This window comes from Choloepus didactylus, chromosome 7 (assembly GCF_015220235.1).
Source record: "Choloepus didactylus isolate mChoDid1 chromosome 7, mChoDid1.pri, whole genome shotgun sequence".
Classification (NCBI taxonomy): Eukaryota; Metazoa; Chordata; class Mammalia; order Pilosa; family Megalonychidae; genus Choloepus; species Choloepus didactylus.
The window spans coordinates 65,061,977-65,134,065 of NC_051313.1; the positions used below are offsets into that span (position 1 = coordinate 65,061,977).

General features: G+C 36.2%; 1 protein-coding gene, 1 non-coding gene and 1 pseudogene across 6 annotated transcripts; all 3 read right to left on the minus strand.

Moving 5' to 3' along the window:
- Positions 1-671: 671 nt before the first annotated feature.
- CFAP206 (cilia and flagella associated protein 206) lies at positions 672-43,593 on the minus strand. 5 transcript variants are annotated; one of them, XM_037844584.1, is made up of 13 exons: positions 43,325-43,593; positions 41,595-41,703; positions 40,910-40,993; positions 38,486-38,576; positions 37,195-37,383; positions 35,246-35,404; positions 34,060-34,268; positions 22,342-22,461; positions 21,048-21,246; positions 19,116-19,256; positions 16,413-16,606; positions 4,312-4,452; positions 672-1,095 (listed from the first exon to the last, which is right to left on the minus strand). In XM_037844584.1, exons 2-13 carry the CDS (start codon positions 41,700-41,702, stop codon positions 865-867), a joined length of 1,866 nt encoding a protein of 621 aa, XP_037700512.1. In that variant the 5' UTR covers position 41,703; positions 43,325-43,593; the 3' UTR covers positions 672-864. The 5 variants fall into 5 exon arrangements, with proteins under 5 accessions (XP_037700512.1, XP_037700511.1, XP_037700516.1 ...); XM_037844583.1 differs by having other exon boundaries at positions 41,595-41,707; XM_037844586.1 differs by having other exon boundaries at positions 892-1,095; positions 4,316-4,452; positions 41,595-41,707.
- On the minus strand, positions 32,799-32,939 carry LOC119541040. The gene has a single exon (XR_005218172.1). It is a non-coding gene; the product is annotated as a U4 spliceosomal RNA (small nuclear RNA).
- A 15,176-nt stretch (positions 43,594-58,769) lies between the features above and the next one.
- Positions 58,770-59,532, minus strand: LOC119539029 (annotated as a pseudogene).
- Positions 59,533-72,089: the final 12,557 nt, after the last annotated feature.

Consider the following 72,089-nt stretch of genomic DNA (forward strand, 5'->3'; position numbering starts at 1 on the left):
AAAGAATTACAATCTAATCAACACCAACAATGTCTGCCCACACAAGACTACATCAAAGATAATGGCATTTGGGGGACATAATACATTCAAACTGGCACAACTGTACAACACAAACAGTGACCCCCTAATGTAAACCATGGACTATAGTTAATGGTACAATTATAATAATATTCTTTCATCAATTGTAACAAATGCACCACACTAATGCAAAGTATTAATAATAACAGGGGTACATGGGAACTGTGCATTTTCTGAATGTTTTTTACTATAAACCTACAACTTCTCTAATAAAATAAAAAGCACTGCTACTACTTGCAAGAATACTAGCCAGGTGTTAACAGATATTTTGATTTTTTCTCCAAAAGCCAGATATCCAAATTTTTATGTAAAAATCTCTAAATTTCAAGAACATCATGTGGCGCTAAGCTCTAATTATTCCAATTATAAGATTTTAATATATATCAATTTAATATACGTTAACATTTATTAGCTAACAAAGCTGAAAATATCAACCATGTATAAAAAATTTAATGTTTAACATTAAATATGATTTTTAAAATAACCTTCTATTCCAGTAATAATCTCACAATATATTAATATCAAATGACATAATAATTTCAGTATTAATTATGCCAAACTTTTCCTAACAAATAAAGATGAATTGACACAGATTTACCTCTCAATTTTAATAGAATAAAAATGTGTTCCAAAAAAACAATTTTTAGTTTTTTTGTAACAGTTTGACAGTGAATATAAATGAGGTTGCAATAAACACTCACTCAACAAATGAAAACCCTAGCCCCATAAAATACTTCTAAATATTTGCCATTCTTCATAATATCTACTTTAAAATGCAGTCTCCAACTAGGTCTCATCAACAGCTCTAGTTAAGTTCACCTTGACCCCTTCGGTGACTTTAGTGTGTCCCCCACGAAGACCAGCTATGTAAATCTGGGGCCTGGGCACTCGGGTGCTGCCTTCCCTCATGGACTGGGTGCTGGCGTTCTTCAAAGGATACACCTGTGAAAAGTTTTCTCGTCTCATGTGACTAAGATCAGTTTGTACCGAGTGAGTAACTTTCTGTCGCAAATTGGCCTAAGTAAAAAGAGAATGCACAGGAATTACCATTTCTCCAAAGCACAAATAATATAAAATATCAAGTACCAGTTAATACCAGACTAATTTTTTTCTCAATCCACAAAGAAATTAGGCATACAACACAGGATTGTTCTACAAAAAAAAGGGACATTAGAGACATCTAGATAAAGTGGAAAATTAAATATCCTTTACCAAGGAGTAGGAAAATACATATGAAATGTTGAAAATGGATCCAAAAAAGAACATACAGATTCAAAGTTACAGTGAATCAATTATTTATTACCATAATCTTCCAATTCTTTCATTATTATTCATGCAACATGGCTTTTCCATCTTAGTTTATTTTTTAAAAGACAAATATTTAAGATTTGTACTGTCTTTTTAAGAAGGGGCTTCACCCTAGATTTTTAAAATAAAAGTGTTTTTTAGATTATATTTTACCTTCTACATTTTGCTTACTTCCTTTATGCATTACTAGTAAACGAGATTGAAACAGATCACTGAGGCTGGTTAGCAAAGAGGGGCTTATAAACAGAACAGAGAGCTGACGAGGTCACGGTGAAGGCTAAGAAAAAACTCAGGAGTGAAAGAGAGACCCAGAATTAGAGGAAGCATTTCAGAATTTAAATATTGCAGCTGATTGAGAACCAATACTACTTCCCCTGTACACTTTATTTTCTACATTGTTATGACTTTACTATTTCATTGTCTTTGTTAGCATAACCTTATTCTTCCAGGTGAACACTGCCCAGGCAAATAACTTGATTATTCATTACAGAACCTTCTGAAAGACCCATCATCTCTTCAATAGTAAGCCTGCTATTGAGTCCATGCTTCAAAATTTTTCACATTGCTATTTCTATCAGTCCTGGACTGCTTTTCCATGATCTTTACCTAATTCTGTTCAAGCTCCCATCCCCAGCATTGAAATGCCTGCCTTAAAGCAAACTTTAAATTCTCAATAAATTCTGACCTTGCCTTTCCTTCTCTGAGGCACTGTCAAAGGTCTGTTGAGGTAGTGTTTTCCCTTACCACTATAAATAGTAAACTCACCTTTGTCTTATCAATAGGCTGTGTTGGTGATATTTGGGGAGGTGGTGTTCAACATGACGAAATTCTGGGGGATAATTAGGTCTAATGTGGGAATCAAATGAAAGGGAAGTTAAGGAATAGGAAGAGAGGGTCAATCAGTATGAATTTCAGCCCCCCTGAAGACCCTATTCTTTTAACATTTCCAGTCCATACCTATGCTGTTACATTTACCTGTCATATACTATACAGCCATCACACCCTTTTATCCTTTGCCAATTTGTATCTTAGGACCAACTTAAAATGTCACCAAAGTCAATTTTAATTTCACGTCATTACACCACTTACCAAGAGGTATTGAAATATTTTTAGTGTATCAGTATCATTTGCTAGACAATATATTAGCTTCTGAAGAACAAGGTAGTGGTATATGCATATGCTCACACCAATAAATATCTAATGAATTTAACTGAATTTAGTAGACATAGAAAAGAATATGGGGGAAAGGAGATTCAGGAACTGGGGAAGAGTGGCTGATAGGAATGCTATTGGTACAATAACCTGGAAGATGTATTAGTGTAACCAAGAATTAAAAATTCACAAATGATTATGATTAATGAATCATTACATAGATCCTTTTTTTTTTTACTTTCTAGCATATTGTAGAATAGCCAGAAATTAATACCTGAAATAACTGAAACTCACTGAACTTGTCCCAGCCCTTGTTTATACTTGCTATGGTGATAGTAACCACTCCACCTTCCTCTGTTTGAATCCATAAAATCCCTGAACTCCTTAGACTTGGGGAGACAGATTTTTACGCCATCTGATATCCTGCTTCACACTTAGCAATAAACTCTTTCTCTCATTGAAATCCTGGTGTCTCAAGAATTGGTCATTTGAGGGAATCAGGCTGAGAACCCCCCGCTTTCGTTCGGTAACATTGGCAAGCTGATACTTCCTTCCACATCTCAAGAAATCAGAGGACTTGAAAGCTCCCCCAGAATGGGTGGCAAGGAAAATGAAGTGGTTAGGGGGAAAGCTGTGAGAGGCTGAATATGCTAACAATGACTAGGCCATATATGACAATAAAACTTTGACCCACAACCTCTGCAGCAACCAGTCCAGGAAGCCAAATCACAACCTCTGCAACAATCAGCTCAGAATGGTCAGGACTAAGTCAATGACTGCCAGCTAACTTTCCTAATTTTTTGTACCCACACCCCTACCTCCTGCCCCTTCCAATTCAAGACCAACCAGAGAAGACCAAGTATGTTCCACAAACCAAACACATAATAAGAGGTTATCTTCTAGTTACATGCCTCCAGCCTACCCATGCCAACAACCTCCAATCAAAGCACACCTGAAACCTTCCCCTATTATCATTATAAAGCTTTTCTACTCCCCTGCCTGCCATTAAATCTCTGCCAAAGGCAAATGACAGTGGCTGATTCTCCTGCTATAGAAAGCTCTGAATAAATGCCTCTTTTTTGCTTGCATGTGGGTCATGTTTGTTTATTTCCACACCTGATTACAGTTAAAGAGATAGATAAAAGATTCTAAGGAAAGGCCGCAAACATAAAATAGTTTATTTCATTCATACTATAAATACTTACTGTTTAAAGTGATATTATAAAAGAGACAAGTGGGAGGGGAAGTCTACTGAGTTATAGGGATGAGAGTTTCAAAGATAGCCTTTAAAGGTAAGCTCCTATTGCTGTGATTAAGGTGACTAAGAATCAGAAGGATGAGGAGTCTAGTGCCTGAGAGAATATGTTGACAATAAAAGGGGACAGTATCCATGATATGATATAGGTAACAGTCTGCTCTTTTAAAAAGGTCCAAAGTAGAGAAGGTTATACTTAAATGAGAAGAGGAAGTTGGGAGTCTTTTAAGTACTATTATAACATCTATATAATAAGGTCGGCAACTATCATTGTTCTAGCTACTGGCTAGTATAATTTTAGAGTAGTTTCCTGCTTCTGTATTTCTATGTATGCATAAAATTAGAAGACAGTCCTACAATGTAAAGCTGGCAAATTATAAATTATGCTAAATGATTTTTATGTTAGCAAAGAACTCTGTATAGAACCCATTATTTTATATAAATAATTTAATTTACCAAGTCTATGGGTAATAACATACCCCAAATTAAAACTAATTTTAGAAAATAGTGTTACAAACCAACTTTATAGCTTTTCTTCTTAATTCCCATTCATTCCACTCATATGATCTCTCAATTGTTGGTGGCAATATGTGTGTATCCGTCTGTGTGCTACTTTCACACTTTGTAATTGGTTTAATATGTTTGTCAACATCTTTCATCTAAAGAAATGAAGTTGTATTATTAGTATTTGTAAAAAAAAAACAAAACAAAAAGCATAATTTACAAACAACTAAAAATATTTAGTTAAAACTGGCAAAAGATTAGAAAAACAAGAATTTCTTAACATAGAATAAATTTATAAATACCAGCAGAGAAAATAAGACCATAATTAGTGAGCCAGACTTAATTATTTTTCAGGGCACTATGGCTTTGTACATAATTTTGTGAACTTAGTGTAGGAAGTATATTTTGGAAGGGGATAATCTAGCAACATTTATTCCCAAGTCAAATACCCAAGTCAATTTCCACAATTGGAAGCATAAGTGAATATCTTGCCGGAAATGGATAGAAATGTAAACTAGCTATTAAATATTAGATACAAATCATACTTGTTTAAAGTATCAAGACTTCTTTAGGATATATCTCGAACTCAAACTAAGCATACATAGCAGATTATTGTCCAGAGTTTTTAAGTAGAATATATTGATTTTCTGCTGGGATACCCAGAAGCCCCACATTCAAATACTAAATTTTCAGTGAATCCAGGCTAAACCAAAATATGATTATACCTAAGGAAGTTGCTGGAGGGGGTAAGAGAGCTATAAGGAACTCAGGGGTCATAGGAAGAGGAGTGAGAAGAGATTAACTTCTTTCTTCATATCAAGCAATAGATAATCACTGAATTTCTACCATTCAACATAAGATATAACTTCTGCCCTCAAAATGATCTTAAGGTATAGTTAGAAATAAAAACATACTGAAAGATCATTAACAATACTATAAAATACAAGTAAGTGACAAATAAGTAACAAGACAATAAGGACTATATGAAATATACAATGAGAAAACCACTTTCATAGGTACTGAAGATCATTGAAAAACAGCTGGAGATTAAACAGGCAGAAAGAAATGGGAAAACAAAACCAGGTATGTAGGGGAAAACTGTGCTTTAATGGAAATCTATGCACTTTTCTACATATGACACACCTTTTCAGGTTATCTGATTCTAGCCTTTCAATGTTTTTGAGCTATTTTACAACTCAGTAAGATGTAAATAAGTGATAGCAAGAAAAAATAGTTCTTGTCCATAGATATGCAAATTCTATCCTTTCTGTAGAGATTGACAGACTTCCCTTTCCCCTTGTGGGAAAATCAGTGTTGCTTCCATTTGCATGTTTATTTAAATATTCCTGATCTATAAATGTGTCTGTTCTTAGGATTTTCTTTTGAACTAGTTATGACATCTGCCTGGTTCCTTCACTGATTAATGAATAGATTATAATCTTTAACATATGCTCATTTTTGTATCTGTATGAGAATCAGGAGGTTTAGCTCTTCTTAAAAATTGTCTTTTAGCAAGTAGAAGACTAGGGTAAGCAAAAATGGTAGAGCAGTTTTGAGGCCAGTATATAACTCATTGTATTTCAGACCCTGAGAAGTCATGTGGGGAACTGGTAGGGGAAAAAAAAAGGGTAAAAAAAAGACAAGAGGGCCTTGGATGCCAGGCCAAGGATTTTGTGTTATAGATGAAGCATTGATGATTTCTGAATTCAAAATAATGGTAAATGGTATTTTTCCAATTTGCAGGAAAGTTAATTATTATAATTTTCTCTGTTGTAAATTTTTCTCCCATAATTTTTCTGAAATTGTTGGCTCCTGCTGACACTTGGTCTAAGTTAGAACTTGGTATTAACACAGTACCTAATTGAACACAAAATTCTGTATATTATTTAAGTTTAAAATAATAACATTCATAGTGCTTCAGAAAGAACAATGATCTCCAAAGACTCTTCAACTTGAATAAATTTGAGAACCACTGACTTGAGAATTTGGTGGTAATTTAAAAAGTGAAACATACCAGTTTTTTGGCCAGAAATAGTATTGAGGCCTTTTGTGTTGAGGGGCCACATTATAACTTGAAAAATTTGTATAGATATACAAATAGATATGTACACATAACTATTTATGCATATACATGCTTTACATATATGTATTCATGGAATGTTTTATATATATATTTACATACATTTTTATTTAAAGGAAATACATGCACATGCTTATCACAAAAGAAAGTACATTTAAAAAGTCACATGAAAGTTCAAGTAAAAATGAGATTCTATCATAATGTAATAAAATTAAATACCAATAACAAAGGAAGTATTTTGCACTATAAAACGGAAAATGTCCTTTGTGAGAAAATAACAAACATACTTCTAAATAACCCATAAATTAAAGAAGAAATCCTAAAAGGAATTAGAAATTACTTAAAACTGAAAAATGATGAAAATAACTGTTTAAAAGTATGTGACATGCAGCTCAAGTGGTATAGTAAAAAGGAAACATATTGCCTTTCAGTAAGAAATAAAAGAAAGGCTAAAGATTAATGAGCTAAGCATCCAACTTAAGAAGTTAGAGAACAAATAGCAGAATAAAATAAAGCCATTGGAAGAAGGGAAACAATAAAAGTAAGAGCAGAAGTCTGAAATGAAAGCAAATATGGAATGAGATCAATAAAACCAAAAACTGATTATTTGAAAAGACTAATAAAATAGTTTTCCGGCAAGATTATTCAAAATCAAATAGATAATAACAGGAATTAAAAAGATGGCATAAGATAATGTAGAGATTAAACAAATTATGAAAGGATATTGTAACTATCTTTATGAATAAAATTGGTAACAGATTATTTGAATTAATTCCTAGAAAAATATAACTTACCAAATGTGATACAAAATAAACAGAATACATGAAAATTCCTTTAATCCCACAGTGATTAAAATTAGAAGTTGAATCAGTAGTTAAAATTTTTCTAAAAAAATACTAAATAAATAAGAAGAACAGATAAGAAGCCCAGATAATTTTACAGGCATTTTTACCAAATAATTTCAATGTTACAAATATTCTTTCAGAGAAGAGAAAAAGAAGAAATACTTCCATACTCATTTATAAGACGTATATAACCTTGACATCAAAACTATATAAGGGACTTCCAGGAAGATGGCAGAATAGGAGATGCACAGCAAACTTCTCTGTGAAAAAAACTAGAGAAAAGGCAGAAAACACCTGGGACAGTGGTTCCAGGGATAAACAGCCAGAGAAGGACCTATGCAATATATAGTGAGGACTAGAATAAAAAGGGGAGAAATTACATCTGAAAGGACAGGGTGAGTTTATTCCATAGGACTGCCTGCTGCTGGGGGATGGCAGCTGTGAGCCAGAGGAGAGGGAGCAGCTCTCTATTGCCACACACCCATCTCAGCAATTAGAAGGAGAGATAATCCTCCTCAGCCCTGTGGCCAGGAGCTCCCATGAGGGAATTCAGGAAACAGCAGACCTGGGTTGACCACACACAGAAAAACTGGCACATTTACTCTCTACCACAGAAGCCCATGGCGTGCATGGGTGAGAGGTGGGGACAAGCAAGGTCGTCACATGGAAGCACTAGGAGCCTCTCCCCCATGGCAGGCAGGGACTGAGCATATTTGAGCTGGAGGGTGAGACATGCAGTCCCACAGCCTGAGAGTGATCCCCTTTAATGCCTGGAAATCACCAGACCTACTATGCCTTAAACAGACTCCCTGCCAAACTGCACAGGGTCCACCCCATGCCACCAGGGCTAGGAGTCCCCAGAGCACATGGAGAACTGGTGCATTGATTGGATTTCCAACTGGTTTGGACCCCAAATAGTGCACTGGTACAGACAGAGGAGAAATAGCTTGAGGGGAAGAGGTGGCTCAAGAGCACCATCTGCTGAGAAGACAGGGAAAGGCCCTCCAGCAAGGTGTGGCTCTGCAAAAAAATACATAAATGTTCAAATAATCCTGAATTTCCCAAAATAACCTTACCAAGATAAGCAAATGCCCAAAGTCAACAAAAAATCACAAAGCACATGAAGACCCAAGAAGATATGCACAAGCCAAACAACCAAATTAAAAAGCCAGAGGAGACACAGAACTTGGAGCAATTAATCAAAGAGGTACATACAAATCTTGAAAACAACTTTAATGGGTTGGCTAAAAGCATAAAAGACATCAAGAAGACTCTAGAAGAGCACAAAGAAGAATCTGAAAGAGTAAATTAAAAATAGCAGATCTTATGAATAAAAGATATTGTTGATCAAACTAAAAACATTCTAGAGACACATAACAGCAGAACTGAAAGCCAGAATAAGGAATAAGTGAACCAGAGGACAAAACAATTGAATGTGAAAGCACAAAAGAACAAATGGTGGAAAAAATTAAAAAAATTTGAAATGGATCTCAGGGAACTAAGGGACAACATGAAACACAAAAATATAAGAAACACTGGTGTCCCAGAAAAAGAAGAGAAGAGTAGAGGGGTAGGATTTGAGGATATAATTGGGGAAAACATCCCAACACTTTTAAAAGACATAAATATGCAAATCAAAGAAGCCAAACTCTAAATAGAATAAATCCAAATAGACCCACTCTGAGACATATACTAATCAGATTATTAAATGCTGAAGAGAAGGAGAAAACCCTGAGAGCAGCAAGAGGGAAGTGATTCACCATGCAGGTGAGAAGGCAGTTGGTATGATAGCTAAGATTCTGAAAGAGAAAAATTGCCAGCCAAGAATTCTGTATCCAGCAAAGCTCTCCTTCAAAAGTGAGGGCGAGTTTAAAATTTTGCAGACAAACAAATGCTGAGAGAATTGGTTAACAAGAGACCTGCCCTGCAGGAAACACTAACAGGAATTCTATCAGCTGAGAAAAAAAAGAAAGGAGAGAGAGGTCTGGAGAAGGGAAGAATATTAGTATTAGTAAGGGTAACATAAAGGAAAAGGGGGAGGGGGAATAGATCTGACAAATAAAAACCAAAGGATAAGATGGTTGATTCAAGAACTGCCTACACAATAATAACTTTGAATGTGAATGGCTTAAACTCCCCAATTAAAACATACAGACTAGCAGAAAAGTAATGATCTATACATATATAAGACACTCATCTTAGATCCAGTGACACTAAGAGATAACAAGTGAAAGGATGGAAAAAAATATTACATGCAATCTCCAGCCAAAAGATAGCAGGGGGAAGCCATATTAATATCTGAAAAAATAGACTTTAAATGCAAATATGTCATAAGAGACAAAGAAGTACACTATCTATTAATAAAAGGGACAATTCACCAAGAAGAAATAACAATCAGAAATGTTTACACCCAATCAAGGAGCTCCAAAGTACATGAGACAAACACTGGCAAAACTGAAGGGAGCAATGGATGTTTCTACAACAATAATGGGAGAATTCAATACACCACTCTCTTCTATAGATAGAATACCTAGACAGAAGACCAATAAGTAAATTGAGAACCTAAATAATGTGATAAAGAATTAGAATTAACAGACATATATAGATTGTTACATCCCAAGTTACCAGGATATATAATTCTTCTCTAGTGCTCATGGAGTGTTCTCCAGGATAAACCATATGCTGGGCACAAAACAAGTCTCAACAAATTTTAAAAGACTGAAAATATTCAAAGCACATTCTCTGACCTTAATGGAACACAACTAGAAATCAGTAACCACCAAAGAACCAGAACATTCACAATTATGTGGACATTAAACAACATATTCCTAAACAATCAGTGGGTCAAAGAAGAAATTGTAAGACAAATCGGTAAATATCTAGAGATGAATGAAAACAAGAACGCAACATATCGAAACCTGTGGGATGAAGTGAAGACAGTACTGAAAGGGAAATTTATAGCTCTAAATGCATATATTAAAAAAGAAGAAAGAGCTAAAACCAAAGATCTACGTGAACAACTGGAGAAGCTAGAGAATGATCAGAAAACTAACCACACAGCAAGCAGAAGAAAATAAATAACAAAGATTAACGCAGAAATAAATGAGATGGAGAACAACAACAACAAAAAATAGAGATAATTAGTAAAACCAAAATTTTGTTCTTTGAGAAGATCAGCAAGATTGACAAACCCTTAGCTAGACTGACAAAGTCAAAAAGAGAGAAGACCCAAATAAACAAAATCAGAAATGGGGGGTGGGGTGGGGGCTTATTATGGATCCCAAAGAAATTAAAAGAAAAAAAAAATCATCAGAGGATGCTATGAACAACTGTACACCAACAAACTAAACAGCTTAGAGGAAATGGACAATTTCCAGGAAACACATGAACAACTTAGAAGAAACTGACCTAAGAAGAAATAGAAGACCCCAACAAACCAATCACAAGTAAAGAGATCCAGTCATCAAATATCTTCCTACAAATAAAAGCCTAAGGCCAGACGGCTTCACAGGGGAATTCTACCAAACTTTCCAAAAAGAACTGGCACCATTCCTGCTCAAACTCTTTCAAAAAAATGAAGAAAAAGGAACATTACCTAACCCTTTTTATGAAGCTAACATCACTCTAATACCAAAACCAGATAAAAATACTACAAGAAAGGAAAACTAAAGGCCAATCTCCCTAATGAATATAGAGGCAAAAATTCTCAATAAAATATGTGCAAATAAAATACAAAGGCACATTTAAAGAATTATACACCAAGACAAAGTGGGGTTTGTTTCAGGCATGCAAGAGTGGTTCAACACAAGAAAATCAATCAAAGTAGTACAATGCATTAACAAATCAAAAGGGAAGAATCAAATGATCATCTCAATAGACACTAAAAAAGCATTTGACAAAATTCAGCAACCTTTTTTGATAAAAACATTTAAAAAGGTAGGAATTGAAGGAAACGTCCTCAATATGATAAACGGCATGTATGAAAATTCCACAGCCAGCATAGTACTCAATGAGAGACCGAAAGCCTTCCCCCTAAGATCAGGAAAAAGACAAGGATGCCTACTGTCACCATGATTATTCCATATTGTGCTAGAAGTTTGAGCCAGAGCAATTTGGCAAGACATAGAAATAAAAGACATCCAAATTGAGAAGGAAGAAGTAAAACTGTCATTATTTGCAGATGATATGATCTTATATTTGGAAAATTCTGAGAAATTGACAACAAAGCTACTTGAGCTAATAAACAAATTCAGCAAAGTGGCAGAATACAAGATAATTGCATGAAAGACATTAATGTTCCTTTACAATAGTAATGACCTACCTGAAGAGGCACTCAAGAAAAAAATTCCATTCACAATAGCAATGAGAAAAATCAAGTACCTTGGAATAAACTTAACCAAGGATGTAAAAGACCTCTACACAGAAAATTACAAAACTTTACTAAAAGAAATAAAAGAGGACTTAAATAGGTAGAAATATATTCCCTGTTCATGGGTAGGAAGGCTAAACATTGCTAAGATGTCCACTCTACCCCAAATGATCCACAGATGCAACATAATTCCAATCAAAATTCCAACAGTCTACTTTGCAGAATTGGAGAAGCTATTTATCAAGTTTATTTGGAAGGGAAATAGGCCTCGAATTACCAAAACATTCTAAAAAAGAAGAATGAAATAGGAGGACTTCCACTTCCTGACTTTAAAGTCTACTATAAAGACAAAGTGGTCAAAACAGTATGGTACTGGCACAAAGACAGACATATAGATACATGGAATTGAATCAAGAGCTTGAAAATAGACCCCCAGATCTACAGTCAACTGATTTTTGATAAGGCCCCAAAATCCACTGAACTGGGACAGAACAGTCTCTTCAACAAATGGAGCTGGGGAAACTGGATATCCAAAAGAATGAAAGAAGACCCCTACCTCACACCCTATAAGAAAATTAACTCAAAGTGGATCAAAGACCTCAATATAAGAGACAGTACCATAAACTCCTAGAAGATAATGTAGGGAAACATCTTCAAGTTCTAGTAATAGGAGGTAGCTTCTTAGCTACCAAAGCACAAGCAACAACAACAACAAAAATAGATAAAGGGGAAGTCCTCAAAATCAAAATCTTCTGTGCCTCAAAGAACTTCGTCAAAAGGTGAACAGACAGCCAACTCAATGGGAGAAAATATTTGGAAACCATTTTATCAGATAAGACAGATATTCTACATATATAAAGAAATCGTGCAACTCAGTGACAATAGCACAAAGAGCCCAATTATAATATGGGCAAAAGATATGAAAATATATTTTTCCAAAGAGGAAATACAAATGGCTAAAAAATGCATGAAAAAATGTTCATCTTCAATAGCTATTAGGGAAATGCAAATGAAAATCACAATGAGATATCATCTCACACCAATAAGACTGGCTGCCATTAAACAAACAGGAAACTACAAATGCTGGAGAGGATGTAGAGAAATTGGAACTCTTATCCACTGCTGGTGGAAATGTATAATGGCACAGCCGCTGTGGAAGACAGTTTGCCAGTTCCTCAGTAAACTAAATTTCAAGTTACTCTATGACTCATCAATTCCACTACTTGGGTATATACCCAGAAGATCTCAAAGCAGTGATGCAAACAGGCATTTGCACACCAATGTTCATAGTGGCATTATTCACAATAGCAAAAAGATGGAAACAATCCAAGTGTCCTTTGACAGATAAGTGGATGAACAAAATGTGGTATATACATACAATGGAATACTATGCAGCAGTAAGAAGGAATGAGGTCTTGAAACATGTGATAACATGGATGAATCTTGAAGACATAATGCTGAGTGAAATAAGTCAGACACAAAAGGAGAGATATTTTATGTTATCACTAATATCATCTCGCTGAATAATGTAAAATCGGTCTTATAATGTAGAACATGGGGGACCTAGAGATAGACAGAAGCTAGAGAAGGGGGAGTGATTACCTAATCTATACAGACCTGTTAATGAGGTTGAACTTACAGGTATGGGAATGGTCAGGGGTAATGATAGGTCATTAATGGGATTATAAGTATCACTGCCACACTGAAGGTGAACATGATTGAAAGGTGTTGTTTGAAGGCATGTATCCCACAGATTAGCACTACAAAAATAAGTGCTGGCATGATCGATTTCTAAGGTATCATGCTGGTACAAAAAGCTAACAACAGGTTGGTATGTGAAAAAAACTATCTATTGCATACTATGGACTACATTTAATGAGAATACCTTACTAGTACCACACCAATACTAGGGTTAAATAATTCATGGTTGATAAGAGCTTTGGGGTATTTTGGGTTATGATAATTGTTTTAAAATGAGGATGATGATGATTGTACAACTAAGTGAAGATAACATGAGGCACTGGTTGTTTACCTTGGTCAGAATGCTATGTGACATTAGGAACCTCCTACTTAATAAGTCAAGCTGTCGCTCTTGAGGCTTGCTCTTGTGAAATTTATAGCTGTAAAGGGGAGGCTAAGCCTACATATAATTATGCCTAAGAGTCACCTCCAGAGAACCTCTTCTGTTACTCAGATGTAGCCTTTCTCTCTCTAAGCCCAACTTTGCAAAGAAACTCATTATCCACCCACCTACGTGGGACATGACCCCCAGGGGTATGAATCTCCCTGGCAACATGGGACCCAACTCCCAGGAATAAGCCTGGCCCTGGCATCGAGGGATTGAGTATGCGTTTTTGACCAATAGCAGGGAAAGAAAGGCAAATTACAGTGGCTAAGAGACTTCAAATAGATTCAAGAGGCTATCCTGGCGTTACTCTTATGCAAGCTTCAGCTAGATATTCTAAATGGCCACAGTATGCCAAGCACAAATCAACAGTAGTCCCCAAAATACTAAAGAATACTCTGATACCTATCTGAGCTTCATTAAAACTTTCACTCACTAAGTTTATTTTTCAGAAACTTAAATCCTCCTGAGTGTTCCTATGCCAGGTAAGTCCCAAGATCCAGAGGCAACAGCCTCTTCAAGAACATCAAACAGATGCATCCCCCTTCACCATAATGTTGACACCCCTTTCCAATAGGAACAAGTTAGGGTGTTCACTGCTCAGATATCCCTGAAGATTGAGACCGTAATCAAACAAGAGGGAGGGGTAGCAACAGACAAGATCGAATTTAACGAAGAATTATGAATGCTGAATCTTTATATAATTTTATTTTTTAGTTTCTAGGGTATTAGAATAGCTGGAAGGAAATAACTGAAATGGTGGAATTGAAACCCATAACATTCTTTGAAATTTTCCCTATAACTATTTGTTAAATCGTTCTTTGAAAGTTATTACCTTTATGTATAGACATTATATTTCACAATAAAAAAATGTAAAAAGAAACAAACAAAAAAATTATATAAGAACAGTTTCATTCAGGAATACAGACGCAAAAATTTTAAAGAAAAGTCAAACAAATCCATTGAACAATGTATTTTTGTTAAGAGATAATACATCAGCACCAAGTAGGATTGGTCCAGGGAATGCAAAATTAGTATAATCTTAGAAATAAAATAATGTAACATAAACAGATTAAAGGTAAAAGCCAAACAATCATCTCCAAAGACTTAGAAATAGGATTTGATGTAACTCAGTAACCGTTCATATAAGAACACTAAGCAAATAAGAATAGAAACTCTTAACCCAATATAATAAAATCCAGGAAAAATTATGACAGACATCATAATTATGATATATCAAAAGTTTTCTTAGACAAAGAGGCTCAGGCTTACTTTCACTACTTCTATTCAAAATTATACTAGGGGTACTTTTCAATGTAGCAAGATAAGAAAAAGAAAAAAATTTAATTATAGACTCTAAATATCAATAGTCTCTCAAATATAAATTATTGGAATTAAATTAGGGAGAATAAAAGTAAAAGCAGAGCCTTAGAACTGAGAAGGGTTCCAAAACAAGACTTCAAAAAGCACAGTCTGTAAACAGAAATATCAATAGATAAGACTACATTAAAATTAAAGATTTCTCTTGAATGAAGGATTGCATTAATAAAGTTAACAGAGAGGTGACAGACTTGGAAAAGGCATTTGTAACATTTATAACTGATAAAAGAGTAATAATCGAATAGACGAGGAATTCCTGCCAATCAACAAGTTAAAGATAGAATAGTATAGTCTATATGAATAGTAAAAATATGTATATATTTAAAACTGGCAAAAGTTATGACTAAGGAAAAACCTGAATGGGTAATAGACGTAACAAGAGAATCTGAACACTTCCTATAAAAATGTACAATAAAAAAATGAGATACCACTTTAGATTCAAAAGAGTGGCAAAAATTATAAAACCAGGTAACAGCAAGTGCTAGCAGGAATATGAGTAACTGAAAAGCCTCATGAACTGTAGTTAAATTGGTACAATCATTTTGATATTAACTTCTCAGTCAACCAAAAATTTTAGATCTACCATTTGGCCCACATGCAAAAGGATACTAAACAGACAAGGGCAATCTCTCTCTTCAAGACTGGAAGGCTCGGCAGAATCACCTAGATTCTCCATGGTATCTCATGAACAGAATAGTAGCACAATTACAGAACAGTATCAACTGAGTTGTCCACAGTTCTGAACACCACAGCTGCCCCTTCAGACTACTTTGTCCTTCCTGCCCAAGTGTGCAGATGGGGATTCCTACCCCCTTTGCCAAGAATAGTGCCTGGCACATAGTAAGTGGCTCAGTAATATTTGTTGAATGAATTAATGAATAGGCACAGACATTCAAAGATACACACTTTCAGACTGCATTTTGTGGCATCTCAGAGTACTGCTTTTCAAAACCTGTTAAAATTGTTTGCAACTCTGAGTATAAGTAAAATATCACATACGGTATCTGTGCTGAGCTCTTTCAATTTTAAATAAGGAAATAATGTAGTTTCTATTTATTTTACTAAATGAAGGCTTTCTCTTTCTGGTTTCTCTAATGTTAACTCATGAATTTGATTCTGCATCTGCTTTTCATTATTCCCCGCAGATTCCATTAGTTTCATCTTCAGATGTGAATCACTTTCAGATAACCTGCAAAGGCCTTCATCTGACCCTGTCTCTGCCTAGACTTAGGAATCATTCTAACAACAAGCTATGACTTTTTAATTAACCATACATCAAATGTCATAAATTCTTAGAATCCCAAGTCTGGAATTACCTGAGAATATGGAATAAGGGTTTCAAACTGTTGATGAAGTTCCAGTAGCTGAATTAACTCTGCATTTTTTCTGGCTTTTTCTTTTATTAAATAAAGGTATTTTTCAGGATTTTCTGAAAATGAATATGCAGCATCTCTGTTTTTGAAAGTGTAATATTTTTCTTTATATTTCAAAATTCCAATTGCTGGATTTCCTGAAAATTGAGAAAAGAAATTGAATTGGATATTAATTAAGTGATGCTCTGTTTGCAATATACCCAGAGAGCCATACCCTATACCATTTTTAGCATATTCCTCATGGTTTTATTTTGCTAAAATGTTATAATTAATTTAAAATTACAAATTTTATTAAATTATATTTTATGTTAAATTCATATTAAATTAATTATATATATTTAGTTTTACTTTAAAGTATGATACAAAAATACTTTTCACTATCAGAAAAAAGATGCTTAAAAATCTTTTATAAAAAGCTACTTAGTCATCTGATGGCTTTTACAAATCTTCCTAAATGAAACTAACTATACGGACTGTTTTTAAAATAAGTGTGTAAGAACTACAAAAATAGGAAATTTTTTCTGAAGTGCTAATTTGCATGTTAGAAATATTTCCCACTGTAAAACATACTATATAAAACATGAATTATTAAATCTAGGCCATATAGTGGATGAAAATTATGTAGAAAACAGCAATGCTGTCTTATACATTTATTCTTTCATGTATTCAACAAAAATTTATTGACCACTATGTGTCAGATAATGTTCTAGGCACTGAGATTATAAAAGAAAAAAAAAAAAAAAGTCCCCGGTCCTATGAAGCTTATATTCCAATGGATGTGGAGATAGCAACAAATCAACATATTTATCATAGGAAAAAGAATTATCAGCGCTATGGGGAAAAAATAAAGCAGGTTAGACCCATAGTAAAAGGAAGAAGAGTAAGATCGCTATATTGAATAGGGGATTGGGGAAGGATGAATAAAGTTAGGAAACAAGGCATGTACCTATCTTGGGAGAGAGCTTTTCACAAAGAGGGAAGAGCAAGGGCAAGCCTTTGAGGTGAGAGTGGGCTTGGAATGTTCAAGAACAGCAAGAAGGGCAGCGTGACTGGTGGAAAAAACAAAAGAATGGTAGGCAATGAGGTCACTTTAGTCATCTTTACAGGACGCTGACTGGTAAGCCACAGTGTCACCTTAGGATTCAAGCCAAATGGGGTGCAGTCCTTAGTGGGAAGAGGGAAATGCTGCAGATTGCCTTTGAGGTAATGCCGGTTGCTGCTGTACAGAAAACAATGTTCGCGTTGGCAAGAGATTATTCAGAAAGCAGCTTACTCAGAGAGTATCAGAAACCCATTGTCTCACAAGCCCTTCCACTTTTTTTTTTTTTTTAATTTCTCTGTCTTTCTTAGAGTTATGGTTTTTGGAAGTTGAATGGGACCTTACCAATCTGCTAGTTGAGCCTTCTCATTTTACCGGTGAGGAAACTGAGGTCTGGAGAAGGCACGAGATTTAACTAAAGGTTACCAGTTCACTAATGACACAACTGGGACTAAAAACTAGGCTCTCCTGAATCCTACCTCATTGCTTTTTCAACCACTTCATGCTACCTCTGTCGTTTACCCCACATCCATATTTCTGCATGTATCCCTCTCATGAGTCCCTTCCCTTCTTATTTATGTCTAAAAAATAGAAGGGAAAAGAAAGACAGAAAGGAGGGAGTGAAGGAAGGAGGGAGGGAGGGAGAAAGCTGGGAAAGAAAGAAAGAAAGGAGCCATCTGCATTAAAATGCTTTTTACTTCTTCATGGCTCTTGATCATTTTCTCCCCAGTGTATCAGTGACCATCAGCCTCTGAATACTATTATCTTAGTTCCCCACTGAAAACCTATTGTTATTCCTATATGGAAAATGTAATATAAAAAACTGAGTCAATGTATGTGTTCTCTAGCTTGTATGCACACAATCCCAATAATTCTTTGTAATGAAAACTACTAACACCCAGTTGTAAAACATACCTAAAGAAACAAAGAAAAGAAATAATGAGGAAAGAGGAAAAGGAAGGAGTAGGTTAATGGTGTAAGGTAAATAAGAAATAATCTTTTCAAACTGTTTTCATTCAAGCCCTAGCAGGCTTCTTGTTATTCCTAATTCACACAGCATTTTTTGGGTAACAATACTTCTTCTCACTTTCTGATTTAACCTTTGCTTGGGGGAAGCTCTAGTAACACATACATCATAGAGAAATTAAACTTCATAAAATATTGGCTATTTCCTTAGAGAAATTTGACTTAAAAGAGAAATCCTGATCCATGTTAATGGAATATAACTATAAAGTGTCAAAGAATATTCTTCAATAAACACAGTCAAAATTAGTGTTGCTCTTTCAAGTAATTACTTCGGAAAATTATATATGTTTAGTAGTGCTGCCTAACATTTCTGCAGTCTTTCACTGGGCATATGAATCATCCCTCCCACAGTATTTCAGCATCCATATTTCAGAATATACACATTCCATCACCTATCACTTACTTATAATTTCTCTCAGATTAAGACAAAGACTTTGTCTGGGTCATCTTTGTAGTTCCTCCCAGACCTCACCATCTGGTTCCAGAAAGTTTTAAAAAGTGAATAAATGAGTGACAATGACAGTACTTCATATAAAGAAAAACTTGGGGAAGGGGGAGCAAGAGTATTTTCAATGATATACCTGGAAGGAGAAGACCATCTGTTTTGGCAAACGTGTAAGCACAAAAACCCCGATACTGAATTAACAATTTATCAAAATTTGCTGTTGTTTCTGGGAAAAGCCATTCTAGTTTTCTGAAATCCTCCCAATGTACTTTCTCTTCTAAAATGAAAGAGGACAAGAAAAGCTTTCATTCCATCAGAAGGTTAAATATTCTAAATAAAGTAGAAATACCTCATTATAAACATTAACTTTTTATTGCTTTGTAGTCTTCCTACTTGAAAAAAAAAAATTGACATTCATAAAACTAGATTTATGGGGAGGGATATTCAAGGAAAGAAGTGCCAATGACCTCAGTGACTGTCCAAGGTCACATAACGTTCTGGAGCAAATTTGAAGGCAGAACTTGGTTCCAGAATGAAGAAGAGAGTGGAGAGGCTGTTTCAGAAAGGCATGCTTTGCTATTGAGGGAGCAGCTGACTAAGGCACTTCAGAAGGGGTACATGGTGCTCCCTGCTTCTGCAGGGTCAACAGTCCAAGGAGGTGAGCAGAAGTGACTGGATGCTGTGTGAACAAAACTGGGATAATCAACTTCATTTAAGATGGTGTATTTCTTAATAATGTATTAGGTGGCAAAATACTTTTAATTTGATGCTTCTATCCTTGTATTGGTTGGTTTACCTGTTTTCATTTGATAAGCAAATTGACTAATTTTTTACACAAATAATAACATGTATTTATAAAACACTGTTCCCTAAGGTTCTTAACTTTCACAATCCCACCAATGCTTTCTGTGCCCGGCTCTAATCCCAAACAGACACCACAAATGACCTCGTGACTACAATTAGAGGAAAATACATTATTTGGAGAAAATAAGCCTCCCCTCTCTCTCTCTCTCTCCTTTTTTTTCCCTGATGTGCCTGAAGCCTCAAACAGTGGTGAGATGTGGCAGATGTAAATTAAATTCTTTTAGAAGAGCATTAGGTTTCCCAGTTCACTGAAGCAGTATACTTGATAAATAATGTCCTAGAGAAAAGAAAATTCTCAGTATGGTGGGAAGTGACACATCTAAATCAAAGAAGTTACGAGTAAACTGTCTAGCCTACTGTTGAGTTACATTAACTTTCCAATTTCATTTAATATTTGCATGAATATGCTGTTTTTATGAAACGACACTGAATAGTAAAATTAATTGAACTGAAAGGATGCTTTTGAGTCTCCCTAATTTAATTTTCAGTTTCTATGTATTCTAATAGTTTAAGAAATAATTACCACATTTTTATTTTCCATTTTTTCAAAAATAGATTTTGTAAATGAAATTCATAGAGTAAATAATCTAATTGCATTCTGGAAAAACTTTCTTTTTAGGCAATAACTCAAGCCCCAACTTACTGGGGCCCCAACTTGACTTTCTCTTGAATTTTAAGTTGCCTTTAGCTAAGGTAGAAAGGAATAAAAAAGTAACAAGAAGTTTACTGATGACGACAACCTTTCCATAAGAATCAGTGCATCTCTTAAAGGACCTAAAATAAACTCAACTAATTTTACAAGAATGAAATTCATTGATTTATAAATCCTCAACCTGAATCCAAAGTACATAATACGGCAAACAGCATTCCAAAGAAAAGCACTTTTTTATTTGCAAAAAATATAGCAAAGGATTAATAACCTTTTCTACAACTCAATAAAATCACTATGACTACAAAGGAAACAGGTAAGCACAGAAAATCATTGCTAACAAAAATGTTAATAACATTAGCAATGGTATTGCTGGATGCTAAGCTATTCAGTTTACATCTCTACATTCTCTGTAGTGAACATCAATACTCTTTTAATCAAAAAAGTTTTTTAATACTTTATCAGAAAGATGTAACATGATAATTTTAAAATAAAAGTGCTTTATTCTAGAGATTATTTTAAAAAGAAGAGGAAATAATGGATGATTTCCATTACCCATGTGTTCTTTTATTCTGCACATATCAGTTTTCACAGTCAATCCATCAAGAAGTCCTTGCATTACTTTCTCAGGAAAGAGTAGATCATGAGCACCCAGGAATGGCTCAAGGTGAGTGGTTAAATTACTGAGGACACTAAGCAAAACAGTTTCATCCTGAAAGCCACTCCACAGATTGGAAAGTGCCATGAAGATGGGCTAAGAAAGGGGAAAAAATGTTTGAAATTTAACTTCTCAATAAAATTATAAATTATTGTTTTCTTGAAAATAAATACAAATTATCATTTGTAAAGAAATTAATCCTTCCTTAAATCAAATGAAAGTCTTACAAGGTTAGACCATAGACTCTAAATATAAATAGGCTCTTAAGTTGTGAGAAAATAAACTTGTTTTTTATTTCAAATCATTTTATTTTGTATGATCGTTATATAATTTACTCAAAAAAGCCAAACACAGTTTATCACCTCAGAAAGAAGTATGGAAGCTTTATCACAAAAAGTCAGGGAGGACATACCTTCCTTTTTATAAAAGGCTAAACATGACTCATTATAATTTGATTTATCTGGCCCAATCATGATTCATAAGAACCTGGGATGTCTAGAGTTATATCTTGGAACATATCTTGTGAGCTGCAAGTTGAAGGTTAAGGTTAGTGAGACAGAATGTTTTTAATTCATATTAAAGGTCACTGATTTAAAGAACAAACAAATTTTTAAAAAATCAATTGGGCTCCACCCACAAGTGAAACAACTTAGCCTTCTGTTTTCCTGATTTTTAAAAAGAAATTTTGGGAATGATTGCAGAAAGTCATCAGGTCAAATGCTCTATAAAACACTGCATGCCCAGATAGAAGCTGCCAGGCTTGGCCATAAAATGGTAAAGAAAATCAGAAAGTCAGAATAAATGCGGGCCTGGTAAACAAGGGGATCATTATCTGTCTCTTCAAAGGAGTCACAATTTATATCACTACCTTGCCAAAGATAATTTCTGACCAGCTACTGTGAACACATTTTCAACAATGCCCTTTGGATTATCTCTGTTGCCACAACCAATACTGAATATTATAGTTACCATACTATGTAGCCACATTTCCTTCCATAGCAATTGTTTATGAAGGGGAATCCTCTCACCCAACTTATAACATTCTGTTACTACAAAATAACTATAAGAACAGGATCAACATACATAAAATTGTTATATTTTTAGTAATTAAATATAATGATTTCTGATCCAATTTTATAGGCTCAAAAAGTGTATTCACCCTCAAGGTCAAAGTTGGAGACAAATACTTACAAAGACTTGTGACGTTGGGACAGCTACCTTTGACTTTACTGTCATTTTTAATTGTTCCAGTTGGGCTCCTAACTGCTTGGTCATCATTTCAACTTCTCGAGCACAAGTAATTATATCTGACTGTGAAAACAAGATAATTTACATTTAGATTTTTATAAGTTCACTATAAAAATCATATGTACTTTAAGCCCTACCCACTCACTATATCCCCTGAGGATATAACCGCAGGGAGGACTCTGTCCTTTGCTATATCCCCAATCTACAACAGTATTAGCATATGGAAGGTGCACCAAAAATATTGGTTGAATGGATGAATGTCTTGAAATATAATGGCTATATTTTTCTCAAATTTATATAGACATTCTTTGATATTCAATATAATTGCATTCCTGAAAAGTGGTCCCTATGGCACAGGTTTGTATAGCTGTTAATTTTCCCATTCCCCAATGATAAAGATAATGAGGTATTCCCCAGAAAACCACTGTGATACCAAGATTCAATAAAATTACTTTCGAGAATGCAGAAAATCTTTAAAATGACAACACTGAAAGAAGAAATATATTTCTGACACAATAATGGTAATCTTGAAAAAATTGCTAAATGCTGAATTTGAAATATTTGCTAACATTTATTCTTACTATGTGCTAAGCACTATATTAAATACATGCATCATGTTTCAATATCGCCCACACTACTATGTAAGCATTTCCCCTCTCTTGCTTCCTTCTTTTATATATTATCATCTATCCTATGCTTGGGTTAATAAGTCTCTTACCTACCCCACAAAGTTTTTCTCCCTTGTTTGTTAGTTTTATTTTAGGAATCAAACATGAAAACACAGCCTTTAAAGTCTTTTTATATTTGTGTAACAGCAACAAGAAACAGAAATAAATATGCATATGTTCTCCAAAGTAAACGCTGCTTTTGACACATAACACTTCTTAAAGCCTATAAGTTGCAGGGCCCATTCACAGAATAGACCCACAAAACGTCTTGATTTTTCCTGATAATGTCCTAGAACAATAACTCTGTATACATTTTACCAAAAAGAATTTGTTCAAAACCATGTAGAATTTTCAGTTGTAAAATCAGTTGTCTAGGTATGTAAGCACTTAAAATTCTGTTATCATATGCTGCTTCTCCTATTTTTAATTTTTAAGTTATCCATACTTTCTTCCTGGACAATTTTCATCAAGTCTAAAACAGTCATAAATTCCATCTAACTGTATTTTTACTTGCATTACCAGGAAAAATCAAGAAGCCCTGTGTGCCTACTCTGCAAATGGACCCTGCACACCATTCTTGGGGGAAGGAAGTCTATAAAAGTCTTTACTCATAGGTTTTAAGAAGTGTCATGTATCAAATGCAACTTTTACTTGCACATTAACAATAGGCAACTTTCTTTCTTTTGAGACTAGCATGCACTTAAAAAGCCAAAGAGGATGGAATTCCATTCTCTCAGCTTAGACAGTCAACAAGCCTGTGATTACCTACCTCTCTTTTTTCTTTTCCAGAATATTTGAATTTGTTTGCTGCAGAAGATGAGGACCTTATCAAAATAAAACAAAACAATCCACTATCTTCCCAGGCTCTAATTGAATTTTTTTTTTACATAAACTGAATGTAATATTGGCAAGAGTAATTTTTTAAAACTAAAATAAACACTGCAAAAATTATATTAATAAATGTTCAAATAATGTTACTTTTAAAAAGAATATTCATAGATTTCAAGTTGGACAGAGTCTCAGTAAACATAAACTGATTGACATTTTCTAACATAGAAATAATCTGATTAAACCAACAACCATTCTATGATAATCAACCTTAACTCTAACTAAGGTAGATTGATGGGGGAAGACTGGATAAAAAACAAGATGATCAAGCAGTAGAGACTCAGGAGGCTAAGAGAACTCAACCTGGCCCTAACTGACACCGTTACGAAATAGCCAGGAAGAATGCTAAGATTAGAAAGTCAACCTTCTCAATAACATGGACAGCAAGGGACTTAGAAATGAGTTATTGTCTAGAAAAATAAGAGTTCTTCAGCTGTGCCCCTACCAAATGAAACCAGCACTATTCCAATAAGGCCCTAACAATGATGATGGCAATCATCATCATCATCATCATCATCATCATCACTGAGCTCTTACTAGATGCCACGCACTGTTCTACCTGCTTTACAAAGTTGAGACTATTAATAATCCCATTTTACAGATGAGGAAACCAAGACCCAGGGAAGTTAAGCAACTTCCTCAAGGACTCAAATTTAGTAAGTGGCAAAGTAGAATTAGAACCCATGAGGTCTGGTTGTCAAAACCCCACTCATCACTTCTACTCTCTACTCACTATCCCTCTAGTACTGAGAGATGAGAATTTGAGACTGTAAGTTAGTTGGCTGAACAAAATTCATGACTGAAAGCTGCAAGAAGATACTATATAACAAACAATTTTCTCTACAACATTCTTACAGTACTTGTAACAGTTTCCCTTGGTATTCTCTTATAATAAACCTCCTGAAGATTGATGACAAAAGTGGATGTGAGTGGGTGACATCATCAGCATGGTGACATAAGACATCCCCTGGAAAACTGTACCCTCAGAATCAGATAATAAAAGGACAAATTCCACTTACTTGGAACTTTGGAGGATAGTAGAGATGAGAGAGGGACCCCACAAATGCTGAACCAAAGAAAAAGGAAAATAAGCTCCAGATCAGACAGGAGATTTTCTTCCCAGACCAGCTAGTCCAGACCCACCCACTCACTGAGTCCCATGCAGCTTGGGAGTCACACAGAGGCAGCATGACCTGGGTTCCTCCTGCTGAAGATACAGACGAGAGAGTCACTCATAGCGGCGAGTTAGAACCCCATGGATATCCAGGCACAGGGACCCAAGTCCGCAGAGACAAAGGGCAGAACACAAGCCATTGATGCATGCTGCATACAAAAGGGCCCCCAAGGGGTAAAGAAAAGAGAGAGAGAGAGACTGTGGGAGAACGGCTGGCAAAAGTTGTACATACTCACATTCAATCCAATTTTTGTTGGCTGAACCACCTAAACACAAAACGGATTTTCCTGGATTGACCCATCTCTTTGGATTGAACCCATCTGAGTCAATGGACACAGGATACCCTAATGGGGAAGAAATCAGAGGCAGAAAAGCCCCAAAGAATAAAAAGAGGTGTGGGTGGGAACTGAACTGCTGTACAACACAATGAGTCCCAGAACTGAATACCATAAGTGAAAGGGGGCACTGAGTGAAGGAGAGAATTTCAACACATCATAGGTACTGGGGAGAAAATTCTGCATAAAAACAAATAGGACAGATTAAGTTTCCCAGAGAAGGAACATAGAAAAGGAAGCTTACTCCTGGAGGTAAAACATTTTTACAAAATATGGAATCTTAAAAACTGTATTGCATGTCCAGGGCAAGAATCAGATGAAGTAGATCTGAGAAAATCTGAACAGTTAAAAAAGGGCTACTCTAAAGGTCCCGAATACGTAGAACTAAACGTCAAAGAAGAGCCTTAACACAAAGCAATAAACAATAAAACCCTAGACAAGAAGGAGAAATGGACCTTCAGAATAACTCATTAAGATAATCAGATCCCTAGACATCAGCAAAACATTACAATCCATACAAAAAATTACAATCCAAACAGGAAGATACGGCTCAGTCAACAGAACCAAGTAAAGGTTCAAAGGAGACAAAGAATTTGGAACAACTAATCAAGAAGTTCAAACAAATATCCAAAATCAATGCAAGGAGATGAAGGAAAATAAGGAAATAGAACCAAAATATATTAAGAAGACAATATGTAAGCATAAAGAAGAATTTGAAAGATTAAAAGAAACATAACTGTGCCAGTTGGAATGTATTATGTACCCCTAAATGCCACTAGCTTTGATGTAATCTTGTGTGGGTGGACCTATCAGTGTTAATTAGATTGTAATTCTTTGAGTGTTTCCATGGAGATGTGCCCCACCCAACTGTGGGTGATGACTCTGATTGGATAATTTCCATAGAGGTGTTGGCCCGCCCATTGGGTGGGTCTGAATTAAATTACTGGAGCACTATATAAGGTCAGACAGAAGGAGCAAGCTAACTATAGCCAAGAGGGACACTTTGAAAAATGCACAGGAGCTGAGAGAGGAATTGCAGTTTACAGAGACATTTTGGAGGCATTGAAAAAGCCTTTGAAAGCACACTTTTGTTCCAGAGAAGCTAAGAGAGGATACATACCTCAAGAGCAACTGAGTGACATTTTTGAGGAACTGCAGCCTAGAAAGGAACGTCCTGGCAGAAAGCCATTTTGAAACCAGAACTTTGGAGCAGACACCAGCCACGTGCCTTCCCAGCTAACAGAGGTTTTCCGGACACCATTGGCCATCCTCCAGTGAAGATACCCGATTGCTGATGTGTTACCTTGGACACTTTATGGCCTTAAGACTATAACTGTGTAACCAAATAAACCCCATTTATAAAAGCCAATCCATCATTGGTGTTTTACGTTCCAGCAGCATTAGCAAACTAGAACAATAACGTAAATTATGTGGATGAAAGGCACAATAATGGAGATTAAAAATACACTAGAGGCATACAACAGATGATTTGAAAAGGCAGAAGAAAGAATCAGTGAACTAGAAGATAGGACAATTGAAACCATACAGCCAGAAGAACAGATAGAGAAGCAATGTCTCAGGGATTTGAGTGACAGCATGAAGTGAACAAATATCACATCATGGATTTTCCAGAAAGGGAAAAGAAGGGAAAAGGGGCAGAAAGAATATCTGAAGAAATAATGGCCAAAAACTTCACAACTATATAAAAGACATAAATATACATGTCCAAGAAGTGCAATGTACTCCAAACAGAATAAATCCTAATAGACCTACTTCTATACATATATGAATCAGAATGCCAAATGCTAAAGATAAAGAGAGAATTTTGAAAGCAGCAAGGAGGACCCTCAATAAGATTAAGTATCTATTTCTCATCAGAAACCATAGAGAGGAGAAGGCAGTGGTATGATATATTTAAGATACTGAAAGAGAAAACCTGCCAGCCAAGAGTTCTTTATCTGGCAAAACTGTCCTTCAAAAATGAGGGTGAGTTTAAAATATTCACAGGTAAACAGAAACTGATTTGTCAACAAGAGACCTGCCCTACAAGAATTACTACAGGGAGATCTGCAGGTTGAAAGGAAAAGACAGCAAATAATGGCTTGAAGAAGTGTGAAGAAATGAAGATCTTCAGTAAGAGTATAACAAAAAAGGGTAAATGCAAAACCCAATAGAACCGTATCCTCAATACACAACTCTACCCACTAATTCTGATAAGAGTCAGAACACAATTGAACAAGAAAGAGGCATATTTTCTGATAATGGGCACAAAAAATATAGAGAGGTAATATGGGACAAAACACCATAAAGAAGGGAAACAGGTATATAGGAGCAGAGAACATGTATGCTATTGAAGCTAAGTTGGTATCTTTTCAAATTAGTAGGTTATAGATGTAGGTTGTATAATATAAATCCTAGAGTAACCAAAAAGAAATAATTTTAAAAATATACAGAGACAAAAATTAGAAGGGGATCAGTTAGATACATCATAAAAGATCAACTATACAGAAAAGGAGGTTGCAATAAAGGATAAGGGAGACAAAGTAAAAGATATGACATATAAAAACCAAAGGACAACATGGTTGTAGTAAGTACTGTCTTTACAGTAATAACACTGAATATTAATGTATTAAACTCCCCAATCAAAAGACACAGATTGGCAGAACAGATAAAAAGCATGACCCAACTATAAGTAATTTATAAGACATTCATCTTAGACCTAAAGACACAAATAAGTTGAAAAGTGAAAGGACAGAAAAAGATATTATGTGCAAACAGTAACCAAAAAGGAACTGGGATAGCTACACTAATATCAGATTATAAAACATTTTAAGAAAAAAGCTGTTGTAATAGACAAATAAGGATACTATATATTGATAAAAGAAGAAATAACAATCATAGGAATTTATGCAACTAACCGCAGTATCCCAAAATACATGAGGCAAACACTGGCAAAACTCAAGGAAGAAATAAACAGCTCTACAACAATAGTTATAGACTTCAATACACCACTCTCATCAATAGACAGACCATCTAGACAGCGGATCAATAAGGAAACAGAGAACCTGAATAACATAAGTGAACTAGACCTAACAAACCTATACGGAACATAGTACCCCAAAACAGCAGAATATTCATTCTTCTCAAGTACACATGGATCATTCTTCATAATAGAACAAACACTGGACCACAAAACAAGTCTCAATAAATTTAGAAAGACTGAAATCATACAAAGCATCTTCTCTGACCATAATGGAATGAAGCTGGAAATCAACAACAGGCAGAGAACTAGAATATCCACAAATAAATGGATATGAAATAACATACTCTTAAGCAAAAAGTGGGGCAAAAAAGAAATAACAAGGTAAATCAGTAAATATCTTGAGACATATGAAAAAGATAATACACCATATCAAAACTTATGGGATGCACTTGGCAGGTAAACTCACTGCCTATCCCTCTATGTGGGACATGACTCCTAGGGGTATAAATCTCCCTGGCAATGTGGGACATGACCCCGGAAATGAACATGGACCTGGCATCATGGGACTGAGAAAGTCTTCTAGACCAAAAGGGAGAAGAGAAATGAAACAAAATGAAGTTTCAGTGGCTGAGAGATTTCAAATGGAGTAGAGAGGTCATTCTGGAGGTTATTCTTGTGCGATATATAGATATCCCTTTTTAGTTTTTAGTGTATTGGAAGAGCTAGAAGAAAATACCTGAAACTGTTGAACTGCAACCCAGTAGCCTTGATTCTTGAAGGTGATTGTATAACAGTGTAGCTTACATGGAGTGACCGTGTGATTGTCAAAACCTTGTGGCTCACACTCCTTCTATCTAGTATATGGACAGATGGGTAGAAAAATGAGAACAAAAATTAAATGAACAATAAGGGGGATGGGGGGATGCTTGGGGTGTTCATCTTTACTTTTATTTTTATTTTTATTTTTTGGAGTAACGAAAATGTTCAAAAATCGATTTTGGTGATGAATGCACAATTATTTGATGGTACTGTGAACAACTGATTGTACACTGTGGATGACTGTAGTGTATGTGAATATATCTCAAAAGTGAATTGAAGAAAACTAACTGTAAATTACATATATATATATGTATGTAAACAACTTATGGGATGCAGTGAAGGCAATGCTGAAAGGGAAACTTATATCCCTCAGTGTTCACAATAAAAAAGAAGAAAAAGCTAAATTCAAATGTCTAGCTGCACACCTGAAGGAACTAGAAAAAGAACAGCAATCTAACCCTAAAGCAAGCTGAAAGAAAGAAATAACAAAGATTAGAGCAGAAATAAATGAAATTGAGAATTAAAAACAATGGATGGCATTAACAAGACCAAAAGTTAGTTCTTCAAAAAGATCAATTATATTGACAAACCTTTAGCTAGATTGACAAAGAAAAAAAGAGAGAAGACACAAATAAAATCAGAAATGAGAGCAGGGATATTACTACTGACCACACAGAAATAAAAAGGATCTTAAGAGGATACTATGAACAACTATATGCCAACATATTAGACAAAAAAAGGACAAATTCCTAGAAACACATGAACAACTTACAGTGAAGAAACAGAAACCCTCAAAGACCAATTACAAGTAAAAAGATTGATCAGTCATCAAAAACCTCCCACCAAGGAAAAGCCTAGGACCAGATGGCCACATAGGTCAATGCTACCAATCATTCCAAAAAGAATCAACCACAATCCTGATCATACTCTTCCAAAAAATTGAAGAGGAGGTAACTACCTAACTCATTCTATGAGGACATCACCCTCATACCAAAGGCAGATAAAAACTACAAGAAAAGAAAATTACAGACCAATTTCTCTTATGAACATGGATGCAAAAATTCTCAACATAATACTTGCTAACTGAATTGAACAGCACATTAAAAGAATTACAAACCATAATCAAGTGGGACTTAGCCCAGGTTTAAAAGGGTGATTCGACATAAGAAAATCAATTAATGTAATACACCACATTAACAAAAAAGAAATAAAACACATAATTATCTCCACTGACACAGAAAAGGCATTTGACAAAACCCAGCACCCTTTCCCGAATACCTGGAAAAACAGGAATAGAAGGAAACTTCCTCAACTTAATAAAGGGCATGTACGAAAAACCCACAGCTAACATCATACTCAATGGTGAAAGACTGAAAATTTTCTCTCGAAGGTCTGGAACAAGAAAAGGATGTCCACTGTTACCACTGCTATTCAACATTGTCCTGGAAATTCTAGCCATAGCAGTTAGGCAAGAAAAAGAAATAAAGTGCATCCAAATTAGAAAGGAAGAAGTAAAACTTTCAATATTTACAGACAATATGATTATGTATCTATAGAAAGTCCTGAAAAATCTACAACAAAGCTACTAGAGCTAGCAAACGAATGTAGCAAAGTTGAGGGGTATAAGATCAGCACACAAAATTGACAATCTGCACAGAAAAATCAAGAAAAAAATTCCATTTTTGATAGCAACTAAAAGAATCAAATATCTAGGAACAAACTTAACAAAAGCTGTAAAGCTCTTATACATGGAAAACTGCAAAACTTTGCTTAAAGAAATCAAAGACTTAGGTAAATGGAAGGACATTCCTTGTTCGTGGATTGGAGGGTTAAATATTGTTAAGATGTCAATTATACTGAAAACGATTTACAGACTTAATGTAATCCCAATCATAATTCCATCAGCCTACTTTGCAGAAATGGAAAAGCCAATTAGCAAATTTATTTGCAAGGGTAAGGAGCCCCGAATAGCCAAACACATCTTGAAAAAGAAGAATGAAGTTGGAGGAATCACACTTCCTGAATTTAAAGCTTATTACAAAGCTATAGTAGTCAAAACAGCATGGTACTGGCAAAAGTATATATATATATATATACACTAGTGGAATCAAATTGTGAATTCAGAAACAGACCCTCACAGCTATGTCCAATTGGTTTTTGACAAGGCTGCCACATCCACTCAACTGAGAAAGAATAGTCTCTTCAACAAATGGTGCCGGGAGAAATGGATATCCATATGCAAAAGAATGAAGGAGGATCCCTATCTCATACCATATACAAAAATTAACTCAGGATGGATCAAATTCTTAAATATAAGAACCAGGACTATAAAACTCCTAAAAGAAAATGTAGTGAAGCATCTTCAGGATCTTGTGTTAAACAATGGTTTCTTAGATCTTAAACTTGATTAGACCTTTCTCCAAAGAAGATATACAAATGGCCAAAAAGCACATGTAAAGATGCTCAATGTCGCTAGCTATTATGAAAATGTAAATCAAAACCACAATGAGATACAATTTCACATCCGCTAGAAGGGCTACTATTTAAAAAAGAACAAAACAAAACAGAGAATTACAAGTGTTGGAGAGGATATGGAGAAATAGGAACACTCATTCACTGCTGGTGGGAACGTAAAATGGTGCAGCCACTGTGGAAGACACTTTGACAATTTCTCAGAAGACTAAGTATAGAATTAACGTATTACTACTCTACTAGGTAAATACCCAAAAGAATTGAAAGCAGGAAGTCAAACAGATATTGGCACTCCAATGTTCATACAGGCATTATTCACAATTGCCAGAAAATGGAAACAACTCAATTGTCCATCAGTTGATGAATGGATAAACAAAATGTGGTATATACATACAGTGTAATATTATTCAGCTGTAAAAAGGAGTGAAATCCTGACACATGCAACAATATGGATGAACGTTGAAGACATTATGCTGAGTGAAATAAACCAGACACAAAAGGACAAATATTGTATGATACCAATGATGTGAAATAATTAGAATAAGCAAACTCACAGAATTTGAATCTAGAATATGGGTTACGAGGGGCTGGGTTGGGGGCAGTGAATGGAAGAGTTAACGATTAATCTGTACAGAATTTCTATTTGGATTGATTGTAAAGTTGTGAAAATGGATAGTGGTGATGGTAGCACGATATTGCGAATATAAGTAACAGCACTAAATTATATAGGTGAATGTAGTTAAAATGGGAAATTTTAGGTCATATATATATATTATTAGAATAAAAATTAAAAGATAAAACATAGGACTGTACAACACAATGAACCCTATTGTAAACGATGGACCATAGTTAATATTACAATTATGAAAAGGTTCTTTCATGAATTATAACAGGCGTACCACACTAATGCAAGGTATTAATAATAGGGTAGTACATGGGGAAAAAATAGACCCTAATGTAAACTATGGAATACAGTTAATAGTTTTTTATTTTGTTTTATTTTATTTTATTTATTTATTTATTTTTATTATTATTTTTTTATTTTTTTATTTTTTGCCCAGTCTCCACAGAGACTGTCAAAAATTGCCAAAGCCGACTATGTTTCAAGTCATCATGGTGGGGTATTGGGAAAAGTTTTCAATTAGCAATAATTGTGCCTCGAATAAACCTCATTGGCTATGATACTGCCACTGCACAAAACTAATATTACTATTTTAATATGCTCTCACCAATTGTACAGTGGTAACACACTAAGGCAAAATGTTAATAATGGGGGGGTATATGGGACACTGTATTTCTTACATGATTTTTCTGTAAAAGGACTCTACTTAAAAAAAAAACTTCTCTAAAAAAAGAACAGGTAAAAACCAAAAAAAGTGAATGTGAGGTTCTACTCTGTCAAAGTTCCCTATAGTGCAGAAATGCCATGTGGATCCATCTGCAACTCAAGATAAATTGATTGCCAAGCATACCTATTAATATCCGACTAGCTACATAAGGCTAATAGCCACAAGTCAGTTAAATGTTAGGGAACCATCTACCCTAATGAATTAAATCAAAAAGAAGGGGGGGGGGTGCAGTTCTATCCCTCAAGAAATTAGTGTTCACTCATACAAAAGACAGTTCTATCCACCCTGAGTCTCATGGTTACTGGAAGGTAGAGGCTGTGTAAAGGCAAATAGTGACCAGTGGGAACATGGTTTGCTCTCATGAAATAGTTAACAAAATGTGTTCCCTGCAACTAGGGTAGTATGGGGATATCCCTTGTTGAGAGGGTCCTCCAATCCCCCTTCATCTTGATATCTGTTTCCTGTTTTTAGGATTCTAAATAAGTTTGTATGTGAAACTTATTTGGCTCTGCTGCTTAAAAAAAAGTTTTAAAACCACCACTTCATAACATTTTCCAACTCTCTGGGAAAATTCTAATGATTTAAAAACATCAAAAATAAAAATCTTTTCTACCATTTTTACATATATCACAATAATAATTACACAAAATGATATGAGTGCCAGCTACCTGCAAAACAATGCTAGTAGTACTTACATACCCACAAATACCACAGCTTAACTACAGCATACTAACAAGCACACCACTGAATACCAAAGAGAATCAACAAGCATAAAATCAATTTCTAGCAATATATTTTCATTAAAATAAAAATCCAACTTTCCCAATTCTACTTTAGCCCCTGGCTGTACAGATCCAATGTAAACTGAGAAGTTTACTTCCTTAATGGGTGAGATGGTTCTACCTTTTGTTTTAACAAAACACATAGGGGTTCCTTTATACTGAAAAGACCAGATATCATGACATTAACTCACCAAAATGATCTGAAGGAAAATCTCATATTGTCGCACATTATATAGTGCTTCTTTTAACATATATGGCTGAAGTTCTTTATTCAAGAGTGGGTTCTGTGCTGCTTTCTCAAGGATGGCTGTGTAGCGGCAGGCCTGGTCCTGGGTAATCTGAAGTTGGGAATCAATATGTTGAGTGGTGACTGGGATTGCTTCACGTAGAATAGATGGCACTGTTTTTAAAGATATAGTAAGAGAAGTATGAAAGACTCTTAAAAGAATTAGAACACCTATCTAAACAGAAGATCCTGTCAGAACAATAACCAAAACTAGTAGATCAAATTTTGCCACTGAAATATAATCTCCATAAGAGGTAGGCTTTGGTATTACGTGGCTGTTAATTGTGTCTCCCGGAAAAGCCACTGATCCCTCCTTCAGTATATCTACTTTTCTAATTACAGGAAAGAAAAACGAATGTGTGCTACTTAAACTCATCAGAACACTGAAAAATAATGCTGTTATTAGTCTAGTGAGGGAGGAAACTTTAACGAGAATGAGAATTTGGCTTTTTAGAACAATTTTTAGAATGTTAAAAATAACCCTGTCATACTAGATCAGTGATCTGGTAAAAGACACACCTTATCAATGGGTCTACAAAAGTATCAATTTCATAAGGAAGTTTCTTCCACTGGTAGGTCCTTGATCAAGTATTTCTTCAGTACTTTCAGACTCCTAAATAATACATAAGTGCATAGCAGGATAGTAGACACCCATGAATCTACAGATTTACAGATTTCTTCTCTTGGGTCTTTTTATTCCATTAAGAGGTATGTCTTTTACCAGGAACTGTTTTCCACAGCAATTTCATTTTTTACATAACTGAGTTTTACCCCCTTTTGGTTATTTGCCTTGGAGTAAAAAATACAAAGCCATACTGAACTGGGAGGCTGGCCTCTGGGCTGGTCCCCTCATTCCTTTCACTGATTCACTCTCCCATACTAGCTTCAAGGTAAATGAAATTTAAAATCTTGCCCCAGCAAAATTAAAAATTGCTACACATTATGAACAGTAGTTTTGCCTAAGGAAACGTCAAAACTAAAAAGCTTAAATCTAAAAATAGTGTATTGCATATCATATTCCTCACTATGCAAGTTAAATTTTAACCCTGATAAATTACAGATTTACAAAATTAATCTAATGGTATACCTACAATCATCAATGCCTTCTCCTCCCTTTCCGCAATCTCTGTTAAATAAACGAATTCCAGTAACAATCATGGTGAGTTCTTTCAGCTGACGTTCTTTGTCCTTTTTAGAAAGAGTTAGAAATGTCCCAAGCTCAGCCTGAGGAAAAACGCTCTGCAGTGCAGCTAAAATAAACCACAAACAGCAAACTAAATGACAGAATAAAGACATCAGAACTTAAATTAAGAGTTTTTTCTTTCTTTCAGCAGAAAGTTGTTAAGGGTCTTGTCTTACATGATTCTTTACATTTCTGATACATGATTACAGAACAGAGAGCAAAAGTATCATATATCAAAACTGGACTGCTGAAAATTAGTGCCACTATTTTGGGTCCATTTCCAATAATTAAGCATCCGTCAATAACCTTTTAAATTAAAAATTTTACTGGGTATATGGTATATACCCAGTAAGACTCCATAGATCTCTTTAACAATAAATAAACCTTATAGGATCTTCCCTGAATACAATGTGAAGAATTAGTTCCAAGTAGTCTTGTAAATTTTGTTAACAATTGACTGAAATATACCCCATGGGGAAAGGACTTGGTTAGCATTCCTTTAAAACTCTTGCTCAATAACCTCAGTGTAAAACTAGAATGTCCAATCAGGAAATAATTAAACAAGGATTTTCCTATGAGGACATTTTTGTATTACTAATTAATTTAAATTATGTAAGCTTTAACACTAACTTTAATAAAACCTGTTCTTCAGAAGACTACCATTCCAGAATCAGGAATTCTCATCCAATTGGCCTTACTTCAGGGAAATTGGAAACAATACATTATATATATACTCACATTCTATATTTGTTTTCTAGACTAAACAGGAAGAGGGGAAAACTGGCTTTTGATACTCAAGCGAAACATTACACACTGCAATATTACATATTGCAGCTGTCTCTCTGCATGCATGTTAAGGGTGGACACAGTGGAAGACTTGTGCTTATTCTTAGTTTTTACTGTAGAACATAAGAACCTTATCAAACTTGCTTATTTGAATTGAGTTATAGCTGCTTTTATCTAGTCTGTTGTTTTCCTGTTTTAGTTGATAAAAATTTTAAAATACCTACAGCTTGAAAGCAAATAACTTATAAACATGTTTTCCATAACCATTGCTTGAAGTGTTAGGTATTAAATATTCATTTGTTTGTCTTAATTTTTTAAGTTGAAAATTTGGTTAGAGGTAGAGGGAGAAAAGGTCAAAATGAGTGAGAGAACTCTGTGCAGGCTGAGATAATGCCTAAAATAATGAGCTGGCCAGACTGTGTAGGTACTCTTTGTATTTTGTAACATTCACCTTGAATAAACTGCTTTTTCACTGTTAATAAATGTATACCTACATAAAAAAAAAAAATTAAAAATTTTAAATTAAAATAATTAATTAAAACAACCATTTCTAATTGGGGCTCTGAGCAGAAAAATCGTTATGGAAGGAAGCCATAGGAGGGCTAGAGACATCATCTATTTCTCATCTCAAGGTACGAAGTGGGGAAGTACTTCCTGAGGATAAAGCAGTGTCCCCTTCGGCCATCCATTTCAGATGCAGACTCAATGCCTTTCATCAGCATGAAATCTCCGTTGCCAGCTGACCCCATGCCCAGTCAGCCTGGTACCCTTAATCACACTGCCAATGTTTCTCTGAGGTGTAAAAGATCCCTAGATAAGTAAAGCGCTAAGAAAATTAATCAACTTCACTTTTTAGAGGCACTACTCCAGTTTTAGAATTGATACATAGTGTGGGTGCATTTTCACCTCTTACCTGTGCTGGTTGTTGTTTTTGTCTTGTGGGTTTTTTGTTTTTGTTTTTTTTGACAGTTAAAAGGGAACTTTAAGCTTTAACACTTCTAATTTAACATATTTAAAAAATCATTGATCATATTTTGCACCTAGGGAACTGATGTTGTTTCAATTTTGTACCTGTTGCCTCTCTGACAATCTTGATATCTGTAGGGGATCCAAGTCCAGAGCGTAGTAGCACATAGCTGACAATCTTTCGGTAGAGGCTTTCCAACTCTTCTCTAGCACAAGCTCTGTTATCTGTAATTTCTCTGCTGACAGAGCCTAATCTAGACTCCAGAACCCGATGATGTTCTCCAATAAATTCCTCTAAAATCGGCAAAGAACAATGTTCCATATAATTGATCACGAGAATTCTTCTCACATAGAAAAAGTAGGACCAGAGAAAAACTGGCTTGGAAATGGTAATATACAGTATGAAATCAAGTATTTTCTTAAGATGTAATAATCAAAATAAAAATAAACAGTGGCCAGCAAGTAACTTCAAGACAAAAGGTTGGTGGGAAAGAATTATCACTCAGTGATTTAAATTACATACTTTGTCAAAACCCATTAAGACTTCAGACAATCCAAAAAGTAAGTATCAGAGAGGGAGGGCTAAAACCTCACAATTAGGCAGAAAAATATAGAAGGCAATATAAATAAACATATATAAACATATCAACCATGAACAGTTCATGCCCAAAATCTTGCTACAAAAGCAAATAAGAACTTTTTGGTAAATTAAAAAAAAACCCAAAACTCACAATCGCATCCATTTCATGATTATTTTATTGCTTTAAAATTTCTTCATTAAAAAGTTAAAAAAAAAAAAAGCAAGATGCATGATTTTATATACAAGGGGGAATAAAGACAAAGAAAATCACTAAATAGGAATAATGAGTGCATTACAGTGGGGCCAGAGGCAATCTACAATGAAATTTATTTTCCTTTTTGTTTCCTACTTATTTTTGATGCATGTATTCAATTATTTACATAATGAAATACATTCTAACTTAAATTTCCCATCACTCATTTCTTTGGGAGTCAGTTACATAATTTAGATAAACATACATCAGATAATAATACAAACTAGCACAGAAACAAAGTCTGCAAATTTAGAACTTTTAACTGCACTGGTTGTTTTAATTTCTAATTATTGTATATTAGTACCACAAGGTTAAAACACAATAGACCTGAAAACATAATTATTATGGACATGATAATGAAAACAAACATTTAATACTCACAAAGGGCATTGGTGTTTTTCTCATTTAGCATTTCCAACATTATTATTATTCCTCAAGGTTGGAAAACATTTCAAAAGATTGACAAAAAAATTTAATTTTTAACTGTCAACTAAATGAAGCTGTCTTATCTGAAATACAATACAAAGTCTTAAAAGTTATCAAAATAGGTAGAGATATGTTACCTCGACTTGTATAATTCATATCAAAGTAGACTTGCATTTTAATGGTGTCCAAGGATGGATTTTTACTATCCAATAGCCGAGTCACACAAAGCTAGAAAAGAAAAATCCATCAATGCTTCTAGTTACACTTTTCTGAAATATTCAGAAGTATTTTCCGAAGTTAGTTTCAAAAGTAAAGAGGCATATCAAAGCAATGATTGCTGATATTTATCCACCAATAATCCCTTTTATTATTATTTTTCTCTTTGAGGACTTCACACTTTATAAACTACCCAGAAGGTAACATTTAGTAATAAGTTGTTCCCCCTTAGTTAACCACTATCACCATGTGCAGGTGCTAAAAGTTCAAAGGCAAAACACTTGACATTTCGGTTTATCTATCCAGCCTAAACATGGATAAATGTGCCATGAACCTTATACTTCTGTCTAGAACTGCTCTAGAGTACCTCACTACTATTTATTTGAGTCTTGAACATTGCTTCTTTGCTGACACTGGAGGTCACATGCATTTCATAAAAAGCAGTGACAGCCAACCTCCTCTGTTTATGAAAGTTCTCTGGCTCTGCCTACTTGAAAATTTCTTCTGGTAAGGTTTTTCTCTTTTTTTCCCCACATAGACGGCTCATTCCTCTCTGCCTTGGCCTTTAAATTGATGGTCAATCAACGTTTTATTCCCTTTCTTTTCTTTTTTGTGTTTTCTCACCCCTAAGGCTTTATATACCGTAGCTGGCAGGCACTTGAGCAGCATCACCTTCACACCCACCTCCTCCAGCTCCAGGTTTACTTTGGGGTGGGAGTGAGGTGAAGGGTGAAGGATGCAAGAGTGAGAATTGGAGACTCTGTCTTTATGGATGTCTTTGTACCTGGATCTTCTAGGTAGGAAGTACTGTTCTAAAACCAGACTTTACAAATGAAAAGATTAGCTCATCCACATGAGTTTTTTTTTTAATTCAGTTTTATTGAGATATATTCACATACCATACAATCATCCATGGTGTACAATCAGCTGTTCACAGTACCATCATATAGTTGTGCATTCATCACCCCAATATAGTTGTGCATTCATCACCCCAACATGAGTTTTAATTGAGAAAAAAATGAAACTATTTTTATCACTTGAATTATAGCTAGTTTCTGTGGCTCTCATATTAAAAATATATTGAGCTTTATTCTTTCCAACTTAAAGAGTTGGAAGAAAAAAAGAAAAACTCTTCTTGAGCCATGAAAAGGGGAAAAACTTATTTTCTGTCTTCCTTGGTTCTCCTCAGCAGCTTTTCAATAAAATTTCTGATCAACACAGTCATTTCCTCTATTGCACTACTGTTAAGAATAGGGAGAATCACCCTAACATATTCCCCAGCTCCTGGCTTCCAAATCTTTTCCTAATCCATGCAGCATCTGCAGATAGATCTGTATTCCACTACATGAACTGCTGGTTGTGAGAGAAGGTGGAGATGACAAAAATTTTTCCTGCCCCTTTGTATGAGCCCAGAAAATGTCCATATAAAAGAGTTTGGGAAAGCTTGCTTCAAATTCTTTGTGTGAAGAAGGGAATTAAATTCAATTCATTATGCCAGGAGAAAAAAATAATGTAAATTTTTAGGAAATTAGACAACTAAAAGTGAGTCCAATATAAAACTTATGAAAAACATTAAAGACTTCTTAAGTTCTTGCCTTCTTTAGTCTCAAACCTTGTTTGCAAGCACATCTGCTTGATTTCTAACTATGGAATACTTTGCTTTGGTTTACATTTTTCCTTTAGAATTAAAAAACACAAATTACATTAATCCATAATTATATTTATGTGGATCTTAATTTAGTACTATGTAACTTCATGGTATATGACAAACCAGTTAATAATGTTCTCAGTGTAACATTAGATTAATAATGAGATGACTCAAACATTCCGTGGCAGACACTGCCACCTGCCCACCCAGTATCCATGTCCCTCTTTCCTTACTAACAGAGCCCCAATTTGCTTTGGGGCAAATATTTGTTCAGTTGAAAAAAGAAAAAAAATCAATATCCCAGGCTCACTTGCAAAATCATTCTGGTCAATAAAATGTAAGCAGATGGGAGGGATTATGGAAAAATTATTATTTTCCTGATAGAAAGTGACAGACTCAATTGGAACACATATTGTGCTTTGCCCTCCACCTTCTTCTTGCCTGGAGGTGGAATAGCTATTTTGGGACCATGGATGAAAGCCACCTACCAACGATGGTGGCCCAGGAAGCCAGGAAGAACTGCCTGTGTACCTCCAGACTTGTTTTATGAGAAAAAATAAATCCCTCACTCATTTGCACAACTATTTGGTGTGTTTTTGCTTTGTGCAAAAACTATTAGATTACAATGTCTAATAAAAACATTGTATTTGGAATTGTAAATAAATAATTCCAAATTTGAGAATTGTTCAATAATCACCTTAACAAGTTTCTGCACATCACTCTTTATAAGGACTCTATCGATGTTAAAGCCATTACTTGGATCCAAGACAACAGCTTTCACCTGAGAATAGGAAAAGAGACCATTAAATAATTTTATTATTTTGTGTTATTATGAAATTAGTTTTTATGTTTCCATTTAACAACTGCCTCTTGATTCTTAGGGGTTGATTCTTCAGCTATTTTTCTTATTACCTAACTCATCAGCACATTTATTAGAGGTTGAAAAAAAGGAAGCAATAGTATAAAATTTTAAAAAGCTCCTAGAAAAATTATATGGGGAAACAGGTTGAAAGTAATGGCTAGATTTTAGGTTGGGGAATTACTGTACATTCTTAACCAAAACAACAAGAGAGAGATCAAGACAATGATTAACTTTTACAAGAGTAAACAAAATACATGTTAAAAAAAATTCTTACATAGGAAAGGAACATTACTGATGTCTCTAAAACTCTTTAAGACCTTCTAAATCAGTCTACAAATCTAGAACTGACATGCTTTATAGATGTTTTTAAAATATTGTTCATTAACTTCTCCCATGATCTCAACATGCTTTCAACTGAATAAGAACTAGGAAAGCTTCACAAAACTTTAAGAGGAAAATGAGCATCACTTAAAAAATTTTTTTAAATAAAGGAGTAATTAAAAAAAAAGTTCATTCTTACCATAAAAGCAACCAAAGTTTCAGAAACAATCTCTCCATTGGCCGCACATTCTTGTCCTATTTCTCGAATGATATTCTTTATAACACTTTCTGCCTGAGTGGGAGGCATTCTGGCTAAATTAAACAATGACTGATAGTTTAATATTTGTATTTACATATTTTCCCTTTAATTTTCTCCACTATTATATTTCTAGAGTCACAACACTATTGACTTAACAGTATTTGAGTTTTAGTATCTAGGCCCCTCCTGTTTTTCATTAGTTGGTTTCTCTATTTTTTAAATGAAGGGCTTTATCAATGACAGAGAGTGATTAGACCTGAACTGATTGAAACATTTTCTCTTATTACTTAAATGATGGTAATCACTGAAAGTAACTGATTTGATGACTTTTAATCTGAAAAAAAGGGCTAAACAATATTTGAAAAAAAAAATAGAATGGGAAAGCAAAAGTCCATTTGTGTAGATGGCAGAGCACGGCTTGAAAGAGAAGGAAATGCTTATTCCACCACATTCATTAAATGACCTTTCCTAATTAGAAGAGCATCTTGGAAAACAATTCTTACTCCAATCATCTGAATTCTTTTTTCTGCACAGGGAGCTTAGACTCGATAAAAATAAGAAAGTAAAAAAAATCAAAATATGAGAGTTATGCATTAAGGAAAAAAAGGAACTCCTGGTTTTAATTCCATTTACTATAAGCCAGGAAAAGGTGCTAGATTTTCCCGAGTATCAGTAACTGAATACAAGAGAACTTAGCATGTAAACGATATCAAAAGCAGATAAAGGTAACTGTATTATTAGTGTTGAGGTGGATGGGTAATAGTAGCTTTTGGCACTTATCCAGGAGAACCAGATTGCCTGGGTTTCATCATAACTCAACCATTTTCTAGCTGTGAGACCCTGGGCACTTGTTTCACCTCTCAGGGAAGCGGTTTTGACATCTGAAAAATAAAGACAATACTACCAACCCTTCCCAGAGTTACGGTGAGGATTAAATAAATTCTATGTATTTAGTGGTTAGGCTAGTGCATGGCATAAGGTAAGCACTTAAAACAGCAGCTTCTAACGAAGTATTCAAAGAAAGTTAGCTATGGTTATTTTGTAAATTTGGTTCTCAATGGATGGAATATCAAGACCATCCATACTGCTTTTCCTTTAAAATTTAAATTGAGCTTTCGATTTGGTACTGAAGATTACAGGGCTGTGAAGTCAGTTATACAAAAAGCTCAAAGAACAGGCTCAAGGTCACAACCTGTAGTGTATCCTGGAGTTCATTGGTTGCCCCGCCTTCACACTGGAGGTTAAGAATTTGCATATGCGTCCTTGTAGGTGCAGGATAAGAATAAACACCAACAAGTTAGCAAGATGTTGGGGTTTTTTTAAGCACATGTGATTGAAACATGCACAGAAAGGCCTTTCCCTGACTGCACCCCAGCGTTATGACCTTTATTAAGCACTTGCTGTGTGAACTAAGTGCTTTTCACTGATCGCCTCACTTCACTCCCTACTCCCACACGCGAGGATGAGGTAGGCGCGTTATCGGTCTCCTGCAAAGGTGGAAGAAGCGAGGCCGGGGGAGCGGGGAAGGGTGAAGCCTTAGTACCCCCCACCCACCCAACTCCACACCCCGAAGTACCAACTCCCCTGAGTTCCAACGGTTGTGGGTAAGGACGGCCCCGAGATAGGATGCAAGGCTCACGCGCCAGCACACTGCGAGTTAGAGGTCTGACCTGAGGTCCGGGTGCGTCCGGCCGGAAGTGGCCGCCGTTGCTGCTCAGCGCGGTCCTGACTGCCGTTAAGTCTTACGGAGGTTGGACCGGGTGCTCCAGCGGCCCGGGATCGGCCCGCCGCGTCACGCTGGCCTCCTCAAGGGCGCGGGGCCCCGAGAAGGCCGCCCATGGTCGGAATGGAGGGCCCGAACCGTGTGTTTCGGATTCTGCCCCTGGGCCTTAGCGGTGCCTCCACAGCTGCCGGGCGCTCTCCCGGGCGTCCGCGTAACCATGGAGATCGAACTTTCAGGGCCGAAGGGGGCGGGGCCAAGGTGGGGGAGGTGTCGCTGAGAGTCTTTTCCCGAAAGTTGGACAGGGCAAGCTTTAAAAAACAAACGGAAAACAGAAAAGCCCAAACCCCAGGTAGAGAAGGGCAAATTCACCACACTCCTCTGGTTAAGGGTGTCAAACACAAGATTTCTTAATGTATGTTAACTTGCTAGTGTGGAACTCTGTGGAGCGTTCAGACAGGGTGGTGAGGGGTTAAGGGAGAAGCCCATTCAGAGAAGGTAGGAAAACTGAGGGGTTATATAGCTGAGAAACAAAGTTCCTATAAAAGTCTTTCGTTTTAAAAAACAAACGTAAAAAAATCGCGGTTTTATTTCACGTCCTGTTGATCAAACGAAGTCTGTGGCAGGATGGTCCAAGATGCTCGGAAAGAAGACTGCATGTTCAAGAAGGACCCGATAAGGAAACATCCTTGTCGGGAATTGGAATAATAAAGTTCTGTCCCTCAAAATTAACGTTCCTTAGTCCTGTCAACTGACATGAAATTTTTAAACAGAGTTAACAGACATCAGAAGCAGAGTATCAAAGAACAAAGTTTTAATTTTAAACAGGGTGCTGCCAGTAATTTTTCTTAAATCACAAATAAATATGCAGAATATACTTTGCTTAAGGACATTCCCAGATTACTTGAAAATGAATCAACACACACACAAAAAATCAAGCGTGCACAAGTCTTAGTGAAAAAAAAAAAAGTTTTATTATTTTCCTCTTCTGGAAAATTTTCCTGGAATAGGAATGAAACTAGGACAAAAAAGTAAATGTTCAGAATAGCAGGATTTGTAATAGCATAACATTGGAAATCTCAACACCCAATCTTTAAGACATTTTGATTAAATGAGATATTAAGCTGACATTTAAAATGATGTCAAAAAAAACCTTAAATAGGAAATGTTTATCATATATTTTTTAAAGTCAAATACAAAATTTATATTCTTTACATTCATGTATACAAACATGTATACCATATGCAAAGTTTGTATGTCAATTTTCCATCATCATAGTAGTGTTTGGATCTGAGGATAAAATTATGGGAAAATGATTATTTTGATTTCTTTACCTTTCTGGTATTTCTAGGCTTTCAATAATGAGTATATAATATCTTATCAAATGTAAACCAAAATAAAAGAAAAGTAATGGGGTAGAGGACTGGCCATTTGTAGAGACTAAGCCCAACTGGGAAACTGTAAATACACAAATAACCAAAGTGAAGGCAATGTACCTGTTCTAGTTTGCTAATGCTGCAGGAATGCAAAACACCAGAGATGGATTGGCTTTTATGAAAGGGGTTTATTTGGTTACACAGTACAGTCTTAAGGCCATAAAATGTCCAAGGTCATCAGCAATCAGGTACCTTCACTGGAGGATGGCCAATGGGGTCCAAAAAACCTCTGTTAACTGGGAAAGCACGTGGTTGGTGTCTGCTCCAAAGTTCTGGTTTCAAAATGGCTTTCTCCCAGGACGTTCTTCTCTCTGATGCAGTTCCTCAAAAATGTCACTCTTGGTTACACTTGGGATATTTATGCTCTCTTAGCTTCTCTGGAGCAAGAGTCTGCTTTCAATGGCCGTCTTCAAACTGTCTCTCATCTGCAGCTCCAGTGCTTTCTTCAAAGTGTCCTTCTTGGCTGTAGTAGCTTGCTCCTTCTGTCTGATCTTATATAGTGCTCCAGTAGTTTAATTCAGACCCACCCAATGGGCAGGCCAACACCTCCATGGAAATTATCCAATCAGAGTCATCACCCACAGTTGGGTGGGGCACATCTCCATGGAAACACTCAAAGAATTACAATCTAATTAACATTGATAGGTCTGCCCACCAAGATTACATCAAAGAATATGGCTTTTTCTGGGGGACATAACACATTCAAACTGGTACAGTACCAAAATAACAGTAGTTACATCTTGGCAATGAGATCATCGCTGTTTTCTGTTTTCTTCTTTATATTTTAGGATATATACCAATATGTCTTTCATGAGAATATATTGCTGATAAATATTTTGAGATGGTGAAAATAATACCATCATGTTAAGTATAATTTTAAACTATGGGAAAATCCCAGTACAGACACCTCCTGGGTGTTTCTGATATTGCTAGTTGCCTACTAATATTTATTTTCTTCTCCTCCCTTACTAAATCTGCTTGTGTTAGGATTGATAATGTTCTCTGCTGAGGAAAAAAAAAAAGATATCTCAACCCCTCTTTCAGATAGAGGTGGCCTATGGCACAGTCTCGTCCAATGAGACATAAGTGGAATCACTGGGGTGACAGGGAAACCCTTTAACCTTGTGTCTATCTCCTTCTCCCTTCTTTCTACTTGACAAGAGAATGTGCTGGTGGAAGCTCCAGCATCTGATTCTGAACATGAACATGAAGATCACACCTTAAGGATGGTAAAACAGAAATCTAAAGGAAGCCAGAGTTCCTGGGGATATCACAGAGCAGCCTTCTTGACTGGCTACCTCCAGACCTCTTTCAATATCAGAGAAAATAAATCCCTGTTTTGTTAAGCCATTGTTATTTGGGTTTTCTGCAATTTTCATCCAAACCCAATCCCTAACGTTACTTAGCTTTTTGTGATACATTGAATTGTTGGCCCTTTCTTCCCTCCTCCCTGCATCCACACCCTTGTCTTGCACTGTGTCGAGTATCCTTCCCTGCCCCTTCACTTCCAGCTTAGCTAGGTGACTTGTTCTGGCCAATAGAATGTAGTGGAAGTGACTGTGTGCCAGTTCAGAGCATAGGCCTCAAGAGACCCTACATTACTGCTTTCTCTCTTAGTAGACAAAGAATTTAAAATAACTGTCTTAAATATGCACTAAGTTAAAGGAAAACATGGACAAAGAACTAAAAAAATCCATAAAACTATATATGAACAAAATAAGAATTTCAATAAAATGATAAAAATTATATAAAAGGAACCAAACAGAAATACTACATTTTGAAGTCCACAGTAACTGAAATAAAAACCTCCTTAGAAGGGTTCAACAGGAGATTGAAGAATCAGTAAACTTAAAGATAGGACATTTGAAATTATCCAGTTTGGGGAGCAGGAAAAAAAAAAATGAAGAAAAGTGAACAGAGCCCAAGAGACCTGTGGGACACCATCAAATATACTAAAATAATTATATGGGAGTTCCAGTAAGAGAAGAAGAGAAAGAGGCAGAAAGGCTAGTGAAGAAATAATGGCTGAAAATTTCCCAAATAAAATGAAAGACATGAATATATATTCAAGAAGCCCAATGCACTCTAAACAAGATAAACATGAAGAGATCCATGTCCAGAGACATTATAATGAAACTGTTGAATGCCAAAGACAAAGAGAGAATCCTAAATCAGAAATAAAGAAGCAACACATCATGCACAAGTGATCCAATTTCTCATCAGAAACCATACAGTCAAGAAGGCAGTGGAATGACATATTTAAAGTGCTGAAAGAAAAAAAAAACCTGTAAACAAAGAATTCTAGATCTGGCAAAACCATCATTCAAAAAGAGGGAGAAATTAAGACATCCCCAGAAAAGCAAAAGCTTGAGGGAGTTCATTACCACTAGACCTGCTCTACAAGAAATGCTAAAGAGAGTCCTTCAGATTGAAAGGTAGGGACACTACACAGTAATTCAAAGCCATATGAAGAAATAAAAATTTCTGATAAAGGTAACTACATGGGTAAATATAAATGATAGCATTATTGATTTTTGGTTTTATCTTCAGTTTTCGCTTCTTACATAATTTAACATGCAAAAGCATAAAAAGTAAAGATAAATCCATGGTTCTGGACACACATATATAAAGATATAATTTTGCCAAGAACAACATAAATGTAGGAGGATAGAGGGGTTTAGGAATATAGTTTGCATATGCTACAGAAGTTAAATTGGTATCAGATCCAATGAGATTTTAAATTTAAGTCCCATGGTAATTTCTTTGTCATTACAAAGAAAATATCTAAAAACATACACGGAAGGAAATGAGAAGGGTCTTGAAATGGTTCATTTAAAAAGATGAAATAAATATGAAGGTAAGCAATAATGGAAAAATTGAGGGACCAAAAAAAGGTATAAGATTTGCAAAAAGAAAACAGAAACATGGCAGGAGAAAGTTCTGCATTGTCAGTAGTTACTTTAAATGTGAATGGATAAAGCACTCCAGTCAAAAGGCAAGACGGCAGAATGGATAAAAAAGCATGACCCAATATGAGACCAAGGGAAGAGATATCTATTTGGTACAGGATCTAAATTTTCTAAACGGCACAACTCTACAGTCGGTTTGTTCAAACACCATAATTGCATGGAACTTTGAATAGGAAGTGAGATATATTAGGTTAGTATAGGCTGGAGTGAAATAGTGACACATCCCAGAGTAATTTGGGCAGATAATAAAAAATATATTTACAGCCTCCCTCTCCCCAGCCCCGAGGATCTGGGGGAAGGTGCGGAAGTGTTGGACTTCCTCACCTGGACTGGTGTTGATGTTGTCACAAACACTGGGACTGGTGGTTTGATGTGCTGAGCCCTCAATCATGGGACATGCCCTTATGAAACTTCTTACTGCAAAGGAGAGGCTAAATTTGCATATAATTGTGCCTAAGAGTCTCCTCCTGAGTACCTCTTTGTTGCTCAGATGTGGCCCTCTCTCTCTAACTGAGCCACCTTGACAGGTGAACTCGCAGCCCTCCCCACTACGTGGGACCCAACTCCCAGGGGTGTAAATCTCCCTGGCAATGCAGAATGTGACTTCCAGGGATGAATCTGGACCCAGCATTGTGGGACTGAGAGTATCTTCTTGACCAAAAGAGGGATGAAAAATGAGACGAAATAGTTTCAATGACTGAGAGATTTCAAATGGAGTCGAGAGGTCACTCTGGTGGACATTCTTATGCACTATATAGATAACACCTCTTAGGCTTTAATGTATTGGAATAGCTAGAAGTAAATACCTCAAACTACCAAACTCCAACCCAGCAGTCTGGACTCCTGAAGACAGTTATATAATAATGTAGATTACAAGGGGTGACAGTGTGATCGTGAAGACCTTGTAGATCACACCCCCTTTATCTAGTGTATGGATGAGTAGAAAAATGGGGATAAAAACTAAGGGACAAATGGGGTGGGATGGGGGGGATGATTTGGGTGTTCTTTTTTCACTTTTATCTTTTATTCTTGTTCTGGTTCTTTCTGATGTAAGGAAAATGTTCAGAGATAGATTGTGGTAATGAACGCATAACTATGTTATCATACTGTGGACAGTTGATTGTATGCCATGGATGATTGTATGGTATGTGAATGTATTTCAATAAAACTGAATTTAATAAAAAATAAAATAAAATAAAATAAAAAGCATGACCCAACTATAAGCTGTTTACAAGACACTCACCTTAAATTCACATTAAATTACAAGGGTCAATTAAGTACTCTATATACTGATAAAGGAGTCAATTCAACAGGAAGATATAACAGTTGTAAATCTAATGCACTTAATAGCAGAGCCCCAAAATATATGAAGCAAATATTGACAGATTTGAAAGATAAAGAGACAGTTCTACACTATAGTAGGAGACCTCAATATATCACATTCAATAATGGATAGAACATCTATACATAAGATCAATAAAGAAACAAAGGACCAGAACAATATTTTAAACCAACTAGACTTAGTAGACTTATATAGAAGAGTTCATCCATCTATAACAGAGTACACATTCTTTTCTAATGCACATGGACTATTCTCTAGGATGGACCATATGTTTGGTCACAAAGTAAGTCTCAATAAATCTAAAAAGATTGATATCATATATTGTATTTTCTCTGACCACAATAGAATGAAGCTGGAAATTGATAACAGGCAGAGAACTAGGAAATCCACAAATATATGGAAGTTAAATAACACACTCTTAAACATCCAGTGGGCCTAAGAAGAAGTCACAAGAGAAATTAGGAAATATCTTGAGGTGAATGAAAATGAAAATACAATATAACAAATCTTATGGGGTGCAGAAAAGGCAGTGCTGGAGGGAAATTTATAGCTCTAAATGCTTAAATTAAAAAAGAAGAAAAATCTCAAATCAGTGACCTAACCTCATATCTGGAGAAACTAGAAAAAGAGCAAACTAAACCCAAAGTGAACAGAAGGAAAGAAATAACAAAGATTAGAGTAGAGATAAATGAAATAGAGAATAGAAAACAATAGAATCAATGAAATCAAAATATGATTCTTTGAAAAGAACAATAAAATCCACAAAACTTTAGCTAGACTGACAAAGGAAAAATGAGAGGACACATGTAACTGAAATCAGAAATGAAAGGGAGACATTACTACTGACATCAAGAAATAAAAAGGATTCAAAGGGGATACTATGTACAATTGTATGCCAACAAATTAGGTAACCTAGACGAAATGATCAAATTCTTAGAAACACACAAACCACCTAAACTGAATCAAGAATAGAAGACCTAAACAGACCAAGAACAAGTAAAGAGACTGAATCAGTAATCAAAAAGAACATGACTAAATGGCTTCACTGGCCTATTTTATGAAACATTCCAAGAAGAATTAACAGTAATTCTACTGAAGTTCTTCCAGAAAATTGAAGAGGAAGGAACACTTCCTAATTCATTCCATGATGGCAGCATTACCCTAATACCAAAGCCAGATAATGATATCACAAGAAAAGAAAATCATAGACCAAGATCCTTTGTGAATATAGATGTAAAAATCCTCAACAAAAATACTAGTAAACTGAATCCAACAGCATATTAAAAGAATTCTATAAGATGATCAAGTGGGATTTATCCAAGGAATGTGTGTTTCACATAAGAAAATCAATTTAATACACCAAATTAATAGATGAAGGATAATTCATGATCATCTTAATTGACACAGAAAAGGCACTTGACAGAATCCAGGACCCTTTTCTGACAAAAACACTTAGAAAACTAGGAATAGAAGGAAACTTCCCCAACATGTTAAAAGGCATATATGAAGGAATCACAGCTAACATCATATTCAATGGTAAAAGTCTGAAATCTTTCCCCTAAGATTAGGAACAAGATAAGGCTGCCCACTGTTACCCCTGGTATTTCAATATTGTACTGGAACTTCTAGCCAGAACAATTAAGCAAGAAAGAAATAAAAGGCAAACAGATTGGAAAGAAAGAAGTAAAACTTACCTTATTTGCAGATGACATGATCACATATATAGAAAATCCTGAAGAACCTACAAGAAAGCTACTAGAGCTAATAAATGAAGTCAGTAAAGCAGCAGGGTACAAAATCAAGATGCAGAAATCAGTGGTGTTTCTATATACCAGCAATGAACAGTCAAAAATGAAATCAAGAAAACAATTCCATTTATAATAGCATAAAAGAATAAAAAAACTGATAGAAGGAACAAAGTTAGAGTACTCACACTTCTGAATTTTAAAACTTATTGCAAAGCTATGGTAATCAAAACAGCATAGTACTGGTCCAAGGACATACATATAGACAAATGGAATTGAGGGGTTCAGAAATCATCTCTCACATCTGTGGCCAATTGTGTTTTGACAAGGATGCCTAGTCCACTCAATGGGGAAATAATAGCTTCAACAAATGGGGTTGGGAAAACTGTATGTCCATATGTAAAAAAATGAAGGTGGATCTCTACTTTACACCATATAAAAAAAATTAACTCTGAATGGATCAAAGCCCTAAATATACATATATATACATACATATATATATATATATGTATGTATATATATGTATGTGTGTGTGTGTGTGTAGATATAAAACTCCTAGAAGAAAACAGGGAAACATTTTCAGGATCTTGCATTAGGCAATGGTTTCTTAGACTTTACACCAAAAGCATGAAGAATAAAGGGAAAAAAAGATAAATGGGACTTTATCAAAATTAAAAACTTTTGTGCATCAAAGTTTTTATCATGAAAGTAAAAAGAAAATTACAGAATAGGAGAAAATATTTGGAAATCACATATCTGATAAGGGTTTAATATCCAGAAAATATAAAGAAATCCTATGGTTCAACAACAAAAAGACAAACAACCCAATTAGAAAATGGAGAGGATCTGAATAGACAGAACTCCAAAAAATATCTACAAATGGCCAACAAGGACATGAAAAGCTGCTCAACATCATTAGCTATTAGGAAAATGCAAACGAAAACCACAAGATATCCTTTCACACCCACTAGAATGAATGTTATTGAAAAAATGGGAAATAACAAATGTTGGAAGGGATGTGGAGAAGTAGGAACACTTGTTCACTGTTGGTTGGAATGTAAAATGATGTAAACAGTGTGGAAAACAGTTTGGCAATTCCTCAGAAAGTGAAGTATAGAATTATCATACGACCTGGCAATCCCACTTCTAGTTATATACTCAAAATAACTGAAAGCAGGAACTTAAACAGATATTTTCACACATTATTCAAAATAGCCAAAAGATAGAAGCAGCCCGAGTGTCCATCAACAGACAAATGAATAAACACACTGTGGTATATACATACAATGGAATATTATTCAGCTGGAAAAAGGAATGAAGTTCTGATCCATGAGACAACATGGATGAACCTTGAAGATATCATGTTGAGGGAAATAAGCCAGACACAAAAGGACAAATATCTTATGATTGCACTGATAAGTAGTAACAGAATAAGCAAATTCATAGAGTAGGATACTGGAATACTGGTTACCGGGGATCAGGGTTGGGGTAGGGATAAGGCGTTAATGCTTAATTGTTACAGAGTTTCTGTTTGGGGTGATGGAAAAGTTTTAGTAATGGATGGTGAAGATGGTAGCACAAAATTGTGAATGTAATTAACAATGCTTAATTTTATACTTGGAACTGGTTTAATGGGAAATTTTAGGTTGTATATGTTACTGGAATAAAAATTTATAAAACCATAAAACTGTACAACATAAACATTGAACCCCAATGTAAACTATGGACTACAGTTAATTGTATAAATATAATAACATGGCTTCATCAATTGCAACAAAAGTACCACACTACTGCAAAGTGTTAAAACAGAAAACTGTGGGGGGCAGTATGTGGGAACTCTGTACTTTCTGTATGGTTTCTCTATAAACTTACAACTTCTATAATAAGGAGACAAAATTTTAAAACCCTTCCTTTCTGCAAAGAAGATATACAACTAGTCAATAAGCATATGAAAAGATATGCAACATCTTTAGGGACATTAGGGAAATGCAAATCAAAACCACAATGGGATACAATTTCACACCCACTAGAATGGTTGTTATTGAATAATGGAAAATAACAGGCATTAGTGTGATGTAGAGAAATAAGAACATTGTTCAGGGGGATGTAAAAATGTGCTGATGCTATGGAAAAGTTTTGTGATTCCTTAAAAGTTAAACCTAGAATTAACACATGACCTGGCAATCACACTTCTATGTATATTCCCATAAGAATTGAAAGCAGGGACTCAAACAGATATTTGTGCATCAGTGTTTACAGTAGCATTATTCACAATTGCTAAAAGGTGGAACAAACACAGTGCCCATCAACGGATAAACAAAATCTGGTATATATACAATGGAATGCTATTCATAAAAAGGAATGAAGTTCTGATCCATGTGACAACATAGATGAACCTTGAAGCCATCATGTTGAGTGAAATGAGTCAGACACAAAAGGACAAATATTATATGATGCCACTTACATGAAATAAATAGAATATTCAAAATCATACACAGAAAGTAGAATCCAGTTTATCAGGGATGGGTTGGGGGAATAGGGGGTTAATGTTTAGTTGGTACGGAGTGCTTTGGGTGTTAGAAAAGTTTTGTTAATGGATGATCGTAATGGTAACGCAATACATAAATGCAATTAATGCTGCTTGAGGATGGTTAAAATGGGATATGTTTTGTTGTATGTTTTACCATGAAAAAAAATGATGTATACAGTTTACTATAAGATGTGAAAATGTCTGTTATAATGTATTTGTAAGAGAATACCATAAGTTATGAAAGGAATGTAAAACAAATAAACATGAATCTAGCCATAGGATGACCAATTACAGAAACATATTAATAATATTAATCTTTTGTTAATGAAACTATAGGCAGTATTTTGTGTTTTTTTAAACATTTCTATTTTCCATAATTTCCGTAAAGGCCTATGTTACTTTCAAAATGGAAAATATCCCAAGAAACTATTTTTAAGCTTGTGCATTTAATATTTAAATCATTAGATGAATTTTCACACTTTTAATATTGTAGGTTTGCATCTAATATTAGCTGAAACCAGAATTGCTTCATATGCAGTTAGCTTCACCTCACCACACTTGTCAAACCACCTCTATTATCCACTCAAACTGCCATGGCTTTCATGAATTAATTTTAAACGGAGCTCAAATCTAGCATAAGACTGAGACTTAAGAGAGGTACATGGTATTTTTATAACCTAACTGAAAATGTATTTCTTTTTCAAGGTTTTCACCTGTCAGTGAAGGATTTAAATTGGGGTGCTCTCTATTTCTAAATGTAATAAAATCTTGTTCTTAGAATATTTATAATATTTATTGATTCACAAAAATAGTTATTAAGCATTTAAGGTATGCCAGGATTAGCCTAGGAGCTGGGGATAGAAAGATGAGTAAGATTGGGTTCCTCCCCTCTCCTCTCCTCCTAAGCTCATACCGTAGTAAAGAAAATAGATGTGTACCTAATAGGTGACATATAAGTGTTAGGGGAACTATGGTAGGAGTCTGGGTAGAGTGCACAGGGGCCCAAATGGGGAAGTGATGAGGTACAAAGTGGGGAGGATTGAGTAGGAACTAATTCACTGTACTCAGTGAAGGTGACATTTGAACTGTCTTGAAAGGCACAGTTGGGTGAGGCAAGTAATCCAATCCAAAGAAGCCACCTCAACCAAAGCAGAGAATATTCAAAGGTGAAAGTCATTTGGAAGGGTGAATTCAGGCGCAGCAAGGCATGAGACAAGTGTCCGATAGAACTTTCTGCTGTGATGGAAATGTTCTATATCTGTGCAGTGCTGTAGCTACTAGCCACATATGACTAATACAACTGAAAATTGAATTTTAATTTCATTCAATTTTAATTAATCTAAATAGTCACATGTGGTTAGTGGCTACACCATATTGGACAGTGCAGGTGTAGAGATAAATAGAGGCCAGAACAGGGAGGGTTTTGCATCCCATGTGAGGGAGACTGGATTTTCTTCTATAAATGGGGGACTTCAAAGGCTGCACATAGGGGAATGATTTGATCAGGTTTGCATTTGGGAATGGGGCAGACAGGAAGCAGATAAAACAATTAGGGGATTCCAGTAAAACAGGCCTAAGTTATGGCATTAGTAATTAAAGAAGGGAATGGATGTGAGACATGCTAAGATGACAGAATAGGCAGAGTTAATGTCAGGGGTGAGTGTGAAGGGTGCAGGCAGGAGAGAAGCAGGACAACTCTACACAGTTCTCGGCCTGCTTAAGTCATTTACCTGACCTTAAATCAAAGGCAATTCACCCTAATAAGGAATGCAGAGAGCGGGACAGATTTGGAGAGATTAGTGTTGGAGATAATGCCCTTGATGTGCAGGTGAAAAAATAAGGCAGTATATTACTATCTTCCTACTTGCAGTGTGCCAGGAGGAACTGGCAGTCCAGCCTTCCTCATCAGAGGGACAACTGAGCTGAAATAATCCCATGGAATGTTGTGGCCTTTATTTAATCATAAAGAGAACAACTGCTAAAAGGGGGATATACCTCTTTTATAATTTCACTAAAGCAGGAGGGGGAAATCAAAAAATTTTCTCCTCACAAAAATGAGGACTTCTGAACTATGAGGGCAAGGTGTGTTCCTTGATAATTGAGAAAATATTCTTTCTTAAATATGGATTTAGGTATACCAAATCAAAGTTTGTCCTTGGGAGCCACATTTATATTCCATATGAAAGTAAAATTGGAGTCCATGCCCTACTCCCCACAACCACTGGAGGTCAGTTAGCTCAGTGGCCACCTCCTGAGGCCCAAGGCACCACTGGAAACTGCCCAACTCTAGTTTGAACCATTGTATGGAAGGAAGGGGAGAAGACCAGGAGCAACCTCTCTTCCAGGTATTTTAGTTTCCTTTGCTGTTCAAGTAAACATCACACAAAGGGCTGGCTTACACAGTGGAACTTATTAGCTTACAGTTTTGAGACTAGGAAAAAGTCCAAATCAAGGCATCATCATCAAGACAATGCTTTCTTCCTGAAGACTGGCGTTCTGGGGCTGGCTGCTGCTGAGCCTTGGTCCTGGGCTCCTCTGTGCACATGGCGCCCTCTACTGGCTTCTCCCTTCTCCTCTGGGTTCCTACTGACCAGTTTTTGCTTCCCGTGGCTTTCTCTCTCTCAGACTGAATTTCATTCTGCTTATAAAGGACTCCAGAAAGAGGATTAAGACTCATTCTGGGTCACCCATTAACTGAAGTAACCTCATCAAAAGGTCCTACTTAGAATGGGTTCACACCCCCAGAAATGGATTCAGTTTAAGAACAGATTTTTCTGTGATTCATACAGCTCCAAGCTACCACACTGGGGAATATATAGAGAGAGGTGTTAGGAGATAGGCAGGGGATACTAAGGCAGGAGAACCAAAGCTGGAATCAGAGAAAGGTATTCTTCTGAAGACCTGTAATTTAAATGCCTCCCCTTTCCCTCCAAAGTTGTAATTTCTTTCTGAAATCACCCTAACCATTCAATAAAGGCATTAAGATAGATATCTAAAATTTCTCCCTTTCTTTCACTCATCCAGTCCTGTACTCACCTCCCTAACCCAAAAAATCTGGCTTGACTATTATGTCTCAGACTCTGTTCTTAGGTGCTGGGGATTCAACAAGGGACCATAGTCCCTACCTTCAAGCAGCTTATGGTCTATGGGGGAGAAAGGCAAGAAAATAGATTATTCTAGTAGACTACTGAGATCTCTGTTTGATGTTAAGTACTAGGGATCACCAAATCCATGACAGAGGGGCCCTAAACCCCATATTGGTAGGTCAGAGAAGTCTCCACTGGAGTCATGGCTTCTGAAGACATGGAGGACATGAAGGGAGGAAGGGGGCATTTGGAGAGAAGGGGTAAACCTCTGTGCAAAGGAAGGTCTGGAGATCAGAGAGAACTGGGAGTTCAGGGACAGCATGGAACTCAGCATGGCCAGAGAATGGAAAGAACATAGTCTAGGGTGAGAAAGGAGGTAGTTGTGAGAATTGAGTTTGGATGGGTGAGCTGATTTTGGATCATCAGGGACCTTGAATGCTGTGCCAAGTAGTCTGGACTTTACTTCAAGACCACTGAGAAGCCTTCACAATGTTTTAAGCACAGGAATGTGACCAGATTTATATTTTTGAAAGATCATTTTAGTATAGGCAAAGATTGGAGAAGTACAAGACTGGAGGCAGGAAGCTCAATGCACTGTTGCCATCATACAGAAAAAAAAAGGATAGTTGCTTTAATTAATGCTGGAATAGTGGGAATAGAGAGAAGTGAAGGTTTTTACGCTATGGATCTTGTTTTCCTGATTAGGACCATGTGCATGAAATTGTATCTGGTTTGAGGGAGAAATAATTTTAAGAAGGAAAGACCACTATTGCATCCCATCCCTTTTTTTAGAAGCTTGGATATGATTATTAGAGTTCACTGATTTAATTTATTTTTCATTTTGTGTTCTTGTAATTTTGATTTCTTTTGTAATATATAAAAGAACAGGACCTTATGCTTGTGTCTCTGCAGTAAAGTCTCAATTTTCTCCCTGATTTATGTTGTAAAAATCTGATCCTAAGAGATCCTGTTTCAATTCTCCACTAACTGATTAATGTGATACAGAAAGAAATAGGAAACAAAGATTTAATGCTTTTGCTTATTGTCGTTTTATCTTGAAAAATGGTTGATACAAAGAAAGTAGATTTTTAAGGGTCAGATTAAAAAACCTAAAAAGTTATGCTATTTTAATATCAGGAAACTCACCTATCTGCTTTTTCTGCTCCTGCATATTTGTGCCTATGTAACCAACCTCTAAAAGAAATCTCTGTAAGAAAGTTGATTAAGAAATGATCTCATGATCTTCTTGACTGAAATTATATGGGAAAAGAGACTGAAAAAAGCTTATGCTTATTCTAAGACAAACTGGAATAAGGGTGACTCGTACGGTTCTTGATTCTTCCTCAATTTCTTTCTCATCATTATTCTGAAAAATCAGCTTCCCTCCCCGTTATCAAGCTACTTTGTGGAGAAGGAAAGTTTGAGTGGAAAGGAGATTGTCAGCTAATTCCAGGACTCTCTGACTTCCACAGTTTCAAAATTGATATACTACATATATTAAATAGACTAACAGGAAGGTTGTGTTTTTCTTGAAAAGCAATTGATGGTTGTATAGCTTATGAATAATAATAGAGAACAACAGTGAAATAGGGTGAAATGCACAAGATCTCTTTTTTTTTTTTTTTTTTTTCCTTAATTTTTCAGTATTTTTTTGAAAACCGGAGGAGGACAGCTAGCTCTTTGGAAAGTGAACAGGTCTGGGTGGCTCAGAGCCTCACACCATGCTGATTGGTCGGTCAGACAGGAGGGCACATGCCAAGCACCACGGGGTGTCAGGGCATCAAGTGACTGCTCTCTCTGCCTGCACTGCCTTCCCTGTCTGATCTGGGGCTTCAAAGGCTATCTCGCCCAGAAGCAAACAACTGAAGGAATGGGGCTTCCTAAGGTGGGCCAGGCTTGTCTCTGAAGTCATTGCAACACCATTTTAAGCAACATATTTAATTAGATGATTTCCACGAAGTATATACAAAGTTTCTAACCATCACAATTCAGTGAAGCACAGAACATTAAGTTACTGGCTTGGGAACAGAAGGCAGCACCAATAGCGACACTTTCCAGTCCTGGTTGCTATGGGGGTAGGGGGTGGGGAAAGGTCTTTTTTTAAACTGAGCCCCTCATTCAATGTACAAAAGAATTACTCTGATCAATATTAAATTGTATTGAAAACAAAATGGACTAAAAAGCAAATACTACCTATGTTGGGGTGGAGGTGGGAGGAAAGAATGAGTCCTTCACAGCAGGAGGTGAGGCAGCTGGGGGAAGGGTCTGCGCCTGTGACCCCAGGTGGTCACTCATGCTGCTCCATTTTTACTTTTGGTGGTCTCGGGGAGGTCTGATTTTTCTTCTCTTTCGTCCCCTTTGTGTTTGCTTGGAAGTTTCGCCAGCTGTCCACACGACCATCTCGACTTCCCTCAAAAGTTTTCTGCCACTCCTGTTCTCGTTTGGCTTTTTCTTGAGCTTCAATCTCTTCTTCTCTTTGTCCCTTCCTTTCATGCATCTCTTTGGCTTCTCTCTCTTTCCTTTTAATTTCCAGGTCAGCAAAGAGTTCCATGGTCTGTTTGTATACTGCCTGTCTGAACAGCTCAGGATCATCCTCTTCCACATTTGTAGGTTTTCCTTCCTTCTTTAATTGCTTTTTCCCCTCTTTCACAGTGTGTTCCACGTATTCTTTTCCTGCTGAATTACATCCAGGGCCCTCTTCTTTTGTTCCTGATCCAGTAGCAACTTGTAAGCTCTGTCCACAGCTTCAGAAGACTTTTGTGCTCTGTCAGCATCATCTTGATTTTTGTCAGGATGCACCAATTTGCAAAACTGCTGAAACCTCTTTTTTATTTCCTCATCTGTCGCTTCAGGATCTATTTGAAGAACCTCAAATGGATTCAAATTGAAGTAGGAGGAACCAGGACGGGTCAATCTTTCAATTTGATTTTGGATGTTAGAACCGAATCTCTCTTCTCTGTTTCACCTCACTGTAAAAGGTCATAAACGCTTCTTTGTGCTGCCTCACTGCCGGAAGCCCGGCTTTCCCCTGAAGCCACCGTCTCCCCAGCTTAGCCACCTAACCTTTCTTATTAATTCTACTAGTTTATATATAGATTCTTATGTATTTTCTAAGTATATACATTCATATCATTTACCAAAAATAACTTTTATTTCTTCCTTTCTTATCCATTTACTTTTCATGCCTTTTCCATCTTTTATTGTGCTGATGAGGACTTCCAGTTCAATGTTGAAAAGTAGTAGTGACAACATAGAGCTCTGTTATTTTAAAAGAAATGTTTATATTTTCCCATTAAGTATGGTGCTTTCAGAAAATAAATATTTTCCTGGTTAAGAAAGTTCTGCTGCTATTCATTGTATGGGAATTTTCATTTTAACAAACACTGCAGGTTACTGTTGTTCAGGTGACCCAGGGGTACACACTTTGGACAAGCAGTTTCTATAAAGAATATCATGTCCAGCAGGTACTTCTCCATCTCTTTAGTATCATATACAAATTCCATCTTTGATTATAATGGATAATGGTACATTCATGTGATAGATGTAGTTAAAAACAGGTTAGCTCTGCTGACCACTCAGTAAAGAAAGTGACTTGAAATGCCAAAAATGTGATCATAATTTATTGATACTTATAAATTTTGTTACCATTATAAAAGTGCTGCAGAAATCCTAAGCAAAAATGACTAATTTTATGCTCTGACCACAATTTAATCAAGTGTTTTTAAAGGAATTTATTACCTATGCTTAAAACCCAAATAAAAACCCTATTTTCTTATTTCTACATTATTTTATTAGTACAAGAATTCTAAAGAAACCCTCAATTTGGCCTATCTTCTTTTATAACCTTTCAATTTAATACATATTATTTGTTTATTCAGAGTAACATCACCTAGCTTTTTAATCTTTCATTTTATAATTGCAATTTAGAAAATTAACTAAAAAGCATTTTTTTCAGTAACGTTAATCCATTGACTATACTTAATATTTTACTAACATTTAATGTAATATGGTATCTTCTTATTAAATCACAAGTTTTTAAAACAGCTTTGTGGAGGTATAATGATATACAACAAACTACACGTTAATGTTTACAGTGACTTTTTGACATATGTATACACTCATGAACCATCACCGCAATCAAGATAATGAACATATCCATCACTTCCCCCCAAAGTTTCCTCCTTTGCCAGTGTAATCTTTCCCTTTCATCCCTCCCTGCTTGCTGCCCCCCCCCCATAATCATGGATCTACTTTCTGTCTCAATAGATTAGTTTGCATTCTTTAGAATTGTGTGAGAACATGCACTCTTTTTTTGTATACCTTCTCTCACACAGCATAATTATTTTGAGATTCATCCATATTGTGTATATCAACAGTTCATCTACTATTTATTCCTACTTATTGCTAATTTATTGCTAATTTATTATCCAATGTATGGATATGCTAAAATTCTTTATCATTCACCTGTAAATCACAAGTTTTTAATGTGATAAAATAAAAGGTTCTTTGCCTCAAAATCTGAAAGCAGAACAGATTAGAAAAAAATAAAATGTGAGAAGAAACCATTTGTTTTGATCAAAGGTAGGACACTGGTGATGAAAACCAAGTCTGAAAGAAATAGAGAAGTTAGTGGAGGGTGACCAATTTTAGGGAAGCAAGCCTAGAACATGAACTGAGTAATCTAGTCATTAGAAGTTGGGAGCAGGTGTAACAGTGAATTGGAAAATATTTAAATATAATAAAGTCCTCTTTCCCTTTATGGTTAGTACATTTTGTGTTCTATTTAAGAAAACTTTGCCTTTCCCAAGGCCATGAAGATATTCTAAGTTGCCTTATAAAAGTTTTATTATTTTGTCTTTCACATTTAGGTCTACAATCCATTGGGAATGTATTTTGGTGTATGATATGAAGTAGAAGTCAATATTCATTTTTCCATATAGATACCCAGTTTGTCCTGCACCATTTATATAAAAAAGCATCCTTTCTCATTCCATTGCAGTGTCACCTTTGTCATAAATCGAGTATTTGTTTATGTGTGCTGTGTGAGTATGCTTATGTGTGGTGTGTGGGTATGTTTCATTCTTTTATTCCATCCTTTGCATCAATATTATACATTATTAATTATTGCAACTTTCTAGTAAATTTGATAAGAGCAAAGTTCTCTAGCTTTATTCTTCTTTTTAAAGATTGTCTTGGCTATTGTTGACCCATTGCTCTTTAAAATCAGCTTATCAATTTCCACAAAAAACTTGCTGGAATTTTTCTTGCTATCTATAGATCAATTTTATCCTATAGATTAATTTTCTAAAATCTTTATAATGAGTCCTTCAATCCATGAACATGGTATATCTTTCCATTTACTTAGTTCTTCTTTAATTTCTCTTAATAATGTTTTATAGTTTTCCATGTATGTCTTGTATACCATTATTAGTTGAGTAATTTGAAAAATACTAATGCTTAAGCTCCTCTCCCAGAGGTTCTGAATCAATTGGTCTGATATACTTTCCAGGCAGTGGTAGTTTTCCATGATGCACAGGTGATTCTAATACACAGATGCTATTGAGAAACACTGCTCTGGAAACCTCTCTCAAGGCTGACATTAATCTATTATCTATACTTTTGAGTTACTGTCACTCACCCAGTTAAAAACTATCTACATATATTATCATTGAGTCCTGGCTTCTTTTTTTTAAAGAAAGATTCATTCAAATAACACCCACTAATCTAAATCTACAAGTTAAATATGCTAGAATAGAAAGGTACAAATAGAGTGGAGTGATTACTCACCTAAATCATAGAAATAAACAGGCTTACTGTCTATGTGATTTTGAGAAAGTTACTTAAGCTCAACGAGTCTCATTTTTCTACTCTGTACCTAACAATCATGTAGTTCTTGTGATTGTTAAATCATTTAATTTAGGGAAAGCTCTTTACAGTGGGCCTGGAACAAGGTTAGCACTCAAGGTATACTTTTGTTAATGCCTTAATTTGGACATTTTCATGGCCTTAGAACTGTAAATTTGTAACCAAATAAAACCCTATAAAAGGCAATCCATTTCTGGTATTTTGCATAATGGCAGCATTAGCAAACTGGAACAATGCCAAATGTGATTTTTGACAAGGTGACAATAACCACTCAATTGGTAAAGAATAGTTCCTTCAATAAATAGTGCTGGGAAAATTGTATCTCCATTTGCAAAAAAGAATATAAGAGCTAGAACTATCAAACTCCCAGAAGAAAATGTATGGAAGTGTGCTGGTTTGAAACTGTTATGGACCCCAGCAGAGCCATGGTCTTTTAATCCAATCTTGTTAGGTGGAAACTTTTGATTGAATGTTTCCGTGAAGATATGACTCACCCAACTGTGAGTAAGACCTTCTGATTAGATAATTTCCATGGAGGTGTGGATCCTGCCCTTTCAGCATGGGTCTTGATTAGATCGCTGGAGTCCTTTAAGAGAGCTCATGGAGATAAGGAGCTCAGAGAAGCTAAGAGAGACATTTTGGAGAGATGCTAAGATGCGTAATCCAAAGTTTGCGCCAGAAGAAGCTAAGCACTGACCCAGACCTAGACTCTTGGAGATGCTTGGAGATGCAGACAGAAGGATGTTTGGAGATGTTAAGCTAAGAGATGAAGCCAGAGTTTGCCCATGAGGAGCTAAGAGAGGACTTCCGGATGCTTAGAGAGAAATGCCCCAGGAGAACCAAGCAGAGAGCTGAAAGAAGCTAGGAGAAACATAATGCCAGCGACATTTTGGGGAAAGTCATTTTGAAACCCAACCTAGGAGCAAAGAATCAGCAGATGCTGGCCACTTGCCTTCCCAGCTGACAGAAGTGTTCTGGACGCCATTGTTGATGCCTTAGTATGGACACTTCCGTGGTCTTAGAACTGTATATTTATAATCTAATAAATCCTCTTTATAAAAGCCTATCCATTTCTGGTATTTTGCATAACAGTAGCTTTAGCAAACCAGAATGGGAAGCATCTTCAGGACCTTGTGTTAGGCAATGGTTCTTCAGACTTTACACCCAAAACACAGACAACATAAGAAATTAAATAGATAAATGGGACCTCATCAAAATTAAAAACTTTTGCACCTCAAAGGATTTTATCATAAAAGTAAAATGATAACCTATGCAATGGGAGGAAATATTTGGAAACAACATACCCAATAAAGATTTAATATCCAGAATGTATAAAGAAATCCTTCAACTTAACAGCAAAAAGACAAACAACCCAATTGTAAAAAGACTTGGATGTCTCTCCAAAGAAAATACACAAATGGCCAGAAAGCACATGAAAAGATACTCAACATTATTAGCCATCAGGGAATGCAAATCAAAACCACAATAAAATACCATTTCACACCCATTTGAATGACTGCTATTAAGAAAACAGAAAATAACAAGTGTTGGAGAGGAAGTGGAGAGATAGGAACATTCTTTCATGGCTAGTGGGAATGTAACATGGTGCATCCACTCTAGAAAACAGTCTGCATTTCCTCAGAAAGCTAAGTATAGAACTATCATATGATCAACAATCCACTACTAGGTATAAACCCAAAACATTTGAAAGTAGGGATGTGAACAGATATTTGCACAGTGATGTTCATAGTGGCATTATTCACAACTGCAAAAAGATGGAAGCAACCCAAGGGTCCGCCAAGTGATGAACATATAAATAAAATGTTCCGGTTTGCTAATGGTGCCAGAATGCAAAATACCAGAAATTAATTGGCTTTTATAAAGGGGACTTATTTGGTTACACAGTACAGTCTTAAGGCCATAAAGTGCCCAAGGTAACACTGAGTATAGCCAAAACAATTTTGGAAAAGAACAAAATTGAAGCACTTACATGACCTGACTCCAACACTTACTATAAAGCTACAGCAATCAAGACAGTGTCATACTGGAGTAAAGAGAGACTATCAACATATCCACAACAGGAATAGAATAGAGTCCACCTTCACTGGAGGATGGCCAATGGCGTCCAGAAAACCTCTGTTAGCTGGGAAGGCACGTGGCTGGTGTCTGCTCCAAAGTTCTGGTTTCAAAATAGCTTTCTCCCAGGACATTCCTCTCTAGGCTGCAGCTCCCCTTCAAAATGTCACTCTCAGCTGCTCTTGGGGCATTTGTGCTCTCTTAGGTTCTCTAGAGCCAAAGTCTGATTTCAAGGGCTGTCTCCAAAATGTCTCTGTAAGCTACAGCTTCTCTCTCAGCTCCTGTGCATTCTTCAAAGTGTCCCTCTTGGCTGTGGCAAGCAGTGAGCTCCTTCTGTCTGAGCTTTTTATATGGCTCCAGTGATTTAATTCAGACCCACCCTGAATGGGTGGGATAACACCTCCATTATTTATCCAATCAAGGTGTTGTCCGCAGTTGATTGAGTCACCTCTCCATGGAAACAATCAATAGGTTCCAAAATCTAACCAACACTAATGAGACTGGCCCCACAAGATTGCATCAAAGAACATGGTGTGTTGGGGCACATAAAATGTGGTATATACATACAATGGAATATTACTCAGTCATAAAAAGGAATGAAGTAGCTGGTGGCTGGAACCCCGACTCCCCTGCTGACTTCCCCAGAGCACCAGGATGTCCGCTGCACCCAGCCAGCCACATCCGGGCATCCCCTCAGAAGCCCTCCTTCACTCCCAAAGTCCAAGAGTGGGGGCAGGAGTGGGGTTGGGGTTTTGGGGGAGTGGGGGTGGGATTGGGGAAGTGGAGGTGAGGGACTGGGGGGTGGGAGGCAGCTGGAATCCTGTCGCAGGGGCTGGCACCAGGGCCCCTCCTCGCCTGGTCATGGGCTCGGGATGCCAGAGCTGCAAGCCAGATATCTCTGAGAGGCCACAGTGAGCGGTACCCTGGCAGCTCACGGTGAGATGCCCCTCAGGCCAATCCTTCTGTTATTGTGGTCTGTGGAGACATCTTATTCTGAAGGAGCTAGGAAAGATTTAAGAGCACACATCTGTTGATAAGGAAGCTGCCATTCAGCCTCCTGGTAAGAGAAATATGTGTTAAATTCTCTAGTGTTATGGACTTCAATTGACAAACCCAGGCCCTACTGGCCCTACAAGAGGCAGGAGAAACATTTCTAGTTCGTCTCTGTGATGACACCTACCTCCTCTCTGCACATGCTGGCTGCATCATTCTGGTCCGGAAGGATGTACAACTGGCCAGGAAGATTCAAGGCGTTCAAGAGGGACTGGGCTGGGCCCCTTCAGCCAGTGTCTCTGTAAGCCTTTCCTGCTCACCCAGAGAGCAAGTGTATATGGGAGGAAAAACACCTAACTTATTGCTGGAGTTGAAGTTTCTCTGCAGGAATTTCCCTTCTCTATCCTTAGTCCCTTGTTGTCTTGCATTCCCTTTTCTCTTTAGTAAAGGCTGGACCTGTTTTTAAATTTATGTTTGGAACACAATGGCTAATGCCTTTTTGTACAATGTTAAATAAAGATATTTTTCTATTAAGTAATGTCCAGGCGACCTGAGTCTCTGACAGAGTTAAGCTTCTCCATATTATGGGGACCAAATGATCTCATTTGATTGAGAGAAATTATTCTTACTTGTGAAAATGGCTTGTTAGTAAATATGTCAGTAAAATTTCAAGGATGATACCAGAGACTCTCCCCAAAGCTGTGACCAGATTCATGGAATTTGAGTGCTGCCTGGAGTAGGCTGTCTCTGGGCAGTGTAGTGTGTTGAAATGTTGCTTTGCTCTTTTTTCTTTTCTTTTCCTTTCTTTTTTTTTTAAAGGATAAGATTGAAGGCTGCATGGCTTTCCTCTAGAACAGAGGTAATATATGAAATAACACAATTCTAAAGACCTCAGCATTATTTTCAGATAAAGAGACTCCAAGGTTGACTTCAGTTCACAAATTATTTGTATGACCGTTTTAATGATTTTGAAGACCTCAAATTTGCTGGTCAATGGAAAAAAGGACATTTACTTGTTTTAGACCTTTCTGTACTGCTTACAATTTTTACCATGTGTACATTTAATTTTACTTAAAACATAGGCAAAAAATTAAGACATGACCACTTCAATCAATTGTATGTTTAGCATGCAAACCTCCATCCACCAGAATAGTCTCATCTCTAGTGGTGACATCAAATTATTGAGTGGGCTTTGCTTGTCAACAAATTTATAACTTTTCAAAAACTTAATTGGGATTGAAATAGAAAATATTTAATGTCAAATGTTCTCATTCCTTCCAGTAAATGCTTATCAATGTTATTCAGAAATTCTAAGCTGTAGAATTTAACATTTTGTTCTTATTTGTAAATCAAGATGTATAATAATTTATACTTTGGAATTTTTATAACTGTGGATAAGTAGAAATAATATTTAAATGAAAACAAACTTAGAACCTAATTTATTAAAGCATACAGAGATTATACTTTTGTGTGTGTGTGTTAACATTAAGTTCTATGTTTGTATATTACATGTTAAACAAGAGAATTGAGGTATGAGTGTGCCTCCAATGGAGTGAACGAACAGATAAAAACCTTGCCTTATTGCAACCGGAAAGAGTTTAAGAGTTCCAGAGACATGAGAAGTGTTACCCAAAGATTTTAGATTTTGTGCATGGTAAAAATGATTAGTGAAGGAGGACTACTACTAATGTGACAATCAGCTGAATTCAGAGACAAACTGAAGGGCTGGACCATGTTTTATTGTTGAATAAATAAGTTTTAACCCTATTGTTGTTCCACATTAACTCATATTTATGCAGACATTGAAATAAAGAACATCTATACATGGAATATATCTTAAAAAAAAAAAAGGAATGAAGTCAAGATACATGCAACAACATGGATGAACTTTGAAGACATCATGTTGAGTGAAATAAGCCAGACATAAAAAGTCAAATGTATGATTTTGCTTATATGAAATTCCTAGAAGAAACAAACTTCATAGAGACAGATAATGGTTTATAGAGTATCAGATGCAAAGGGTGGGGGTGAGGCAGGAACAAAGAGTTACAGTTTAATGAGTGAATAGTTCTTGTTTGAGATGATGAAAAAGGAAGGATAATGGACATTGGTGACAATAGCACAATATTGTGAGTATAATTAACATTACTGAATTATATACTTGAATGTGGTTAAAATGGGAAATTATGTGCTGTATTTGGTTACTAGATTTTAAAAAGTTCCAAAAAAGAAAAAAAAAAATCCCCATACAATCTAAGTAGAAAGAGTGGTCTGCTATGTGAATGCAATTTCTAGACAAGTCCCCAGTCCCTACCAGTATAATTCTGTCTCCAAGTCAGTTGTGTAAAGAACACTCTGGGTGTGGTCAAGAGAGTAAAACAGGCAGTCCATTGGGTATTTGTAGGGAAGGGACTTAGACTGCCATACAGAAGCAAAAGTGGATTGATAGACTAGGTAACCCTCCTGGTTTACTCACCTTAGGAAACCATACAAGGAGAACATTGAGCCAGAGAAGCCCTAAGTTAACTACCAGCTCTGTAATCCTATTATTTCAAATCTGTAATAGCCCAAATTTGCTCCATTTTTGGACTTTCTCCAGTAGTACTCTAGAACAGAGGACTCTAGCAAAGCTCATGTTGCCATGAAGAAATGGGGTGGGACTATGGGCCAAGCTAACCAGGCTGGAGTTGAGTTTACCAACTGTGGAGTTTCAGGAGGTCCACCTGGCAGAAAGAAAGACTGATACTATCACTATTTCTGTTACTCAGAGAGATGAAGCTGAGGTCTGTGAAATCTAAATATTGAGGAATCGTGAAACGAAAAGGTTTCTGGTAGATTATCAGTGTTGTTACTAAAGTTGTACCCTTTTTGGAGCAATTAGAAGTCCAAACTGTGATGTATACAGAGTGAATGAATGAGTTACTGTTAAAGCTAAATGGCCATCTTTATGGGAGAAGTGGGGGGAATGAGTACTGCAAGTGTCTGAATTTCATTCCCAGAAAGAACAATAATGTTATTGTCCTACTCAAAGGTAAGCATAAGTCCTAAGAAGGAAGAAAAGCTTTCCTGTGCCTTACGGACATCTTACATACAAAAATCAATGCAGAGAATTGCTTCCAAATTCAGCCTCAGTGATATACTATACACGGCAACTACTGAAATGGTTTAAATGATGCCTATATAGATAACTATGACACTTTACTTACTCATATATAAGGGAGCCACCTGCTGTTAAAATAGGATCCTACAATTCCTCCAACTACAACACTACATTAGCTTAGTGGCAATAATCTAAGCCAACAATTTTGTAGGGAGAAGTAATCCACTTGCCTTTTGTGCAAGTCAGAAAATATTCATCCAATCCAATTTTAGGTTGCGTTTTTACACATTGCAATACTCAGAGTGTCCTGGTATGCTGGAGTTATTAAGGCTGTGTGTAGAAACAAATGTCCCAGCCAATTTCCTTCTGAGTGTTTTTGGTCATGCTAATTCCTCCACCTGGAATGTCGTCCCAAACTTGTCTTTTGCCAGTCCCAATCCTCCCAACCTGCAGGCTCAGCTCAAGTCTTGCCTCCTCTGTGCAGACCCCATCCCTGCTCCAGCCCACAGAGGGCTCCCTGAATTGAATCTCTGTTCTGCCTCTGCAGCAGAACACCTGTTGGTACTTAAACCAAATTCTGTTTCATGGTGATATAAACTAATAGATAGCATTTACCATATGCCAGCATTTTGTAAGCACTTTACTTATTTAATTCTCACATTAACCCTATGAGGTAGCTATTATTACAATCCCGATTGGCAAAAGAGGAAACTGAGACCTAGAGAAGTTAAAAATAACTTGCCCAAAGTCAACAGGCTATTCAGCAGTGCAGCCAAGATTTAAATCCAGCAATATGACTCCAGGACACATGCAGAGGACAAGGACTATGTTCTAAAATTCTCTTGGTGCTCCCACAGTACCTGGCCTAGTGCTAGATCTTAGGCATCGGTTTTTATAGTTTTACAACAGTTTACTAATTTTCCAGGAGGTCAGAGGCCCAGGGAAGAGGATAGGTTTTTTCCCGTTCATCACGCTGATGGAACAAGTCTAACAAGATACCATAGGGAAGTCTGGCAAGATAAAATATATAATTTCTGTTGAGCATGTACTATGAGTTTGGCACTGTGCTGAGCGTTTGTACACATTAATTTTTTAAATATTTACAAGTCATTTGAGAGAGGCACTATTCTAAATATTTTATAGATGAGGTACTTGAAGCACAGAGAGATGAAGTAACTTGCCTAAGATTGCACAGCTAGTAAGTGACAGAGAGCTGGGGTATCAATCCAGTTTGACTTCAGACTATGCCTAAACTGTATGCTGTTGTCTTACACCCACTGTTTAAGAATGCTTATTTGCAAGGGGATTTAGAAATCATGGAGGGTACATAGTGAGGACTGTGTATCTGTAACTCCTAATCTTGCAGGATCAGTACAGGAGGGAGTAACTCCGAAGAAGTAGGATTGCATATTCCCAACAATTGACTTCTCTTCCCCTTGGGGATTTCACTGATTACAGCTGCCAGCATTGAGCTGGCCTGGGGGGCCGTGGTGCACTGCTCCCCACCCTTGTTTTTACCGCTCCCCCTTTAACACTCTGGCTTTAACATGCTTGCCATAAAAACCCATAGCAACCCTGAAGCAAGGCTGGAACACTTAAATCAGGATTTACTCAAGTTCAGAGTAATAAGGCAATTTTTTTAAAAGAGCATAATATATAGCACTATAATCTGGTTTACAATGTCTGGCCCGCTCTCCAAATCCTGAACAAAATGGAGACTCCAACTTCCCACCTGCTGTGGGTGCATTCTCACCTGTCATCTTTCCTCTTCAAAGTCCGCCCCTAGAGGGTTGGGTTTAGGAGGAAGTGAGAGTTCCCTGTGTGGTGCAATAAAATGTAAATGTTCTGTTTCCTGGATGAGAGCCTGCCTCCTCCCACAGACAGTGGACACTGGAGATGGTCACTCCCTTCTATCCCTCTCTCCATGAATGAAACCTATTCTTAAGCCTCAACAGGGCAACATTTGAAAAAAAAAGTCTGGCATGAAAAAGTAAAAGATATTTATGTGAACAGTAGTAGGTAGCCACAAACAAATTCCTCTGGTCAGAGTATCAGGAGATGAAAGAAATTCTCACACCAGGATGCCTAAGAGTTCAAGAGAAGCCAGTAAGATGAATGGACCCTGGCTGGGGGCACATCCTGACAATACTGTGTGCATGTGCATGTGCACATGGCCCAGGGGTGGTGGTGATATGCATTTTCTTTCCAGATACTGTAACTTGGGGTGTGAATGACTGGGAGATCACGGGGAAGACTGAATGTGAAGACAGCATGGACGACAGTGCACTGTGGTTGCTTCTACTGATGCTGCCTCCAAACCTGTTTGCCCACTGCTGCCAGGCACCTGACCACTTTGAGGACACCTAGACTCATAATTGTAGATGCTCAAAACAGTAGTTATTAATTTGTATTAAATGCCTGATTGTTTTTATTTAAAAAAAAAATACAACTGTGAATCTGGCAACAGTGCTTTACCTAGATATTTCTTTCCTGGAGCTTGCCCAGCATATCTAAATTTCTTGTGTCTTCCAGCAGTTCGCTCCACTTTGGCAAACACCAAAAGCAAAAGGCACTGCAGGGTCAGTGGTTATTGGTGGGAATAGATGAACCAGTTTCATCTCCTTGAAAAACACTCCTTTCTGATCATTGAGAAATAATGTATCAATCATGTCTCTTTCATAGGTGGAACTGTTTTATAAGAAAACCTTTCTTAAACATAGATACATGTGGTATCTTCACATAGTGCAAGAGATCAGCAAACAAAATCCTGCAGGCTGAATCTGGCCCTTTGCTTGTTTTGTGTGGCTTGGAAGTTAAGAATGAATTTTATTTTTTAAAATAGTTGGAAAAAACTCAAGAGAGGATATTTTGTGACATGTAAAAATTATATGAAATTCAAATTTCAGTGTCCATAAATAAAGATTTTTAGAACAGTTATGCTCCTTCTTTTATGTATTGTCTAAGGCTGCTTTTGCATTACAATGGCAGAACTGAATAGATGCGATAGAGGCGTACAGCCTACGAAGTATAGTATTTCCTAGCTGGTCCCTTACTGAAAAAGTTTGGTGACCCCTGATATAGTGTAATAGACTTTCTTACTTTGATGCATACACTACATCTTCATTCTTTTCTAAATCATCTTCGTAGTCTTTTTTCACAGATAAATAAATGGGAGGCTCAAAGAGGTTTTAAATAGTCTGACAGAGACAGGGCCTGAAGTAAAAACCCGTGGGTAAATCACTTAAGCTCTCTAAGTCTTAGTTACATCACTTAACCAAAAAATAGTGTTGACCTCATACGGTTGTGGTGAAGATGAGAGGAAATAATGCATGACAGGGGCTCAGTGTACTCTCTGGTGTGTCATTAGTGCTTACTTAATATTAGCTATTTAAATTATGTAATTATCTCATTATTACTGTGAAAATTCAGATCTGATTCAGCCTAGTACCCCCAAAACAGGAACAAGTTACAAAATCATTGATTTAAAAATGTTGTTTTGTTAAGATTCGAGATAGTTTCCACCCACTTCCTGAACATCTGATCCACTCATGTCCTCAAGTTTCTACCAGTGTG

Excerpts from the sequence above, each read along its gene's own strand:
- CFAP206 (XM_037844584.1), bottom strand. The coding sequence starts at position 41,702 with ATGCCTCCCACTCAGGCAGAAAGTGTTATAAAGAATATCATTCGAGAA. Across the intron at positions 34,269-35,245 it reads AGGAGAAGGCATTGATGATT|TGCCATCTATTCTACGTGAA; the intron begins GTAGGTATACCA and ends CTTTAAAAACAG. Across the intron at positions 21,247-22,341 it reads TCCCAACGTCACAAGTCTTT|CCCATCTTCATGGCACTTTC; the intron begins GTAAGTATTTGT and ends CCCCTTTCTTAG.